Source organism: Solanum stenotomum, chromosome 8 (genome assembly GCF_019186545.1).
Source record: "Solanum stenotomum isolate F172 chromosome 8, ASM1918654v1, whole genome shotgun sequence".
Classification (NCBI taxonomy): Eukaryota; Viridiplantae; Streptophyta; class Magnoliopsida; order Solanales; family Solanaceae; genus Solanum; species Solanum stenotomum.
In genome coordinates this window covers 32012635-32084723 of record NC_064289.1, presented here as the reverse complement: position 1 = coordinate 32084723, position 72089 = coordinate 32012635, and the positions used below count along the sequence as shown (strand labels likewise).

At 36.4% G+C, this 72089-nt stretch overlaps 1 protein-coding gene across 2 annotated transcripts; it reads right to left on the bottom strand.

The window, feature by feature from the left end:
* Window positions 1-24266: 24266 nt before the first annotated feature.
* On the bottom strand, window positions 24267-56490 carry LOC125872206 (uncharacterized). 2 transcript variants are annotated; one of them, XM_049552911.1, is made up of 18 exons: window positions 56022-56490; window positions 54741-54820; window positions 52136-52186; window positions 45859-46377; window positions 45518-45775; window positions 45065-45130; window positions 43637-43816; window positions 42894-42945; window positions 42532-42816; window positions 37299-37409; window positions 36100-36291; window positions 30451-30726; window positions 27680-28303; window positions 26553-27046; window positions 26401-26461; window positions 26250-26318; window positions 24957-25506; window positions 24267-24717 (listed from the first exon to the last, which is right to left on the bottom strand). In XM_049552911.1, exons 1-17 carry the CDS (start codon window positions 56256-56258, stop codon window positions 25435-25437), a joined length of 3627 nt encoding a protein of 1208 aa, XP_049408868.1. In that variant the 5' UTR covers window positions 56259-56490; the 3' UTR covers window positions 24267-24717; window positions 24957-25434. The 2 variants fall into 2 exon arrangements, with proteins under 2 accessions (XP_049408868.1, XP_049408867.1); XM_049552910.1 differs by having other exon boundaries at window positions 24267-24714.
* Between the last annotated feature and the right edge of the window lie 15599 nt (window positions 56491-72089).

Here is a 72089-nt window from a genome sequence, read left to right as displayed (position 1 = left end):
GCTAAGTGGCTTACATGGTGCCTTTCGAGGTTCTATGTGCCTTGTTACATCTAGGGGGTACCCTGGGTCGTGAAAAAATTGGTTATGAGAGCACAAGGTTTAGAATAATTCAAGGATTATGTCTCATAAGCCACGTCTTGTAGAGTCTTGTTCATGAGTGTGAAGTGCGCCACACTTATGAATGAGAGGCTATAAGATGTTTAAGAAATGTCACTTCTTTCATTACTCTTAAGTCGTGCCTTAGAGTTTAACTCTATAAATTCCCTCTTCTAATCCTTCTCTTGTGTCTTCAGGATATGTACACAGGAAGGGCTAACGCAAAAACAATTTAGTGTGGCAATGTGAATAAGGAAGCTCTTCAAGCTTATTAAGCTCCTCAAGCTAACCAAACTCCGGTTAACCCCGTGGTTGAGAATGTGACCCATGTAGAGTTTAGGTGTACTATCTAAATATTAGCTTAAGTCGTGATAGCTCAAGCCAATAGAGAAGTTGTAGCCCCAGTCAATCCTAATATGAATTCGGCTTCTTTTAGGGTTAGGGATTTTTCTAGAATGAACCCTCCCGAATTTCGTGTATCTAAAGTGGAGTATGATCCCCACAAGTTTATCGATAAGGTTTATAAGGTCCTTGATATTATGGGGGGTATCTTTGGAAATGAAGGCGGAATGGGAAACATTCAAATTGGCATTTCTTGATAGATTTTTTCCCCGAGAGTTGAGGGAAACTAAGGTGTAGGAATTCATTAACCTTAGGTAATGTAGTATGAGTGTCAAGGAATATGCCTTGAAAATTACCCAAACTATCCAAGTATGCTCTATCTATGGTGGCAGATTCGATGGATGAGATGAGTAGGTTTTTGACGGGTGTGTCTGATTTGGTTCAAGAAGAATTTTGTAGGCAAATCTCCTTCATGACATGGATACCTTAAGTCTTATGGTGTATGCTCAACAAATTGAGGAGTCAAAACTCAAGAAAAGAAACAGAGAGCTGAAAAGAACTAGAACCGGTGATGGGAACTTCTCATATGCTAGGTCTGATGGACAAGGTCGACCAAGGTTTAGACAAATGTTCTCCAACCAAAGCTCCTCTTGTGCTCCAAGGGTCAACAAGGAAAGGGTTTCCAACCCAAACCTCAAGTAGGTAATAGTGGTGGTTCTTATGTTGCAAGGCCTAATTGTGCAAATTTTGGTAAAAAGCATGATGGCAAGTTTATTGTTGGTACCGATGGGTGTTTTTCTTACAGGAAGGTTGGCCACAAGTTGAGAGATTGTCCAATGCTCAAGGTTAAGGGAAGGGAAGATAAACAAGCTCTTCCAAGCGGTTCAAACTCCAATGCTCAAAAGTAAAACAACTTTTATGCTCTTATATCCCGAGGGGACCAAGAGAGCTCCCCGGATGTGGTGACCGGTATGTTAAAAGTATTTTCTACTGATTTATATGCCTTGTTAGATCCCGGTGCTACTTTTTCCTTTGTTACACCTTTTGTGGTTATGATATTTGAAATAATCCCCGAAATGTTAGTCGAACCTTTTTCAGTCTCTACTCTGATTGGTGACTCGGTGGTGGATAAAAGAGTCTATAGAAGTTGTCCCATTTCCTTGTCCCATAGAGTTACTTTGGTGGATTTAGTGGAGTTAGACATTGTACACTTTTATGTGATTTTGGGCTTGGATTGGTTGCATGAATGTTATGCCTCTATCGATTGTAGAACTCGGGTTGTTAGATTCCAATTTCCAAATGAGGCCATCTTAGAGTGGAAAGGGGGAAATTCTATCCCTACAGTTCAATTTGTTTCTTGCCTTACACTACAAGAAAAAGCTTTATTTATGACCAACATTTAGGGATGAGTTAATAATCCTGTCTCTAAATGTATAAGTATTGGGACGAGATTTTATTTCGGTCCTTAATTATGTATGTTTTTATGAAGGTACTAAATCTAGTATCTAAAGAAATTAATAATTGGTTCCAAATTATAATTTAAGGGTCAAATTAAAAAAAAGTTTTGTTTTCACCAAAACATAGAGCCAAAATATAAGTGTAATTAAAATTGCAAAAAAAAAAAGAGACAAATAACGCTTTGTTTCTAAAAATATTGTCGCGAATCAGAAAACCCTAGCAGCATCTGCCTTGAAGCGATCTCAGCATAGCTTGTAGCTCTTAGCGTCATATCTGTGTTTTCTCAAAATCGAGAAAGCACAGGTCTGCCTAGCAGCGATCTCAACTCAATCTCTTTTTTCTATCTTACTCGAATCTCAGGTATGCCCACCTTCGCGATTTGATTTTTTCTGTCTCTAAATTTGATTTGTTGTTTGTTTTGTGTTAGTATAACTCTTCTTGTTTGATTTACACTTTTTCTTCTAGACTAAAAGGTTGTTTTTTTTAGTATATTAAATTTTGTGGTGTGATAAGATCCAAAATATGAGGGTGATCAATCCTAAGAGAATAGAGAGCTTCTAACCATTCTTGAATAGTGGAACTCGCAGCTAAATGAACTAAAATAGTGTTTCAGAGACGATAGAGAGAGTTGTATTAAATTTGAGAAATCCATTATGAATTACAAGTGAAGTATTGTCAGATTTTTAGACTAGCAGTGAAAGAAAGTAGTTGCAGATGTTCAACTGATTCATGTGTGTAGTCAAGTGCCACTAGTTCCTAATAGATTTCTATCTAACTTAAGAAAATAAGGAATTGCAATTGCACTATCATAAAGTTATCTAATATAAATGAATCATATAGTGTATTTGTGTATGTCTAAAGAATCAATTATATTTTACAATCTAATTAACTCGAACTGATGAAAATTACCTCCTATGGTGCTGCACATAAAAAATAGAAACAATGATAGTTCCATTTGAGTTTGAAACTTGGAAAACTCGAGATCTTTCAAGAAGATAAGTTATAGTAGTAGCAACATATATTCTTCAATTCTTGTCAAACTGAATCTATGTTTTCTATCTTCTATAGTCTTAGGTATGCCTCTTCTTTAGCGAGTTGATTTTTATTTTCTTCTCTGATTTGGTGTGTTGTTTGTTTTCTTTGAGTTACTCTTCTTGTTCGAGTTACTCGTCTTGTTCAGGTTACTCTTCTTCTCTTAGATAAGTTGCTCGTGTATTTTAAAATAGATTTAAGTTTTTAGTGTGATATGATCCCAAAAATGAAGGGGATCAATCATAGGAGAAATTAGTATTCCTAAATAGTAAGAGAACAACAAACTCTTCTTGGACAGAGGCACTCGCAACTGAATGAGCCTAAAATAATGTTCTCATAGAAGATAGAGCGAGTTGTATGAAACTTGAGAAATCCATCTTGAATAACAAGTGAACTATTGTCCAACTTTTTAAGCTAACAGAGAAGGCGGGAAAAGTTGTTGAAGTTGTTAAATCTGATCCACGTGCGTAGTAACGTGCCACTAATTCCTACCAGATTTATATCTAACTAGAATAAATTAGCAATTTCAATCAAACCATTGAATAGTTATCTAATATAAATAGACCATATCAGTGTATTGTGTATGTCTAAAGAATCAATTATGTTTTACAATCTAATTAATTCAAACTGATGCAAATTACCTCATATGGAATTGCACATGAAAGGTAGAAACTATGATAGTTCTATTTTTGTTTGAAACTTGGGAAACTCGAGATCTTTCAAGAAGATAAGTTCTAATAGTAGCACCATATATTCTTCCATTCTTGTCAAAGCGAATCGATGTTTTCTGTCTACTATAATCATAGGTATGCCTCCTTTTTCGTGAGTTGATTTTTGTTTTCTTCTCTAATTCGGTGAGTTGTTTGTTGTCTTCGAGTTACTCTTCTTGTTTGAGTTATTCTTCTAGTTCAGCTTACTCCTCTTCTCTTAGATAAGCTGCTTGTGTATTTTAAAATAGATTTAAATTTGTAGTGTGATAAGATCCCAAAAATGAAGGGATCAATCGTAGGAGAACATAGTGTTCCTAAACAGTAAGAGAACATTGAACTTTTCTCGAACAAAGGCACTGGCAGATCTATGAGCTAAAATAATGTTCTAATAAAAGATAGAGCGAGTTGTATTAAATTTTGAGAAATCCATCTTGAATATCTAGTGAACTATTGTTCAACTTTTAAGGCTAACAGAGAAGGAGGGAAAGGTGGTTGAAGTTGTTAAAACTGATCCACGTGCGTAGTAACGTGCCACTAATTCCTAACAGATTTATATCTAACTAGAATAAATTAGGAATTTTAATCACACCATTGAATAGTTATCTAAGATCACACATTGTGTGTATGTAAAACTATAGTGAAGGATTTCAACCCTCACGTATTTCAATATGTTCTGTAACATGGCATCTTAATCTAAAAAGTCGATCATATTTTTACAATCAAATTAACTCGAACTAATGAAAGATGTAAAAAGCAATTAAATTGATACAAATTACCTCCCATGGTACTGCACATATAAAGTAGAAACAGTTATTGTTCCATCTGGGTTATTAACTTGGGAAACTCAAGATTTTTCAATAAGATACATTCTAATATATAGTTGCACCGTATATTCCTCCATTCTTGTCTAAGTGAATCTCAACAAATTAACCAGAACAACTTTAAATAATAGATTTTAAGTAGCTTTTAGAAAGAAAATGAACAACTATGTCAACTTATTTTCAAGATGAAATTATATATTAAATAATTCATATTTGATCAGGCAGAGCTCTCATATTTGCTTCTTGATTGTTGTGGCTGCAGAAGGACTGTTTGCTGAGTCTTTAGGCAATCAAATTTTGTTGGATCCTCAAACCTTCTGAGTATTCTTGTATAATACACTTATTCCCTTTAACATGTTATTTCCTATTCCCCTACATATCAACTTGAGAATTATACATTCATTAAGTGTGATCAATAATCTTTTGTGTCATTTGGCTGAAGGATATATTGTATGACTATCACTATTTGTTAAATCTTTAGTTTTCATACTTATTCCCTTGAGTTGTGTAGAAAATGTCGATATGTTTCATTTGAAATAAGATGATTGTAGTAGCATGTAAGAGTAATTTTTACGTCAAAATGTGAACTTTTCTATTTACTGGCGCTAAATCTTGAGAATACTATGACTAACACTTGAGGCAGATGATGTACTTGTGACACTTCTCTCTGAATAACGTGAATGGAATAATCTTGTTGTTTTTCATATATTATTATGTTGCTTATAATTGTACGTTAGTATTTATTCTGGGAAGACTTATCAAAACAAGAACTTGAATACTAAGGGGTTGTTTGGTATGAGGGATAAGGGATTACATGCATTTGGTTAGGGGTATTAGTTAGTCTCGAAATTATTCATCCCACCATTTATAGTGCTATGATGGGATAAGTTATCACATTATATGGTGGGATAACTAATTCCATGGGATAACTTTGTCTATCCCATCCCCTACCAAACAGCCCCTAAGAGATTTTAGATAAAGAAGCATATATAAGCCAAAAGTGTTGGATGCTCAAGAATTTATTTTTAAAAAAAAGATTCTGGAAGTACAAATCATTACGGTGGTGATTTGTAGGCTATTTCAACCATGTGCATCAAACCAATATCCTTCTTTCAAAGTTCAAAAACCTTAGACTCTCCATTCTCCTTGTAGTAGTTCGTCAAAGTAATATTATTTTCTTTTAATCAAAGACAATATTCAGCATTGTTTTTACCCTATAGTTGTTAATTAGCCTTGGAATGAGCATACTGCAAAGCATATTTGTCATGTGCTTGAACAATGGAAAAGTTCATCCTGCAGTTCTCTAAGAAATACTGCAGGGCTGCAGGTTCTGTTTAACATTTTCTTTTGCTTTGATTTATAAGTGACTAGCTTAGCATTTTTGTAAACCAACTAAATTTTTTTGAATTTCTCATAAATCATAATTAGATTATCTTGTTTGACTCTTTTAACCTGTAGTCATTTATCAATGCACTTGACTCTTTTAACCTGTAGTCACTTCTTTTTCCTTCTTCTCATCAATTTATTATCTTCTATTGATTTGTTGATGAGTTGTTGTCTAAGCACCTTCTGGCTTTCTCCAGGTGTTGTAAGGAAGGGACAAGAACAAGAACTTACAGACTTAATCATGTCTTCTTGTCAAGGAACGGGAGCAATACACTAGAACTCCATGGTTCTTAAGCTACACTATATGAAAGTTTAGACTCCATTTTCTCCATTTACCAATCAACTTAAGAAATACCTCCAAGAAGTTGGAATAAGTAATTTTTTTCAAAACTATTGAGATTTTAGTTGCATAGATAGCAAAGACTATTCAGCTTTTGTCTTTCAGATTCAATTTTGTAGCTTTGTGCCAAATAGAATGGATGGTTTTAGGGGGTCATGTATCAATTTTGTTTCCTTTTAATGAACAATATATGCAAGAAGCAATAGACATACAAAATAATGAGCTTTGTTGAAAATGTTTCATCATATTAGTTTAAAAACTCCCTACAATGTGATATCTCATTATTGATGATCATAATATTCCAGTGATAGTCCACGACTGTTTGACCAATCATGGTTCTTTCTAGAAGGATTAATTAAACCAAGAACTGACTTAATTCATTGTTATGCGTAATGGTTCTCTTTAACATTGATGTTTTAGGATATAAATGTCATTCTTAATGCAATCGATAGTTCTCTAGGATTTAATGCAATTATTGTGAATGCAATTTGTAGACCTTTTAGTCTTGTGATACACTATCGAATGCAATCTATTTTTGTCTCCCAACCTTCTACATCAAGACATATAAACATGAAAATTATAGACGATTTAGACTTCTGATACACTACTAAATGGACAGTTGAAGTTCTGATAGGAAACTCTACAACTATGAGGAAACCAAAAAAAAAATTCAATCATGAACAAATTTAGATCAGATTTGAAATTTTAGACTTGAATTTCTAATAGATCGTTTTAGACTTGAAGTTCTGATAGAAAATACTCGAAGTCTTTTTTTCAGTAGTTTTATAATCTAAGAGCATCCAGTGAGCTGAATACCTTCTCTTGATACAACGCATACTCTTCTCTACATATTAGGGTGGAATTTGAATCTTGGACCTCAACTAGCTATGTGCATTCTATATAAAGAGATGTTGCTGAGTCTCTATGGTATCCATAGCACATATTCTTGATGGGGAATTTCTCCATTTGTACTATCTCTTATCCTCGAATTTTTGTGTTTTGATATAGATTTGAATTCTTGCTTAATGCATATCAAAGCTTTCCTAATTAATTTTCTTATATTCATGCAGCTTGTTTATTATTCTAGATAACCCTCGCTGAATTTTGGAGTTTTTTTGGGATGAGCAGTTTAACTAAATTTAGTTTACAATTTACATATTACTCTGAATATTTACCAATAGTTACTTATGGTCTTCTCAAAATATTTGTACTTTAAGATTTTGAAGACTAAAGTTACAAGTCAAGATGCAAGTTTAGAAGATGGAAAAGATCATTATTATTTGGCTATGGAAGTTATAAAAAACATGATATCATAGTCTAGCTTGAGATGTTGATTAGCTAAGCTCTTTTGTTCATTGAAACTAACATCATGGGATGTTAACCAATTTTTCTATTTATATCAGCCTTTTGTTTGGAGATTTTTTGTAGTAAACTTATGTTTATTGGTAAAATATTTAATTTTTTTCATAAGAAGCTTAAGAAACATTGGTGATCAATTCGAGACCAAAAATATTGCTCGTCCCTAAAAGTTCATCTAGGACGAGAAAACTTTTTGTCCCTAAAGGTTAATCTAGGATGAGATAGATGCTAGTCGCAAATAAGTGATCTCCGAGGAGATAATTTCTCGTTGCTAAAGGGATTTAACAACTAGAAACTACCTATTTTTTAAAGAAGAAAATCAACTATTTGGGACGAGATACATGGTCTCTAAGGATGAGATCAAAGATAGTAAGTATGTATGATGGCCTAAGTTGGTACTTATTATGTGTGATTTTATGGGGTCTTATTCATGCATTGCACAAGTATGACTTGAAGCTATTTATGAAGTGTTCCTCTAATGATATGAAGGACTAAAGGTTGACTTATTCTTATAGTATGCCTATGTTGGGTATTATGCTTATGACTATGTTGTTGTATCTTATGCCTATAGTTTATGTTTTAATAAGTATCTCTTATGTTTATGGAATATCTCTTATGATTGACTAACTCTTATGTAATGCTCTTATGATGTTATTCAAGATATCATAATTAGTAAATTTTGTACTAACACATACTCTTGCCTACATTCTCATCAAATGTAGGGTCCGGCGATTTTGAGTTCCATCTTCGAGGATAGGTTCTTAGTAGAAGCAAGGAGTTAAAGACTTGGTGAGTCCTCATAGAATCGAGGATATAGCCACCATTTCCTTTTATGTTTTAAACTTTTGTATGGGCTGCGTCCCAAAGATATTCATGTTCTAGATGATTTGAGACAAGTGTAATAAGACTTTCCCTTTGCTTTTATAAAGACTTTGATTGTATGGAAAATGTTTTAATATTTCCGCACTTATCTATTATCTTATGTTATGATATGCTAAGCGGCTTAGATGGAGTCCTTCGGGGTTCTATGTGCCATGTTACATCTAGGGTGTACCCCTCGGTCGTGACAAACTTGGTAATTAGAGCACAACGTTTAGAATAGTTCTAGAATGTCTCAAACCACGTCTAGTAGAGTCTTGTTCATAAATGTGAAGCGCGCCACATTCATGAATATGAGATTATTATATGTTTGGGGAACTTCACTTATTCATTCTCTACGTCATGCCATAGATTTTATGTCTATTAGATCCTTCTCCTAATTCGTGCCCATTGGTTTTCAGGGTATGGCTAACACAAGGTCAAATGCTAGGAGAAATGAGGAAGAAAATCTGGATCATGAGTTTCCTCCCTAAGATCCTCCTCAAGCTCTGGTTGATCCTGTTGTTGAGAATTTTTCTCATGCGGAGTGTAGGTCGTCTATCCAAATGTTAGCTCAAGCCATGATGGCTAAAGTCAATACAGAGGTTGTTGCTCTAGTAAATCCTAATGTGAATTTTGTGGCCTTAAGAGCGAGGGATTTTATTAAGATGAACCCTACGGAGTTTTGTGGCTCCAAAGTGGAGGAAGATCCTCAAGGGTTTATAAGGTGCTTAATATCATAGGGGTGACTTCGGTAGAGAAAGAGGAGTTGGTCACTTACCAATTGAAAGGGGTAGCACAAATATGGTACGATCAATAAAAGGAGAGTAGATCGGTAGGAGCGAGTCCCATAGAGTGGGAGGTGTTTAAGTAGGAATTTCTTGATATATTATTTCCCCTAGAGTTGAGGGGGGCTAAAATGCAAGAGTTCATTAACCTTACGCAAGGTAGCATGAGTGTTAACGAATATGCCTTGAAATTTACTCAACTATTCAAGTATGCTCCAATGTTAGTGGTGGATTGAAGGGCTAAGACGAATACATTAATGATGGGAGTGTCCGACTTAGTAGCAAAATAATGTCGTACGACAATGCTCATTGGTGATATGGATATCTCACGTCTTATGGTGCATGCCCAAAAAATTGAGGAAGTAAAGCTCAAGATAAAGATATCTAGGTAGAAAAAAAGGTCTAGAATGGATGATGATAAGTCCTTCATGATGAGTCCGATGGACATGGTCGCCCTAGGTATAGACAAAAGTTCCCAGGGCAAGGTCCCTCAAACACTCATAAGTTCAACCAAAAAGGGCTGCCTAACCCTAAGCCATATGGTGATAGTAGTAGGGTTCTATTGCCAGGATGTAGTAAGTGTGATAGAAGGCATGAGGGAGAATGCCTAGCGAGTTCTAATATTTGTTTTGGGAGTGGTGAGTTGGGCCACAAGATAAGGCATTTCCCTAAAGTTGCTATAAATGAAGGGGATAGTCGTCATAAGTCCCAACCCTACTCTTTCTCCGGTCCAATTGGTTTGGGTGGGAGTTCTCAAAAGAAGAACATGCCTTAAGCTGTCCAAGCTAGCGGTGGACAAGAGTGGCCTACGAATGTTGCTATTGGTATGTGTCTTATGCTTTATTTAGATTCCGATGTTGCTTGTCTTTTATGATTTGATAAGATTGAATATGATCGACTTTGATGATGGCTTTAGTATGAATGGGCTGCATTGTTGTCTTATGTTATTGATGGTCGAACCCTACTTGACCATTTATGAGTTTTAGGTAAGTTGAAAGATTTGATGAAGATGGTGTTTAGAAGATACCTTAGGATGTTCAATGAGTAGACTTTTCTAAAGAGTGGTAATGCAATTCACCTTGGTTAGAATCCTCTTGTGTGAAGGGTATAAAAGTTTAGTGATGACTTGTTCCGACCTTAGAATTGAAGGTAATGGTGGTTAGAAAGTCCACCTAGGCTTACTCCCTAGGGGGAGATGGTGTGCTTAGAGAGCAAGGTCATTGTGTGTTTGTGAGTGGCCATGATTTCTTTATACGCATGTTCATGATAAAAGTTTAGGTCTTGATAGATATGACTTATGTGCATAGTTTTCCTCATGTTGTAGTGTATTGAATATAAGTTGCCTATAGATTACATGAGATCAATTGATGAGCATGCCTTAGTGAGGAGTTTTGAAATTCCTCTTTGAAAGAATGCTTTTTGAGAGTAAATTGCATATAGGCTCCATGAGTGTATGTTGAGCATATTTTAGCTAGGAGATGGTAGTTCCTCCTTGAACAGGACTAGTCATGAGAATTGCATGCATTTTGGGTTGTTAGATATAGTTCATACTTCCTTGAGTTGCATTGAATCTGTTTGAGTTTGAATTGACGTTTCCTCCTTAGTTGTGTGCATTTCGATGTGTTGCATGCATGATGGGCTTCTAGTCAAGAGTCATTTCCTTAATAGGAGTTTAGAATCGTTATTCGAGGATGAATATTTCCAAGGGGGAGATATTGTAACACCCCATAGCTTAGTAGGCCAACTAGGGCTAAGTGTAAGGGAATCAAGAGTCGATGCAAGGGGCAAGAGCCAAGGACAAAGGGCAAGTCCCAAGCTGTAACACCGCGGATTCTAGTAAGCTAGACTAGGGCTAAGTGTGAGGGGGGTAACTAGCCATGGAAGAGGGCAAGGGCCTAAAATACCTTTGGAAGGGTGATGGAAGAGGGCAAGGGCCTAAAATACCTTTGGATGGGTGAAGGAAAAAAAAAATTCGATTGATCCACTTGGCAATGGGCAGTGCCATCACCAAAGTGACTTGGCGATTGGCCAAGTGGATCAACCATAGCCTAGTGGGCAGTCCCCCTTGTCCTAGCTGCTGGGAAATTGGGCGAGCCAAGTTGAGGCTCGCCGGTTTGGTTGACACATCGCCAAAGGGGAACCCCCATCGCCAAGTTGGCCTGCTCCTTGGGATGAGATGCTGTAGATTTAGGCGGGCCAAGGGTCCATTTGGCGAGTCGTCGAGTCCCCTTGGCGAGCTTCAGCGTGCCGATCTACAGTTTTTAAGTTGGGAGTCGTAGGGGTCTTTGGTTATTTCTCTAATTCGGTAATACATCGTTTTACTCCTTCCCTATTAAAGTATATAAGCTTTTTGTGCTCAAAATTCCCCCAATTAAGTCACTCCCTAGAATCTAAAATAAAACCCAAAACTTCATCCTTTCCAAGGAAATTCTCTCTCTAGAACTTCAAGGAAGTAGAAGAAGCATGTTGGGAATAGGGCTCTAGTAGCAAATTTTTCTACTCAATTCCATTGGATTCCATTGCTAAGGTATGGTAGTCCTTCATTCATGGATAGCCTTCATCCCTGAAGTCCCTTCAAAACCTCAATTTCAAAGATAGAAATCCCCCAAAATTTAGGGTTTGTCTCCAAAGTCATGGGTTCCTTTCAAAAACGATTCTAATATTTGATTTAGCTTATATTATGATTGAGTTGATGATTTATTATGGTTTTTATGTTGAAATCCTCAAGAACCCATAAAACCCCCATATTACTCAAATATGATCTTGTGATGTGGGTTCGTTGCTTATAGAAGAATGGTATGAGATTATGTATGTAGAGATTGGGTTACTTGAATTATGATCACATCCATGTCTAATGTAGTAATTCTAGATATGTTTATTGAATATGATCTATGGTCCTTGAAGGGTAAAGTATGAGAATTATGCATGATTGTGAGTTATGTGTATATGCTTTAAGAACACTTTGAGTGTAAAGTGAATATGATTATGATCTAGTTGATGTATTGTTGGAAGGTTATCCTAATGTACACACTTATGTATGCATATGATATGATGTGAAAAGTTTTCTCAAAATATGATAATTCTAAGGTTGAAAGGCTATTCTCACCTATTGAATCTATAAGCTATAGTATGAATTATGTTGGAGAGTGTCAAGACATTCTTCCATGAATATGAAATTAATTCAAGACTTAATATGTAATATATGGGAATTAATGCTTAACACCGAGTGCATATGAATATGAGATGGAAGCTTTTACGATAGTTGAGACCGTCATTCAAAATGGGTTCCTTCTACCTTAGTTGAGTATGGGTTCCCAAAGTATGTATCTCATGAGATGGAAACCTAATACCTTAGTAGAATCCGGGTTTCTAGTAGCAATCTCCTTATCCCATAACTATGTGCCCACATAGGTCTTTAGATAGTTGATCCACCTAAGCTAAGAGTATGGTTCTACCTTAGGCAAGTAGGACAACCCCTTTTCGGCGTGGGGTAGACACTGGATTCCATGGTAAGCTCACATGGTCTATGTCGGTAAAGGCTAATCTCCCTTTATGAAACTATGAACAAGAATATGAAATATGAACAATAGGTAAGCAAGAAGCTTTACTTAGTATGGGTGGGATTATGGGATCTTAGTTATGCATTGCGTAAGAATGCTTTGAGGGTATTTATTGTATGTCCCTATTATGATATTATGATCTATGATTTGACTAAGTTTATGACTTATGCTTTTCCATTTTCTTCAAAATGATGCTTTAAACTAGTAAATGGCCTGCAATAAACTAAAATGTCCCTTTTAGCAGGTTTTCATGATTCTGTGCATGACTATCATATTTAGTGCATTTTTCTACTAACCCATATTTTCCTGCATTTTTTCCCAAATGCAGGGTCCGGTTCTCAAGGTGGTCTCCATTGTGGCTAGAGCTTGGATTTTTTCATTTCTCCTTACTTGTGGTGAGTCCTCATCATTCGAGGACAGATTCTATCGTTGTAGTTTCATTCTTGTATTTTCACTTTCGGATTATGTTGTTTTGGGCTGTGACCCTATTTTGACTCAAGCATTGTAATAGATGGCTAATTTTGAAAAGTCTAGACTTCTTCTTTCCTTTGTAAAGATTTTTGGACCTAAATGCATTTTTACTCTAATTTTTCTAATGTTTTATGTAATGATATTCTAACTAGCTTACAAGGTGCCTTATGGGGTTATATGTTCCTTATTACATCTAAGTGGTACCCTGGGTCGTGACAAAATTGGTTATGAGAGCACAAGGTTTAGAATATTTCGAGGATGATGTCTCATAAGCCACGTCTAGTAGAGTCTTTTTCATGAGTGTGAAGCGCGCCACACTTATGAATGAGAGGCTATAAGATGTTTAAGAAATGTCACTTCTTTCATTACTCTTAAGTCGTGCCTTAGAGTTTAACTCTATAAAGTCCCTCTTCTAATCCTTCTCTTGTGTCTTCAGGATATGTACACAAGAAGGGCTAACGCAAAAACAATTTAGGGTGGCAATGTGAATGAGGAAGCTCTTCAAGCTTATCAAGTTCCTCAAGTTAACCTAACTCCGGTCGACCCCGTGGTTGAGAAAGTGACCCATGCAGAGTTTAGGTCTACTAACCAAATATTGGCTCAAGTCGTGACAACTCAAGCCAATAGAGAAGTTGTAGCTCCAGTCAATCCTAATATGATTTCAGCTTCTTTTAGTGTTAGGGATTTTGCTAGAATGAACCCTCCCAAATTTCGTGTCTCTGAAGTGGAGGAGGATCCCCAAAGGCTTATCGATAAAGTTTATAACGTCCTTAATATCATGGGGGTATCTTTGGGAATGAAGGCGGAATGGGTAACGTTCAAATTGGCATTTCTTGATAGATTTTTTCCCTGAGAGTTGAGGAAAGCTAAGGTGTAGGAATTCATTAACCTTAGGCAAGGTAGCATGAGTGTCAAGGAATTTGCCTTGAAATTTACCTAATTATCCAAGTATACTCTATCTATGGTGGCGGATTCAAGGGATGAGATGAGTAGGTTTTTGACGGGTGTGTCTGATTTCGTTCACGAAGAATTTTGTAAGGCAATGCTCCATCATGACATGGATATCTTAAGTCTTATGGTGTATGCTCAACAAATTGAGGAGTAAAAACTCAAGAAAAGAAATAGAGAGCTGAAAAGAACTAGAACCGGTGATGGGAACTTCTCACATGCTAGATCTGATGGACAAGGTCGGCCAAGGTTTAGACAAATGTTCTCCAACCAAGGCTCCTCTTGTGCTCCAAGGGTCAACAAGGAAAGGGTTTCCAACCCAAACCTCAAGGAGGTAATAGTGGTGGTTCTTATGTTGCTAGGCCTAATTGTGCAAATTTTGGTAGAAAGCATGATGGCAAGTTTCTTGTTGGTACCGATGGGTGTTTCTCTTACAGGAAGGTTGGACACAAGTTCAGAGAGTGTCCAATGCTCAAGGTTAAGGGAAGGGAAGATAAACAAGCTCCTCCAAGCGGTTCAAACTCCAATGCTCAAAAGTAAAACAACTTTTATGCTCTTATATCCCGAGGGGACCAAGAGAGCTCCCCGGATGTGGTGACCGGTATGTTAAAAGTATTTTCTACTGATGTATATGCCTTGTTAGATCTCGGTGCTACTTTTTCCTTTGTTACACCTTTTGTGGTTATGATATTTAAAATAATCCCCGAAATGTTAGTCGATCCTTTTTCAGTCTCTACTCTGATTGGTGACTCGGTGGTGGATAAAAGAGTCTATAGAAGTTGCCCCATTTCCTTGTCCCATAGAGTTACTTTGGTGGATTTAGTGGAGTTAGACATTGTACACTTTTATGTGATTTTGGGCTTGGATTGGTTGCATGAATGTTATGCCTCTATCGATTGTAGAACTCGGGTTGTTAGATTCCAATTTCCAAATGAGCCCATCCTAGAGTGAAAGGGGGGAAATTCTATCCCTACAGTTCAATTTGTTTCTTGCCTTACACTACAAGAAAAAGCTTTATTTATGACCAACATTTAGGGATGAGTTAATAATCCTGTCTCTAAATGTATAAGTATTGGGACGAGATTTTATTTCGGTCCTTAATTATGTATGTTTTTATGAAGGTACTAAATCTAGTATCTAAAGAAATTAATAATTGGTCCAAAATTATAATTTAAGAGTCAAATTAAAAAAAAGTTTTGTTTTCACCAAAACATAGAGCCAAAATATAAGTGTAATTAAAATTGCAAAAAAAAAAGAGACAAATAACGCTTTGTTTCTAAAAATATTGTCGCATATCAGAAAACCCTAGCAGCATCTGCCTTGAAGCGATCTCAGCATAGCTTGCAGCTCTCAGCGTTTCATCTGTGTTTTCTCAAAATCAAGAAAGCACAGGTCTGCCTAGCAGCGATCTCAACTCAATCTCTTTTTTCTATCTTACTCGAATCTCAGGTATGCCCACCTTCGCAATTTGATTTTTTCTCTCTCTAAATTTGATTTGTTGTTTGTTTTGTGTTAGTATAACTCTTCTTGTTTGATTTACACTTTTTCTTCTAGACTAGAAGGTTGTTTTTTTTAGTATATTAAATTTTGTGGTGTGATAAGATAAAAAATATGAGGGGGATCAATCCTAAGAGAATAGAGAGCTTCTAACCATTCTTGAATAGTGGAACTCGTAGCTAAATGAACTAAAATAGTGTTTCAGAGACGATAGAGAGAGTTGTATTAAATTTGAGAAATCCATTATGAATTACAAGTGAAGTATTGTTCAGATTTTTAGACTAGCAGTGAAAGAAAGTAGTTGCAGATGTTCAACTGATTCATGTGTGTAGTCAAGTGCCACTAGTTCCTAATAGATTTCTATCTTACTTAAGAAAATAAGGAATTGCAATTGCACTATCATAAAGTTATCTAATATAAATGAACCATATAGTGTATTTGTGTATATCTAAAGAATCAATTATATTTTACAATCTAATTAACTCGAACTGATGAAAATTACCTCCTATGGTGCTGCACATAAAAAATAGAAACAATGATAGTTCCATTTGAGTTTGAAACTTGGAAAACTCGAGATCTTTCAAGAAGATCAGTTATAATAGTAGCAACATATATTCTTCAGTTCTTGTCAAACTGAATCTATGTTTTCTATCTGCTATAATCTTAGGTATGCCTCTTCTTTAGCGAGTTGATTTTTATTTTCTTCTCTGATTTGGTGTGTTGTTTGTTTTCTTTGAGTTACTCTTCTTGTTCGAGTTACTCGTCTTGTTCAGGTTACTCTTCTTCTCTTAGATAAGTTGCTCGTGTATTTTAAAATAGATTTAAGTTTTTAGTGTGATATGATCCCAAAAATGAAGGGGATCAATCATAGGAGAAATTAGTATTCCTAAATAGTAAGAGAACAACAAACTCTTCTTGGACAGAGGCACTCGCAACTGAATAAGCCTAAAATAATGTTCTCATAGAAGATAGAGCGAGTTGTATTAAACTTGAGAAATCCATCTTGAATAATAAGTGAACTATTGTCCAACTTTTTAAGCTAATAGAGAAGGCGGGAAAAGTTGTTGAAGTTGTTAAATCTAATCCACGTGCGTAGTAACGTGCCACTAATTCCTACCAGATTTATATCTAACTAGAATAAATTAGCAATTTCAATCAAACCATTGAATAGTTATCTAATATAAATAGACCATATCAGTGTATTGTGTATGTCTAAAGAATCAATTATATTTTACAATATAATTAATTCAAACTGATGCAAATTACCTCATATGGAATTGCACATGAAAGGTAGAAACTATGATAGTTCTATTTTTGTTTGAAACTTGGGAAACTCGTGATCTTTCAAGAAGATAAGTTCTAATAGTAGCACCATATATTCTTCCATTCTTGTCAAAACGAATCAATGTTTTCTATCTACTATAATCATAGGTATGCCTCCTTTTTCGTGAGTTGATTTTTGTTTTCTTCTCTAATTCGGTGAGTTGTTTGTTGTCTTCGAGTTACTCTTCTTGTTTGAGTTATTCTTCTAGTTCAGTTTACTCCTCTTCTCTTAGATAAGATGCTTGTGTATTTTAAAATAGATTTAAATTTGTAGTGTGATAAGATCCCAAAAATGAAGGGATCAATCGTAGGAGAACATAGTGTTCCTAAACAGTAAGAGAACATTGAACTTTTCTCGAACAAAGGCACTGGCAGCTCAATGAGCTAAAATAATGTTCTAATAAAAGATAGAGCGAGTTGTATTAAATTTGAGAAATCCATCTTAAATATCTAGTGAACTATTGTTCAACTTTTAAGGCTAACAGAGAAGGAGGGAAAAGTGGTTGAAGTTGTTAAAACTGATCCACGTGCATAGTAACTTGCCACTAATTCCTAACAGATTTATATCTAACTAGAATAAATTAGGAATTTTAATCACACCATTGAATAGTTATCTAAGATCACACATTGTGTGTATGTAAAACTATAGTGAAGGATTTCAACCCTCATGTTTTTCAATATGTTATGTAACATGGCATCTTAATCTAAAGAGTCGATCATATTTTTACAATCAAATTAACTCGAACTAATGAAAGATGTAAAAAGCAATTAAACTGATACAAATTACCTCCCATGGTACTGCACATATAAAGTTGAAACAGTGATTGTTCCATCTGGGTTATTAACTTGGGAAACTCAAGATTTTTCAATAAGATACATTCTAATATATAGTTGCACCATATATTCCTCCATTCTTGTCTAAGTGAATCTCAACAAATTAACCAGAACAACTTTAAATAACAGATTTTAAGTAGCTTTTAGAAAGAAAATGAACAACTATGTCAACTTATTTTCAAGAAGGAGTTATATATTAAATAAGTCATATTTGATCAGGCAGAGCTCTCATATTTGCTTCTTGATTGTTGTGGCTGCAGAAGGATTGTTTGCTGAGTCTTTAGGCAATCAGATTTTGTTGGATCCTCAAACCTTCTGAGTATTCTTGTATAATACACTTATTCCCTTTAACATGTTATTTCTTATTCCCTTACATAGCAACTTGAGAATTATACATTCATTAAGTGTGATCAATAATCTTTTGTGTCATTTGGCTGAAGGATATATTGTATGACTATCACTATATGTTAAATCTTTAGTTTTCATACTTATTCCCTTGAGTTGTGTAGAAAATGTCGATATGTTTCATTTGAAATACAGCAGGGTTGTAGGTTCTGTTTAACATTTTCTTTTCCTTTGATTTATAAGTGACTAGTTTAGCATTTTTGTAAACCAACTAAATTTTTTTGAATTTCTCATAAATCATAATTAGATTATCCTGTTTGACTCTTTTAACTTGTAGTCATTTATCAATGCACTTGACTCTTTTAACCTGTAGTCACTTCTTTTTCCTTCTTCTCGTCAATTTATTATCTTCTATTGATTTGTTGATGAGTTGTTGTCTAAGCACCTTCTGGCTTTCTCCAGGTGCTGTAAGGAAGGGACAAGAACAAAAACTTACAGACTTAATCATGTCTTCTTGTCAAGGAATGGGAGCGATACACAAGAACTCCATGGTTCTTAAGCTACACTATATGAAAGTTTAGACTCCATTTTCTCCATTTACCAATCAACTTAAGAAATACCTCCAAGAAGTTGGAATAAGTAAATTTTTTCAAAACTATTGAGATTTTAACTACATAGATTGCAAAGACTATTCAGCTTTTGTCTTTCAGATTCAATTTTGTAGCTTTGTGCCAAATAGAATGAATGGTTTTGGGGGGTCATGTATCAATTTTGTTTCCTTTTAATGAACAATATATGCAAGAAGCAATAGACATATAGAATAATGAGCTTAGTTGAAAATGTTTCATCATATTAGTTTAAAAACTCCCTACAATGTGATATCTCATTATTGATGATTGGAATATTCCAGTGATAGTCCACGACTCTTTGACCAATCATGGTTCTTTCTAGAAGGATTAATTAAACCAAGAACTGACTCAATTCATTGTTATGCGTAATGGTTCTCTTTAACATTGACGTTTTAGGATATAAATGTCATTCTTAATGCAATTGATAGTTCTCTAGGATTTAATGCAATTATTGTGAATGCAATTTGTAGACCTTTTAGTCTTGCGATACACTATCGAATGCAATCTATTTTTGTCTCCCAACCTACCACTTCAGCTTCCAGATGGCTCGTTATGAGGCTATTTATGGGAGAAGATGCAGATCTCTTATTGGATGGTTTGAAGTTGGTGAAGCTTGGTTGATAGGACCAGATATAGTTCATCAAGACATGGAGAAGGTGAAGGTGATTCAAGAGAGGTTGAAGATGGCGCAGAGTCGTTAGAAATCCTACACTTATGTTAGGAGAAGAGAGTTAGAGTTTGAAGTTGATGCTTGGGTGTATTTAAAGGTTTCACCCATGAAGGGCGTATGAGATTTGGTAAGAAGGGGAAGCTTAGTCCCCGGTATATTGGACCTTATCGAATAGCCAAGAGGATTGGGAAAGTAGCTTATGAGTTGGAGCTACCACAAGAGTTAGCAGCGGTTCATCTGGTATTTCACGTCTCCATGTTGAAGATGTGCATGGGCGATCCTTCATTGATCATACCAACTGAAGATATTGGGATCAAGGATAGTTTATCTTATGAGGAGATTCCTGTTCAGATTCTAGATCGCCAAGTTCGCAAGTTGAGGACTAAGGAAGTAGCAGCGGTCAAAGTCCTTTGGAGAAACCAATTTGTTGAGAAAGCTACTTGGGAAGCTGAGGGGGATATGAAGAAGAGATATCTGCATCTCTTCGAATTCAGAGAAGTTCCAAATAAAGGTACTAATCCTTTTCTTGGTATTTTATTTATAAATTGGCATGTTGTGTTTGCTTTGCTTGTTGGGTGTTTGAAACGTATGACTGATATTACACCCTTAGCCTAGTAAGAGTAATCTCATTCGAGGACGAATGTTCCCAAGGGGGAGATATTGTATAATCTCGCAGATTGAAATAACTAGGAAAGAGTTCAAAAGTTGGGGAAAGAATCATTTTTGGAAAGTACATGAAAGCCTGGAAAATTGTGAAGTACATTAGTTGAGTTTTTGGTCAAATTCAAGCAGCCATAACTCCTAGATCCCGATGATTTAGGTGCATTTCCAGATATGGTTGGAAAGCTCTTGGAATAACCTTTCCAACGTCGCTGATTTTGCGCGATTCTGAGTTCGTATGAATGAGTTATGCCCTTTGGAAGTTGGGTTGTTTGAATAAAGAAAGTCTAATCCGGATTTTGGAAGGGTAATTTAGTCTTTTCCTTACCTAATTATTCTAATTCGTTTTTAGGAGTTAATTGGGGTAAAATCAGATTTTAGTCAGTTTAGAAAAATTGAAGTTTCACACTACGGCTTGGAGAAAATAGAAAAGAGGAGAAGGGAGAAGAGAAATCAAGATTCGTCAAGATCGTCGAGTTTAGCTTGTGGATTTAGACAAGGGGTGATCCCTACGAGGTATGTGAGATCACATAGCATTGGGTTAGTTCACCCACGCGCCAATCATGATTCAATTCAGCGAATTTAAGTCTTTGAAAGTTTAGAAATTGAGTTCTTGATGAACATTGTTGAAAGTTTTGTTTGAATTTCTTGTGGGTTGTGTTGTTGGAGTTTCTTGCGATTTGATACATTTTTCCGGGGGTGATTTCGGTTTGAATCTATCATATATTGAGGGTATAAATGATTCTAAGTGTTTGGGGAAGGAACCATTGAAGTTTAGAGGGTTTAGAGTTGAAAAATGAGCAAGAAAAGTCGTAGAACACCTGGAGAAAGGGGTGGGGCGTCGCGCCAGCTAGCGCACCCCAAAAGTTCCTCTAAAATTTTACCCTTGGGGCGCCGCGCCAGCCAGCGCTCCCCATGTCTGGTTCTGAACTTCAAGGGCTGGCGCCCCGCGCCTCTTAGAGTGCCAGGGACGCCAGTTCTTCCCATTTCTTCTCCACCTTTTCGTACTTGTTCCTTAGCAATGTACCTATGTTTTCTAGTTGATTCCAACACTCTAAGATACATCTAAACATCATGAAATCATCCATAAACATGAGATCATGAACCTTGAATCCATAATCCAATTCAAGAAAAGTTAGAATCAAAGTCAAGAGAAGTTAAAAGTCAAGTCTAGAAGTTAAGAAACAAGTCAAGAGAAGTTTATAAAGTTTTTCTAAAGTCTTTCACAAACGTTTTAACTTTGTTTTAAGACTTAAGTTTCAAGTTAAGCAAAGAGTAAAGAGCTGAGTTCATTTCTCAAAAAGTTATAAGGGAACTAAGTATTCCCAAGAGTTAAAAAATGTTTTCACATTTGAGCAAGAAAGGGAACACCGATTCCAAGAGAACTTTTAAACTAAGTTTTGAGTAATTATCTCAAACCAAAGAAAGAAGTTTGTTTTAAAAACATATGAGCTAAGTATATTTTGGGAGTAGTATTGAGCACCGATATGGGGATGCGAGTTCATATTAACTCAAGTCTCCATAACCATGTAGTCATCATGGGTAGTAAAGGATCATACTACCTTTACAAGCTTAAGTTATGTTTAGCATTCCAACTCGTATACTCGTACATTCAATGTACTGATGTCAGTTGGCCTGCATCTTATTATGATGCAGACGCAAGTAACCAGGATCAGCATCCAGCGCCTCATTGACCCAGTTGAGCTCTCAGAGTCAGTTGGTGAGCCTCCTTGCATTCCGGAGGACCCCTTTTACTTTGCTTTCAGTAGTTCATTGTTAGGATGATCGGGGGTCTTGTCCCGACATCCCTCTTTGTTTTAGAGGCTTCATAGATAGTCAGACAGTTAGTAGTTCAGTTGTCTTTACATTTTCATTTCATATGTTAAGACTTGAGTTGCCAATTTGAATGTTTGACTTTTTAAGCATTCTCAATACTTTATTATTCAAGTGAGTATAGTGTTATTGATCATTATAAATATGCATAGAGTCTTTCGCTGAGTAAGTAAGTCAGGCCAAGGGTTCGCTTGGGGCCAGCAATGGTTCTCGAGTGCCAGCCACGTCCGGGGTATAGGCTCGGGGCGTGACAAACTTGGTATCAGAGCCTAGAGTTCAAGAGTCCTAGGGAGTCTATGAAGCCGTGTCAGTAGAGTCCTAGTTATCGGTGTGAAGCGCGCCACATCTATAATTAGGAGGCTGCGACACTTAGGAAATATTCTCACTTCTTTCATACTCATTTCGTGCGTTAGAGTTTAATCTCTAAAAAGTTTCCTTCTAATTCGTGCTTGCACGTGTTTTCAGATAATCATGCCTCCACGAAGAGTTGTCAGAGGTCGTCCTGCTAGACGTAATGTTGAGGAGCAAGGGGTATGACAGTATATTTTCATTAATGAAAATATATATATATATATATATATATATAATATTTGGGTAGGTATTTATATATGTCAAAAATGTGTTATCAAGTTAACAAGATCTTCTAACTTTACAATATATTATTTTAAAATTTTGCAAGTTCTTTTTTAAACTCACAACAAATGTGAAAATATGTGAATCATTTAAAATTTATCATTAACCAAATAAATTTTATTTTTAGTAATATAGAATAAACATTTTCGTTTTGTCTCTACACTAATTTAAAATCTAATACCTATAAAAAATAATAACATTAATTAAAAGTCCTATTTATTTATGTAAGTATAAAATTTATTAGAAATTCATCTATTGCACATTAATTATTTAGTTATTACATTATACATTCTCTTAGTTATTACAAATTATTGCAAATGTTATTCACACTCTTTTACACTCTTTAGTTATAATATTATGAATTCTCATAGTTAGTACATTAATTATTTCTATCTTTCATCTTTCCTTATATCAACTTTTGACTAATAATTTTTCATATTATTATACCGCCCCTATATATGTGATAACACGGTGTTGTTATTTTTTCTTGGACAAATCATGCTTGGTGGAATAAATTGAAAATTGTTTACAAGTATATGAACTATATATTTGTTGTGTGTAAGATAAACAAGTGATTGTATATATGATTTCACATATAGATTATATTCTTTAATTTTAATATTTAATTTTTTCGGTAAAAGTAAAAGGAAATCTTTCTCAGTTAACCATGGACAATCAGATAACTATCTTTGATTTATGTGCACAGTCAATCGAGAAGTCAAATATTAGAGCCAACAAAAAGAAAATCATCTATTATGTTATAACTTATAAAAGAAAAATCAATATACAAAAATAGTTCTAAAAAATAAAATGTAATTGTTCTCCACATATTCATATGACATCTAAACAGATTAAGTGGAATACACATGCAAAGTACATCTGGTTAGATGACACGAAAAATGCACAACAACTATCGTCTATAAGGTAATATTAGTGAGATACGACTAATTCCATGATTGAACCTCATCAAATTGAAATAAATATATACATTATTGCATTTAACTAATAAATTTTTTTATTAACCATCTTAAGAGGTTCGTGTGAATAAGAGGTATATATGATGATCCACATTGAACATTCACAAAAGAATCTACAATATTATTTTGTGCAAAGCTTATTATTCAAATTTTCGCTTAAATTTTCTAAATTGATAATCACGTGCAACGCACGTGTCGAAAAACTAGTTATACTATAACTATGAAGCATAATTAGACAAACTATAGCTACAGATCATTATTTACTTAAATTTGCTTGCCATATATGAAATTTTCCCTTATTTAAATTAAACAACAGAAGGCATGAAAAAAAAAATGGTTGCATGGACAATTTATGCTCATGCTTGAAGACTCGATTCGCAGTTGCGATCACAATTCAAAAGATAACTAGCATTTTATGTTTGATTAAAACTTGTGATTATATGTTGTCTATAATATTTGCAAGTATTAAAATCTGCGACTCTGCATTGTCTATATTAGATTTTTGATACTGTAAATTGCTTCGTTTATATCAATATTCCAACAGCATCGACGTAGTAAACCAGTTTGATGTTTTTTTTCACAACAAAAATTTGAATAAAATAACAACCCATTTATACAAAATTGAAGCATAAACTGGAGAATCATTGCAAGAAAATTGCACAAACTAAAAATTTCCCCTACTTATAGTTCGATGGAAAAATCAAATAAAAGGACTTACATTGTCTAATATTTTACATGTTAAATGGATATTCAGTCGGCATTTGTTTTACATCTATCAAAAAGATGGTTCCCCACCAAGGATCTATTATTTCCTTTTGAGGACCCAGAAAGGAAAAAGAAAATTGCACACATGTACAAATCTATTATAAATAAAATAAAAGAATAAGAATATTTACCCAGCCATGTTTGTTCTCATTAAACATTGTAAACCTGAAAACCGGACAAGCTTTGTGATTCTCCTACATGCATGCCGGATCCAGATTATAATCCACGAAAAATTGTCATCCATGATGCATGGAAGACCTAGATGAATTTATAAACTCCATAAAGCACCATTCCCAAATAAAGGCAAAAAGATGGATGCCAATTGGATATTCATCCTGTACAAAAGTTCTTCTGATATTGAAGTTGTTCGAACTAGCACCTGCTTTCAAATGAAAATGAAAAGCAAAAATAGCAATAGTCAGGTGCGGTGTGAATAAATAGAGCAAGCACAAGATAATCTTTTCTCACAAGCTAAGAATGCATTTATCCACAGGAAGCAAAACTCCTGAAAAAATTAACTCACAAAAGACTAAGAGAGCATGTGTTTTGAGTTCACTCAATATTTCTGTGGTGAGACATTTACACTTAAAAGTCGATGTCGTAAGAAGATAGATTTAATACCTGAAGATCGCTCAGTAACCCAATCTGACACACCAACAATAAGGTCAAACTGTATCCTCAGGTTTCCATGTGCTGGCTAATTCTGGACATATTTGGCTTGCCGTAATCATCTGATGAACACCGCAAGTTCAAAATACCATCGGAAGATCTCACATCCATGAAAAGAATGCCAATAAAACTAATGGAAACAAAGTTCCATCATTGCACTTCAGAGGAACTCCATGGGATGACATAAGAGAAGCTGATGAAGCATAAACAACCGAGCCAACCCCGTACAGCAACTTGGCATCCATGTTTCGGAGAGTACTATTCTTTGGTTAAATACCCACAGAACTGCACACTTACAACCATTTCATGATGATATCCTTCCTTGGGCTCGCAACATGGAATGCATTTCCCTGCAGTTGGGCTCCATGCTTGTCAGAAGCAGTGAACATCAAGATTCTTCAAATAGTGATTGCATAAAGTAGAGCTTATGTCATTCATTTGACAGATGAAGTAACCCCCGCATTTGAAGGTAAGGATTCTCCAGGAGTTTTTCATTGTTGCTCTGCAAAGAACAGCATAAACCCAAATGGGAATCAGTTATGACAATTCCAACCCTATATCTGTAAAATCATAAAGCCTATCGATTTTCCATGATCCAGCACTGCCCAGGGGTGATATAATAATGAAATGATAATATCATGAGGAAAACTTTTGCAAATGAATATAACATACCAATTTTGACAACTAAATCTCAATAAAAACAGATTAGCTGTCCATGCACCTACCATTTGCTTTTAGTTATTATACCAATATATGACAGCTTAACAGATTTAGCTGAAAATTGTTGCTTCTTATGAAATGGCCCTACGAATCATAACACATTAAGTCAGCAATCTTGCCGACACAGTCATGTTTCATAGAGCAGACACAAGTGTCTAACCCAGGCATCTCAGCATTTCAGGCATACTTCACTGTAAGAATGTCTAGTGGGGAAAGCAACCAAACAGCAAACACAGAGATACCAGCTACCAGAAATAACATGGTCCAAGTGACATCAAGAACCAGCAATTCAAGACAATGTGGGAGTTTTCCAGTGGATGCAACTACAGAATGTATTTCACCACCAATGATAGAACCAGAATATGCCATGATGAGGCTCTGGAAACAAACTCTTAGAAGAAACTGGTATTTATCATCATACAGACAAATTTTTGTAGAGAACAAACAACACATAGTAACTGTTTATCGTCACACCAGTCCCATAAATTTTCTAACAAAAAAGTTACAAAAAAGAGGGGACCACACCTGCTGAGCTCTAGAAACAAGGTTATGCAACATGCGTTGGTAATTTTCCGGTTCTTCTGTCATCATCCTCTGCAAAATGCCAATTTCAGATTAATTAATATTATAGTGGGAGCATCATTGCCAAAGATCAGGAAAGTAACATGAAACTTGCCTTCAGAAGAAACATTGAAGAGTAATATGCCACTCTTGAGTCTGTATCATCCAACAACTCTCTGCAAAATAACCATATGTGCAGAATTGATTATGAACTTCTAAATTAACTAAAATATACTTTATTGGAGAGAGAACATATCTAGTAATCACCTAAAGAATTCCTCCCCACCAACTTCTTTAAAAGCCGCAGGATCTGCTGTGCATTTACCAATTAAAAGCAGGAGAAGAGTGGCTCGTATATCAGAGGTGGAACCAGGAACATTTCCTCTTCCTTTGCTGCCAACAGAAACGCCTAATGCAATATTATCAGTTGCGGCACCAGCAAGTTGGATTAGAGGCCAATAAAATAAAGCAGCAGGAACACGTGCAACCAATTGCATGGGAACAATAGCCTGTCCATGGAGAAGCAGCGCTGCCATGGATGCAGTTTCTGGTTTTGGAGGATCCTTGTTTCTTTTGAGTTTGTGGTTAGTATCTTCAATGTGTTCCTCCCAGCCAAAGCTCTCCTGTCGAGGTAAGCTTTCTCCTGGACCAAGCTTCTTATTCCAGCTAACATCTTTGATACAGATTGTAGGATCATCCATAGATGTCACCGTTGAAGGGGGGACTTTTAGGCACAGTTGAGAAAAAAGAATTTCACACATCTGTTGAAAAGATTAACAGCAATATTGGAGTGAGACGCTGATACTGACTATTAATGACACAGGTAAAAAGCAGCAGGAAGATACATCGACTTGTGGTAAAATACTTTAACAGTAGTATCCACTAACCATCCCTTGTATCTTGATTGATAAGTAAGTTGGCATTATGTAAGATGATCACCCTAAGGGCAGTGCAACCCCTAAACAACAGACAAAATAGGTGGGACTTGCAATGGTAATATAATGACACTGAAGTCCATAGACCATAGTTATCCAAAGTACTGTTGTGAATAAGGTTTAAATTTCTATTTTCAAGTGATGGGAACAAAATATTTATCCTTCCTAAATAAGTATGGTTATTGCTCTCTCTGTTTCAAAAGAAGTATGCATATTGCTCTCTTCAACAGAGAACTGAAAAATCATTACAGGATGCCAATATAATTCAAACACATACACCTCTAAAGGTCAAATAACAAGGCATAAAGGTGCAATTGTCATCTTACCCAAGGTCTACAATTTATATCCTATTAGGACCACCATGTCTGAAGCATTTCAAGATTGAATTACTTTCCTCTTTCTTTCCTCCTCCCTTTATTTTCTTCTCTTTTTTAACCAGAAAGGGACAGAAGAAATCACCTTTAATATATTCATGCGGTCGGTTTCATTTATCTGGGCCATCAGGGACAAGGCACTGTTCATGATATCAATGACTGCATTTGCTTTCTCGAGACGACTTTTATTATGCAGATCTCCAACCATTTCACCACTAATTGCGTGTTGGACTTCACTTTCATCTAATAAAAACTTGCAGCGCATAAGAAGCCTCTCCAAAACATATAAAAAGCCCCATCTAATGAGGTTGTTTTTCGATTTTATTAGCCCACACATGAGCCATATGGATAATGGGACATCTAAATCAGGTGAATAGTCAATAACACTGGCTCGAGAAATTTTCTCCTGCAAGCTTCTGATGCTTGACCATATACTAGCATCCCCTTCCTCGACAATCTCTGTGATGATCAAATCCCCCAACCATAGATAACCATTGTGACGACACTGAGTTCTTTCAGAATGAAGAAGAGAATGTAAGGTGGCCCAAGAGAGCTTCGCTTTCATCCCAAAACTGTTACCATAAGCTCCATCAATACTTTCCAGGGATTTGCATGATTTAGTTATCTGCCTCATATGAGCGAATTCCTTATCAAGATGAGTAAATGACTTTATAAGCATCTCAAAATTCTCGACAATTTTCCCCAAGAGCTGCAAATGAAATAAAGGTCAGACTACCACAAGAAAGAAGAGATAATCATTTAAAAAGTTTATACAATTATCGTGAATGGAAGCAAGGAGCACTATGTAGGTATATACAAACTCATACAGAAGACAATAGTTATAACAGCCTTTCATTTCTTTGCAAAGTCGAAAGAAAAAAAATACACTCAAGTGCAAGGAAAATGACAGATTCTTTTTTTTTTGAAAAAGTTAACTGGTATTATAAACATAGAAGTACACCAATAGTGAACTCCTATAGTAATTACATCAAAAGTATAGAGGGTTTACCAAAAAGAAACTAAGCACCTATCTCCCTCATAAACTATCTAAGAATAGGGTGATGTCCCCCGGATCCTTGGGAATAGAATGGATACACCAAAAGTAAAAGGTCACTAAACAATTCATTTTAATGCTTTGGAAAGGGATGCTCTTGTTCTCAAAACATCTCTGATTTCTCTCACTCCATATTGTCCACCAGATGCAGGCAGGGACAATCTTCCATCTCTCCTTGTGTCCTGACTGACTTCCATCTCTATTCCAGCATGCTAGGACTTCTGCAGTATTTCTAGGCATGGTCCATGTGATACCTCTTCGGTTAATGAAATACTTCCATAGCTTCTCAGTCACTTTACAATGCAAAAAAAGATGGTTTATTGTCTCTGTCTCAGATTCACACAAAAAACATCTGGAGCATAAGTCCTTTCCTCTTTTCATTAAGTTATCCTGAGTCAGAACAGATTGTCTTGCAACAAGCCATGTGAAGTAAGCCACCTTATGTGGTATTTTCCCTTTCCAGATCATCTTCCAAGGCCACAACTCCTTTGTTTCAGTTGAAGTGTCTAGTAATTTGTAGGCTGATTTCACCTTGAACTTGCCGTCTTTCTCCAGCTTCCATGTCAATTTGTCTTCCTCACAAGTGAGGTTCTTGGCTTGTTCCAAAGTATTATAGAACTGAGTCATTCTCTCCACTTCCCAGTCATTGAGGAACCTTCTAAAAATCAGGTTCCATCCTTGTTCATTTCTGACTTCTACAATTGTAGCCATTTTCTGCTGATTGAGAATATAAATGTCTGGGAACTGCTGTCTCAAAGGTGTTTGTCCCATCCATGTATCATTCCAGAACAAAGTTTTCCTCCCATTTCCCACATTAATCACAGAGTTGTTCCAAATTCTTGGCCACTGATTTCTAATAGTTCTCCATAGACCCACACCATAAGGAGTATTGACCTCCTTAGTAGTCCATGATCCTTCCTTTCCATATCTAGCAAAGATAGTGTCCTTCCATAAGCTCTGATCATCTGTTGCTAGTCTCCAGAGCCATTTTAGCAGAAGGCTCTTATTGTGGGCTTTCAAATTCTTAATTCCCAGACCTCCCTCTTTTTTGTTGGAGATAACAGCATCCCACTTGACCAAGTGAAATTTCTTGACCCCTTCCCCATTACCTTGCCAGAGAAAATTTCTTCTGATTGTGTCCAGCCTCTGAATGATCTTCCCAGGCATAGGAAAAAGGGACATCATATAGGTTGGCATGGCATCAAGAACACTGTTGATAAGTGTGACTCTACCACCCGAGGATAAGTATTGACTTTTCCAGTTAACCAACTTCCTTTCACATTTTTCTACCACAGATTCTGATGCCTCACAATACAAAGAGCTTTTCATTTATGCCTTGAAATTATGTCTATTTTATTGGCTCCGTTTAGCATGAGCATTAAGAAGTTCAAACAAAAGATACGGAATGTTGTTATGGCTGTTTTGCTACAGAAAAGGGTCAAAAATGCACCTAAAGTGAGTGATATTCACCATATTTGTCCTCCCTTAATAGTTTGGCCCAATTATGCTCCCCCGTTTTTACTTTGTTGGGCCAAAAATGCGCTTATTTCACACAACTTAACCGAGGGCATATTGATTACATGCATGGTATAAGGGCATATACAGTCCAATTTAGTTCTTAACTGCAATTATGCAACAATTTGTGAAGTTTGCATTTATGAAGCAACATGGTTAAATTGTAGTGAATTTTCTAACCCATTTTTAAGAAGCACGATTGGATAAGCTTTCTCAGATGTTTTTACATGACACACTATCATGTCTGATGGCCAATGAAATTAAGCAAGAAATGAAGTTAGCATTACCATTGAAAGTCGGTCAGAATTTGGATATTTGGACAATGCACTAGATATTGGGCGTTGGAGAAGCTCCAAGATGCCTTCCAATCCAAGCTTTACTGATATATGCAAAGCTTCAGGTGCATCTGCGAGCATAAGCAGCATAGCGACAGGTTGGACTTCATCATCACTGTAGTCTGATGTTCCACTAGCTATGCATGACTCATTTATTTGATGCAAGGCATAATCAAAAAGCACCAGGTAGAGATTCCTTCTTTCCTCCCTTGAGTTTGAAAGCACTAACTGCATTGGTAGAAAGAACTTACTTTTAAGCAAAACCTTTCTCTTTGTGTACATACAAGTAATCACAAATGAGATTGCAAGTAGACCAGAATAGTGTTGGCTAACAGCTTATGAAACAATGGAATGTTTCAGACTCTGCATGGTGTAAAAATCATTTTCCTGCTTCAACTTTTAACTAGAAAAATAAAACACCCCCTCCCCAGCCCCTAAGACTATTCCAGCTAATCACATGAAATCTCTTCAGATATTCTGCACATTTTAGAATAACTAATAGCACATACACCGGAAGCATTGATAATCCTCCTGCTCAGATACAAAGAAAGCTTCTACAGATAGTTTGACCCAAAGTTTAGCTTGTACCAGAAACAATATACACTTAGGGGTCATTTGGTGTGATGGATAAGGGAAGATAATCTTGGGATAAGTTTTTAGTACTCCTTAATTCTTTGTTTGGTTACAAAGCCCAGGATAACTAATCTCTGGATTGATAATTAGTACATGGGATAAGTTATCCCTACTTGTGGGTGGAATAATAATACCGGGGTGACTTATCCTGTAAGATATGTAAATGACAAAAGTACACCCCTTAAACCCTCTTTTATACATTACTTTTACATCCATGTATATTCACATAATTTTATATCATTTATAATAACATTCACAATCTTCACTACTCGTTATTTTTATGATAATATATTTCTCTATTAAAATAATACAATATATAAATATAATTTTTATTTATGTATATATTACATGTTGAATTTATTTGACTAATTCTTATGTGTATTTATATTTTGATTTCTCTTAAAATGTTGACTCCATTGCTGAATTACATACTTTTAATTAAATAGTTTTTAGTCACTTGAAAATTTGTATTTTATATATCAACTAAAATGAACATAACTTTAATATTTTACAATATAGGAGCAATATGTACTTATATGAAATGACATAAACATTAAATATCTTTTACTTAAACAAACTTAAAATGGAAGTTTTATTTTTAAGCTAAATAAGATGGATTTTTATTTATTTTTTTGATGACAAGGGAAACCGGCAGTCACTACCCTTTGGGTGCGCATAGGGTAAAACCCCTGCCCCTATGCAATAGCTCGCAAACCACGTAGGTGAGGTAACCTGCACTAGGCAAGCCCGGTGCGACGAGCTCGACCTAGAAGGCAAACCCCTTGCTTTCACTGGCAAGGGGTTTCGAACTTGAGACCTCCAACATGGAAGTCCCAAGCCCAAACCACTGGGCCACCCCGAAGGGTAAGATGGAATTTTTCTTTTTAAGCTAAATAAGATGGAAGTTTTATTTTTAAGCTAAATAAGATGGAATTTTTATTTTAAGCAAAATAAGATGAAAGTTTTATTTTTAAAAAACACACCACACAATCATATGGGAATGCACACATAAAAATACTTAAGCTAAAATAAGATGGACGTTTATTTTTAAGAATGAATAACTAAAGCTTGCAAGGATAATATAAAAAAGTAAAATAAGGTGGAGGGTGTTTTTTTTAAAACAAACAACTTATTCTTAGAAATTATGCAATGCATATTATTTTGAATATGACAAACCAAACAATCAATATAAGAAATAATCTCATAATAACTAATTCAAAAATAACTTATCTTAGCATAACTTATCCCAACACGTGTGTTCAAACCAAAAGAAAGAAGTATTGAAAACACTCCTAAACTTGACGCAAATTATTAGTTTCGTCTCCAAAGTATTGACAGCCTTAAAAACACCCCTCTACTCGACTAACTAAACTTATATACACCCCAGATGGCTGAATTTTCTGATTGCATCAACGACTTAGAATTGGTAGACCCTCCTTTATCTGGAGGGTCTTACACTTGGAGAAGAGGGGAAAGCCTGAATAGTGCATCCAGAATTGATAGATTCCTTTACTCTCCTGAATGGGAAGATCGATTCTCTCAGTTTAAGCAAACATTGCTCCCAAGACTGGGTTCTGATCACAACCCAATTCTACCATCTTGTGGTGACTGGGAGTTCAAAAAATCCTATTTCAAATTCGAAAATTGGTGGCTAGAAGTTGAGGGATTCAGAGAAAGGGTGAAGGAATGGTGGAACTCTTTTCCAAATACAGGAAGACCATCTTACAATTTGGCAAACAAGCTCAAGCTCCTTAAAAAAGAGCTAACACAATGGAGAAAAAGCCACAGATTGAACTGGAAGAGAAAGAAAGAGGGGATCCTTTTACAGATCAGCTCCTGGGAAACTCTTCAAGACCAAAGGGCCTTATCTGATGATGAGCTTTTGCAAAAATCACATCTACCTATGGAGTTCGAGGAGGTTGCGAAGAGAGAGGAGATAGCTTGGACACAAAGATCAAGAGTTAAATGGCTAAGGTGATAAAAATACCAACTTTGTTCATAGAATGGCCAATGCCCACAAGAGATACAACTCCATAGAATCCTTACAAGTAGGGGGTCTCACTATCAGTGATTCAGAAGTCATCAAGGATGCTGCTCAAACTTTCTACCAGAACATGTACAAAGAGACTGAGCACTGGAGACCTGATTTCAATCTCCAAGATGCACCAATCATCTCCACAGAAGATCAGACATGGCTGCAAAGGAATTTTGAAGAAGAGGAAATCTTAGAGAGTATTAAGTCATGTGCTATTGATAAGGCCCCTTGGTTTCCCAATTAACTTCTACCTAACCTTCTGGGAGTTGATCAAGGGTGATATCATGGGATCCATGCAGTATTTTTATGACCACCAAGTTTTTGAAAGAAGTCTGAATGCCACTTGTGTAGCCCTCATTCCGAAGAAAGCAGGAGCAGCTTGGCCAAAGCCTTATCTGAGAGAATGAAAAAGGTGATGGGGAATTCGGTCAACAGACATCAAATGGCATTCATCAAGGGAAGACAAATAATGGATGCAGCATTGATAGCAAACGAATGTGTAGACACAAGAACCAGAGGAGATGTTAGGTTTTGGAAATAGATGGCTAAAGTGGATAAGTTTCTGCATTACCAAAATGGAGAACCTGTTGGATTTTTTCCCTCCGAAAGGGGTCTTAGACAAGGAGACCCCCTCTCCCCTTTCCTCTTTAACCTACCCATGGAAGGACTCAGCAGTATGGTTAGAACAGCTTTACAGAAGAATTGGATAAGGCGTTTCAAGCTTAATAGCCATGGTATGGGTGATTTGGAAGACAATGCAGATGACACAATAATTTTTTGTGAACCAATAGAAGAGCAGGTCTGTCTGGCATATCAGAGTGATGTTGACTGTTTTTAAGTTATACCTGGCTTGAAGGTAAACTGGAGTAAAAGCAATTTATTTCCCATCAAAGAGGAAAACCACATTCAGACTCTGGCTGGCATCTTAGGTTGTGGGGTGGACAAACTCCCAACTGTTTACCTTGGCATGCCCCTTGGTAACAAACACGGTGATCTAGATATTTGGGATAACATCATAGAGAAGACAGAAAAAATTATCTCAATGGAAAGCTCAGTACATATTACTTGGAGGAAGAGTCACTCTTATAAACTGTCTTAGACTCCCTTCCCACCTACGTGATGTCATTGTTTCCTATCCCTTCCGGTGTATCTAAGAAATTAAACAGGCTCAGAAGGAATTTTCTATGGAAAGGAAACAAGAAGGGTGGGGGATTCAGTTTAGTGAAGTGGGAAGAAACTCAATTGAGCAAAAACCAGTAAGGACTAGCCATCAGAAACCTAAAACTACATAATCAGTGCCTTCTCATGAAGTGGTTATGGAGGTTTAGTGAGGAAGAAGCTTCACTCTGGAAACAGGTCATCTCTCACAAGTATGGTCAAGAAAGTCAATGACCAATGAGGTCAACAGTACTTATGGTGTTAGTGTGTGGAGAGCTATCAGATCAACATGGACAAAAATGCAAGGAAATACCAGAATCAGAGTTGGAAATGGGCTCAGAACTCTCTTCTGGAAAGATCTCTGGATAGGCCAATCCACTCTGCAGGAATCCTTCCCTGATTTAATGCTATTAAGCTACAATCCTGAAGCTACAGTGGGGGAATGTTGGTCTCCCCAAGGTTGGAACCTAACATTTAGAAGACACCTTAACGACCGGGAAGTGGAGAGGGTGGCAAACATGCTGAATGTAATAGGGGTCTTCACTGGCACAACTTCTGATCCAGATTCTTTGAGATGGAAATACACAGAAGATGGCATCCTCTCGGTGAACAGACTTTACAAGAAGGAAAACAGCTGCTCAACACATGGGGAAGTCTCAAAGCTCTGGAAGTCCTTATGGAAGATTAAGGCCCCTACTAAAATCAAATGTTTCACTTAGTTGGTGGTCAGAAGGGCTTGTCTCACTCAAGAAGTTCTCCAAAAAAAAGGGAAGGATAATTGTACCTAGATGTTTTTTGTGCAATGAAATTGGGAAAACAAATAACCATTTGTTCCTGTATTGCAAACTTGCTGCTCAACTATGGCACCTATTCTTTAGTGGACAATGCCTGAGCACACAGCTGACCTGTTGAGTTGTTGGATCAGAAGAGGTGGCAACAAAAGCTAGAAAAAGTGGTGGCGGATGATACCTTCCTGCATTTGGTGGTCAGTGTGGGAAGAAAGAAATGGGAGATGTTTTGAAGACAAAGTTAAGTTCATTCATGGTGGCAGCAAAAGCCAGAAGAAGTGGTGGCGGATGATACCTTCCTGCATTTGGTGGTCAGTGTGGGAAGAAAGAAATGGGAGATGTTTTGAAGACAAAGTTACGTTCATTCATGTTTTAAAATGGAGTTGTCTAGTCACATTATTTTTTTGGTGCAAGGAGAACTATACAGAGGAAATGGATGAATTTGTCGATTTCTTAGGAGCTTTGTAAATCTAGACTCTATTTTATCTTCTTGTAAAAAGTTTTTGAAGGTGACCAGCATCCCTTAATGTTGAGGAATACAACAGTACTTTTGTCCAAACAAAAAAAAAAGTGGTCTCAAACTCTTGTAGGAGTATGGGGCTCTTAATAAAAAGCCGAGAGAAGTGTGAAAACACCCATAAATTTGATGAGAATCTAGGGGGTGTATTTCACTCATGTTTCAAGATCGTGGTGTATTTAAGTTCAGTTAGTCAAGTAAACAGGTGTTTTTAAGGATGTCAATAGTTCGAGGATGAATCTAATAATTCGCACAAAGTTTAGAGGTAAGTTTAATACTTCTCTCAACCAAACGACCCCTCAAAATATACACTAGGCACAAAATGCCATGCAAAAGTTATTCCCATTTGATGGACTCCCACTACAATTTTAATTCCTAACAATAGGTACAAAATGCCAAGCAAAAGGTACTCCCACATGATGGGCTCTCAGGCAACTTTACATGAATTATAACCAGGGATAGGGCAATACCTCTACAAATATGAATTCAATTCCTCCTGTCAGATCAACCTGCTGAATAAGAAATTCAGGGGTAGCTGAAAGAGCTTTATTAGATATTTCCGGAATCTCATAAAACATGTTTGTTAGCATGCCAATAAGCTTGCTGTGAACTATTTCAGCCCAAGAATTCATCCTGCTAACGCATATAAGTACCTGAACAACCTGCAAGAGTATTAAGAGAAAAGTTGGAACAAACATCAAGCACTTTTGAGATTAACATTAACATAGAAACAGAAGTGCTATACATGTGAGAAAGACTAATATTAGATGCACAACCATCACTTCATTGGTCATATGGACATTCATTTAGGGATAACAAATTATAACACTGGGTGTTGACACTCATATTTACAAATTTGAAGAAGATTAAGAGACAAATTGAAACAAGTAGGGCAGAACCTAAGGTCATTAAGGACAAAATACAATAAAATAAAATGCATCCAACTTTTCCTTCATTTTCATGTACTTATAAGCTCTTCAGTTTACCAGTACCACCGAATAATATCTTTATTTGTATAAATTCCATTCTCAATACTTTTATTTGTCTAATACTTCCTCCATTCATTTTATGTGGCACTATTTCCTTATTAGTCCGTTTCGAACAGAATGGCACCTCTTTGTATTTAGAACAATTTAATTTTAACTTTAATGGCAGGCGTGTAGAAATTTCATTGCCTAGTTAATACCACAAATTCAAAAGCCTTTATTTCTTAAAACTCCACTCCAAGTCAAACTATGCCAGTTAAATTGAAATGCAGGGAGTAATTACTTTCTTTTTCAAAAATATACTTCATTTACCAATATTCTTTTCCTTTATTTTTTTTTTTTGGATAACGAAAGAAATACATTTCTACCAGATAGGAAACTAGGTGGTTAATGTGTCTGTCCCTCATAATGTTCATTGCTAAATAATAAATGAAATTGATAAACTTCATTTATCAGTCATATCAGATATCTATTTCCTTTTTATATGTTTAGTTGGAACTGCCAAATCAAGAAGTTAAGTCCCCCACTACAAACACATTTCTCTACTTTCCGGAATTTTATGGAAGTCCAATTACATTGTTCCCTTTACTATACTTATATAAAACCAAGTAGTTGAAATATTCTCCATGAAAAATAAAGTGAATAAGATGTGTCAATAATAACAAGCCAAGGTATAGACTCACCCTTATGTCAAGACCTTTAAGTCTGCTCCTCCTTATTCTGCCTCTATCACAGACAAAATATAGTAAACAGCTGAGAGCAGAAGCCCAGATGGATTCTTCCTTTTCTTCTGTCTGTTCATCACATTGTGAATACACTTAGAATGAGAATAGCACCTTGAGTCATCATCATCGTACAATGCTATTTAAGTAAAATATATGTGAGTTAAAAGTATGAGAATAAGTGAGAAGCAGGAGACAATGCTCCATCAAGGGACCATTACTTTCAACCATCAAAGGGTCTGCAAAGATGACACTAATGAACTTTGTTATAAAATTTAAGCCACAAATTAGCCTAAGAACCAGCACCTGAAATCCGAGCACAGAAGACACAGTTCGTCTACCTAAGTGGTTCAGGCGTTTATGAGCCCATGATTCCACTTCTTAATATGAGTCAAATCTGTCCACTTCTGGACAAATTTTGGCAGCTAAAATGTGTAAAACTTGCACACCACGAAACCTTACATTGAGCCACGTTTTTAGCCCTTAAGATGGGATGACTTGCTTCCCAATAAGCATGAAGATGGGCGCCTAAATCAGCTAAGGAACGCCTCCTACTTGGCGCCCAAACTTAAAGAGAAAAGTCAAAAGTTTCCAATTCATTTCCTAGTTTGTTATGGAATATTTTCCTAAATAGTTACAACTATCTTTTAATGCTTTCCAAGGTAGCTAGGAATGTTATCCTAGTATTTCTTTAATTAGCTAGGTATTTCATATTTCATTATTGCTTAGTTGTTCTAACCAATTTCGGCTATAAATAGCAGTGCATTGTTTTGCATTAGACAGATTTTTCATGATGAATAATATTGGATAACTTTCTCTTTTACTCTTGTGAGTGTACGGCTACCTTGGATTTCTTCAACATTCAAGTCTACACTTTTAAGAGATAAGTTTAAATTCTTCAAAATCTTAGATTACTTTATTCATAGGTTTAGGCTTATGACTCTTCTTCGTTATTCTGTCAGAATCAGAATCCATAATGTATTATGTGTTAATTTTCTACTAAAAATGTGATTAGTTTAGGTTAATTGTTTTATTAGGAGTCAATTTTGAAAATTAGACTTGTCTTGAAGTTCTTGATTTGTTCTTGAATTGAAGAAATACTTTCTTGAATTCAATTAATTCTTAATTTCAAAAAAATAAAATTGTCTATTTTATTCTCTTTTAAGCTTTCGGACATTTCTTTCAAACCTTGATTTTCATTATTATGTTCTTGGGTCCCTGAGGCGGTTGAGTGTTGTGAAAGGTGATTGCCTCATTACCAATGGCGAGAGGTGAGGTAAGGCGACCCTTCATCGCTTATTAGCTTTGTGGCGAAGTGATCTTCAAAAGGAGATGGCATGGTGACAAAGGCAAGAGGCGAGAAAGGTGTCGCCTTTTGTATTTTCTTAAAAAAGGTAACCAATTTAGGGTTTAAAAATCTTTGTCAAAAAAAATTTAGGGTTTAAAAAGTTAAAAGGTAATTTTAGGATTCTTTCCAAATTTGCACAGTTGCACTCTTAGACTACGACTCTGACTCCAACCAGTCGACTCGACTAGACTTCTCCGGCGACTAGCGAGACTTTTCCAGCAACTCCAAGTCCAACCAATACATATTTCTTCTTTTCTTCTTCTAATTTCTTTTTCTTTTCTTCTTCAAATTTCTTCTTCCTCTGTTTCCTTCTAATACTGTTTTTTTCTCACTGTTTTGACTTTTGCTCTTCTTTTTTTCTCATTCAAGTTCTAGACTTTTAGTATGTACTATCTATTTTCAATTTTTGAATTAAAGTATTTGCTAATATATTATTGCTATGGAAATTTTGATTATTTATCTATGCAATTAAAAATTTTAATTTTTTGGTATAAATTGGCGCTGCACTTCAAAACTGCTCGCCTCGCCTTGTGGCGAGGCAAACCCTTATCGCCTTTTGTCGTCTTTCGCTGTACAAAACACTGGCTGATTCTTATCAAACTGCAGCAATTCAATGTCAAGTATAAATTTTTTATTTTTAAAACAAGGTACGTTTTCATACATAATTGTAGAAGTATACTGCACAAGTTGTGAAACCACCTGAAAATTTACAAGTGATCCAAAAAGGAAAGATGCAACAGACTCAGATTCTATATGTAATCTAAGACATCAAAAATAGACTCATAATCCACCAAAAGTTCCTATTTACACCAAAAATAGTACAAAACTAGACAGTTCATTTTCATCCTTGGTATAGAACTTCCTTTTCTTCAAAGTATCTCTGGTCTTTTCTTTCCACTTTGTCCATCCACCAAATGCAAGCTGGGACAATTTTCCATCTCTCTTTTTGACTAGACAGATTCCCTTCTATACTCCTAACGTCCATATTAGCGAAAGGAGAGTGAGGAGAAGAGGGGCAGCCCAAGTGACAAATAAATCAACCACCCTTCCATTGCCTAACTGATGCCCTTCAAATTGATGAAGATTTTCCACAATTGGCTAAACCACAGACAAGGGAGAAAAAGATGATTAATTGTTTCAGCATGCTCCCCACACAAGTAACATATTAAACAAAGCTGAAGGCCCCTCCTAGCTAGGTTGTGTTGAGTCAGAGCTGCCTCATTTGCTGGCAACCAGAAAAACATGCTACTTTGTATGGAATTCTAACTTTCCATATCATTTTCCAGGGCTAACAACCCACCTGATTGTTAATTGTATTAAGTTCACTATAAGTTGTCTTGAAGTAGAACTTTGTCATGCCTATCACCTTGCCCCCACGTGTTGTCCTCAGCTTCAGACGTCCCTTTGAATCGTGCTAAGGTATTGTAGAAGTCTGCCACCCTGCTCACCTCCTTATCATTAAGTTGTCTTTTGAAGCTCAAGTTCCACCCCTGTAATGACCAAGCTTCTCCCAATGATATCTCTTTTTCCTATCATAGAATAAAGAGATCTGGATATGTCTGCAGCAATGGTTCATGTTAGCCAAATGTCTTTCTAGAAAGAAGACACCTTCATGCCATTTCCCACCTTAAGACAGGATCTTCTCACAACTGATGGCCATAAGTTCCTGATAGCTCTCCACACACAGACCACATAAGGAGGTGTATTCACTCGATTGTTACTCCATCTATCCTCTAGCCCATCCTCAGTTTTATTTACTTCAATCCACAGTAATTTCTCATCAGCAGCTAGCCTCCACAACCACTTCATCATAAGGCTATGGTTTTGAAACTGGAGATTTCTGATTTCCATTCTACCCTGCTCCTTGATTGTTACATTCTTGCATTAAACCAGATGTACTTTTTTCTTCTTACTATTGTCTTGCCACAAAAACATTCTTCTCATTGCAGCTAACCTTGCACACTAGTAGGAGCTGGGAACAAAGACATCATATAAGTGCATATAGCGTCCAACACACTGTTAATCAGAACTAATATTCCACCTAGTGAAAGGTATTGGCTTTTCCAGCTTGTAAGACTTTTCTCAAACATTTCCAGGATTCCACTCCAAATGCCTAAAGATTTTCATCTAGCACCCAATGGCATGCCCAAGTAAACAGTGTCCAGCTCACCTATTCTTCCTCCCAGAATCTCTGCCAAGGATTGGATCTCAGGTGTATCATTAACTTCATTAACGGGCTAAATAAAAGTTCTGTTCCAATTAATGCATAAGCCAGAGACAACTTCAAAAAGAATGAAAATTACTTTTAACATTCTCAGTTGATTCTTGACAGCTTCACAAAAAACAAGTGTATCATCTACATACTGAAGATGAGAAATCTCTAAACAATTGCCAATCTTGTTATTGATCTTGAAACCACTGGTCCAATTATTCGCCTTTGCTTGTTTAACTATAAAATTCAGTCCCTATATGGCTAGAATAAAAAGGAATGGTAATAGGGGGTCCTCTTGCCTCAGTCCTCTCTGAGAGGAAACGAAACCACAAGGTTATTCATTAACCAATACTAAAAATCGACTGTAACGATACAAAATTTGATCCATCTGTCTCAAAATCCCATCCTTTGAAATATTCCACATAAGAAATCCCAGTTAACATGGTCATAGGCCTTCTCAATGTCTAATTTGCACAGGATCCATGTTTCGCACAATTCAGTCTGGTATACACACATTCATTAGCTATTAAAATAGCATCATTGTTTACCTGCCACTGATAAAGGCCATTTGTTGACTATTAAAATAGCATCCATGGTAACAATTTTGAACAACATCAATGACTTCTCTATTGACTACCTCCCAGCAGTGTGAAAAATGTCATTGAGAACCCATCAGGCCCAGGGGCCTTGTCCCTTGCACATGCTTTGATGCTTGCCAAATTTTCATGTGGCTCAAATGGACCTTGCAACATCAGGTGAGTGATACCATTGGACAGTCCCTAAAAATGTACTGAGGTCTCCAGGTCTCTGTGTCAGAATATAATTTCTGATATAATGCCACAATCAAGGACAAAATTGTACCTTCAGGAATAATCTGGCAACCAATTAAGCAACTGACAAAACGCAAACTAACTCTAAATATCAGGTCTAGGACTAAGCTAAGGAATTAGTGCACCAACTCAAAATCGAGAACTTTCCAACTGAAGTCAAATGACCTACTCGATAACTGACTAATTATTCCTCAACAATAAAGGTTGAATCATATTCCACCATAATCAAAGAACTTCTAGCCTTATACTTTAACCTGTGGAGTGGGAGGCAATAGAGAGTTGTGAGCACTCCAGCTATGTACCAATGCATGCAAATTTTAATTTTCCAAATTTCATGATGAATTATGATAAAACAGAAAAACCAAAAATTAAGTCTGGAAAATTGTATCCTCCAGAACTATCTTTCCACATTGAAGTGCTTGATATAAAGCAACAACATACCCAGTGTAGACCCACAAACTGGGTTTTGGGGAGGTAGAGCATATGCAGACCTTACCCCTACCTCAGAGATAGAGAGGCCATTTCCATCTTTCCGATAGATCCTTGGCTCAAGGAAAAGAAGTCCAAAGCAATCCCGAAAAGAAGTAATGGAAGTATAAGGGAAAAAAAGATAATAACAAAAATTAGCAGATAGTAACATAACGGAAACTACAACAAAACAATACAATTATGGAAGTGCTTGATATAAAGCCAACCAAAAAATTAACAGGACAAAATCAAAGCTCAGTAAAATACAAACATTACAATATGATTACCAAGAAATAATACACACAGAGAAAGAGCTTGACTGTTAGCCACAATTACCTGGACAAGATGAAGAAGGATCTCATAGAGGATGCCTAAAATCCAACACTCAAACTTATCAATGGCTGAGGAATTCCCAGCTTTCTTAAGATAATCTGATTTCTTATTTCCCTCCAAAGAAAGTTGAGTTTCATTGTCCAAAAAAGTTTCTTTACAATACTCTTCTTCAATTGTTGAAGTATCATCTGTTGTTGGAGGCTCCAATAAATGAGCATGAACTCCAAGATTTAAAATTAAATCAAAGGCCCGAGTCTTGGATTCCAGACAAGTAGAATTCATCATTTCCTACAATTAATTTTCACAAAAGTAAGTATCCTGAACATTCTAACATAAAAGAGTGATCATCTAGAACAAGGCAGCACCTCGAGCATGGACAGAGCGAGAGGAGCAGCAGTCTCGGAGTCCAAAACATACCTACAAACCACAAATAGCAAAGATTACCCTTGGGAACAATTACCAAAACGATACTAAAAACCCATAATTCATGGAATGTGATGTTAATGCACCAGTTAACGCTAAATGGTACCATCTTATACGTAACTCAGTTACAACCTGCATGTCCCATAAGGTCCACACTAGTCCAATTAAGAAACATATTAGTTATTCCTAAAAAAGAATACATATTAGGTCAAATAAACATTACTTGTAAGTGTAAAATAAGAAGAAAAGGACAGACATCTACAGCACTTGCATAATCAAAAAGTTAAAATTGAAATTAGAATACTGTTACAAGACAAGTACGAGTATAATTTGTCCTGTTCCACACAGCCCACGAACATGAAAGGTAAGGAATTGAATCATGGAGAGCTGTTGGATACTCATCCAAGAATGAGATTTCAAAATCAAGGAACTGGAAGAGTGCATCCCATAACAAATAAGCATTTATGATATTGAGCATGCAGAAGAATTTATGCATATGCCATTACTATGATGTTTGAGAAGTAACCTTTTTGGACAGACTTAATTCTACTTTGCTGCCGAATTGCACTACTAAAGGTCTATCAAGTTACCTATTATGGGATAATATATAAAAATAAACAAAATTCACGATATTCCTGTTACTTTTTAATGTAAAAGTTCTAGATGAAAGGAAAGGAGCACGTACATGTCAATTACAAGTTTGACAAGTACACTGACAGCCACGTCCATTGACGGCTTTCCACTGTTGTTACTTAGTTTAGATGAAAATGTCATCGGATAAGTATTTGGAGTAGAAGTCTCAGAGCAGGCTGCAGCAATAACCTCATAGACCTCCATCGGATTCAATCGCAGAGGCTGCTGTTCACTGATAACATCAACGTATTATGAATCAAGAAAGACAAAAGAGGGAGGAAATTAGGTAGTGGGAGATGATAAATGCATACCTAGAAGGAAAGCAACAAAAACATATTATTAAAGAGAGCAAACTCAATGAACACACATATCAAAGAAATCTACAACAAGCTGATAAAATGTGTCATTGAAGAGAGAACATTTAATCTAGTAGAAACAACTTTCAGTATCATATCTATCACCTCTGAAAATAATCTACGGTCTACCTTGAGTCAAATTTTATCTCCTGTACTTTAAGAATCTCAATGACTAAATCCCCTAGTTTAGAATTCTTCTACCTTGTGAGGATCTCAACATCAGCAATTTTCCAATTATATAAGCTTTTACGGGTGATAGTTTTTGCTAATTCATAATGTACTTTAAGAACTAGGACGACGTACTCGTGTCCGTGTTAGACTCGTATCACACCGGTCTCGAGATAAACAAAGGATCAATGTAACGCAGCTATAGTTGTGCATGTGTAAGACAAGGAAGAAGCAAGGTGAAATTCGGAAAAATAATGGATATGACGAGATAAGACAGCATAAGCCATCTTTCTTTATTAGTTGACCATCAACAACTCAAAAGGGATGCTCACACTTTGGTCTACAGTACAAATCATATCCGTAAAGGAGGTAAAGAGGCGAGGTACTAGCTAAAAATATTTTAAATTCATGGATAGGGGGACATGGACCAACATCCCGAGGGGAAGGGGAGAGGGAAATGTATAACATTCCAATAACCTAGCTGTATAACTGAAATAAGATAGATTGGCCACAAAATTTGAAAACTAAGGCTGGACATAAGAACTCAAGAACATCTATAATTTGAAAGTAAAGAATTTCTTCTTTTTTTGTTATGACCAAGAAATCTGTCGGGGCCAACCCAGGAACGGCCGCAGACTTCGAAACTCGGGGATAATGGGCCCACCCCTCCACCCTTGCCAACTCAGGACCAATCATAACTTCAAACTAGGGGATAATGGGTCCACCCCTTTATCATTCTCCACTTACATACCCGACTTAATTTGCATGGTACAGGGCTCAAATCTGTGACCTAAGTCACAAGTCCCTCAACCTTTACCACTTAAACTAAGCCCTAGTGTAGGAAAGCGTAGAATTTTTTTATCTCACATTGAAAAAAGTTGCGTTTCAAGTGATAACAAAACACTTAAATTATCTTAAAAGAAAATATATTTTTTAAGTAATGCCTCATGACATACCTGTAGTGTCGATACTGAAAAAGCGGCTTTGCACGGGGACGGAAAGTGCTCACGGGAGAATCCTCCCTGATTTACACATATATAAGGAAAGAAGAATTATTATCAAAAATTAAAGTTTCACTGGTTCAGATTCATTACTTTGCATGACTTGAAATTGTATTACAGCTCTTCATAGATGCACAACACTGAGATAAACAAGGGTTTTCAACACTTCTAATATAGACTACGGAATTCATGTTTCTATACTCAAGTAAAACCTCCACATTCAATGAGTGGAAGAAGTTGTTTGAAGATGAACAAGTGAAAATAAATTCACCAGACAAAGTGAAGCTCCTATAACTTCCATTAAGAATTTGAGATTGTTTTCTGTCATAGTAGAAACCAACCTCAAGAAGCATGTTAAGATGAGAAAATTGAAAAAAGATATAGAGAAACAGTGCCAATTGTATTTACCATATTTGATGAGGCCCTGGTTTAGAACGTTTTAGAGCTGTTATTGCTCTTAAGTGGGCACGAGCAGACGCGGAATTGGTCACGGTCGTGAGCAGTGAAGGCTGCAAAAGTTGATCTAGATAAGGCATCTCCGAACTCCCAAAGATTTTCCAAGGCTCACCCTTCATTTTAGCTTCCATGTCACCAACAAGAAGAGCTGCTGCACCTACTTCAAGGAAATTATGTGCACTCACATCTTTCGGATTCAAAAGATGGTCACTGAAAGTTGAGGTTTCCATAATCAGTAAATGCCCTACAGAACAAATAGATATTACAGGACCACTAGCGAATAATTTAACTACCTTTTGGATGGAGATGGTGATGATTGTTGATCTCTGCACCAACGCCACTTGAAAACATCAAAAGCAGTGAATTCATGATCTTCCATTCTATTAATTTCTTCAGCTATAGGTGAGCCTGAAGTCGAAATAGTAGAGACATCTTTATTCTCCAATAGTTCTTTACCATTTGCAGGGCCAAGTTGGGAATTGAAGGATTTGCTCAATAAAGATGACAGTGTGGGAAGTGCTTGTCTTGATGCAGTAGCTGCTCCAGCAAAAGCCGCTGGTTGAAATGATCGCTTTGGGATATATTGTGTGACTAGAGAACGAACGTAATTTAAGGACTTCACTAGTGCTCCTGATGCATAACTCGAAACAGGCAAAGGCGATACAGTACTTGATGCGGTAGATGCACTACTTTGTTGGCTTAAAGAACGTGACCATGGAGCCAATTTTCGGTTCGGACTCATATCACATTCAGCAATGATGCTTACACAAAATCGGTCAATCTGTACCAATGTCTCCTCGCTGGGTTTATATCTGCAACAAACATAAAGCACTGTTGTAATGAGAGATTTAAAGGTTCTTCGTGGTAAGATATGTAAACGACCATAGTATTCAACTAGAGTTGGGATATCATAAGCACTCAATAAACATTAAGTGCTTTGAAAGGTTACTTGAGTGTTGGCCCCACTAACATTTTGTGATAGGAGAAAAGTAGGAATGGATTCAGTTTCATAGGTTGTTCATTGATCATCTTAACAAGTTCAATGAGAGTGATCACAATATACAAAATTGGCTGAATGAGATCCAGGGAAGAATATTATAGCCCACTGATGATGAAATTACACTGTCTCTCGTATTTCCAATCCCAAACTTGTCAAGACAAAATTTGTTTCCCACACTGATGATAAATGTGCATAGGTTATAGTAAGTTTTCACTCCAAGGATTGAAACTAGAACATGACTTTCATAAAGAACTCATTTGTTCAGATAATTGATTCTTATAACCAACAGTCATATCTCTTCATGTCATCTTTCCAGTAGTCAAATTCCAAAATATTGATGAACAATCAAAAAAATGATCTTTTTATTATATTGTATTTATGTAAACCAAACAATTTCCACAGATTCACTCTTTAGTTATTACTCCCTCTAGGAGTGTTGACGGTTCAGTTTGGATCGGTTTTCACCTAAAAGAAATCAAACCAATTAAGTCAATTTTTCAAATACTTAACCAAATCAAACCATACTTTGTGGAAACTTAATCCATTCAGTTTTTGTTAGTTTGTTTGGTTTTTTGTCGTTTTTAAAAAAATGTGACATAATACTGTCAAGGAAATCATCTCAAAAATAAGAAAAGGCTGTCAAGGACATCATCTATATTGCACCCAAGGGAAAGGTGTGACCTAGTGACCAATGAAGTGGGCTGAGAACCATGGTTCAAATCCCACCAAAGGCAAAAACACTAGGTGATTTCTTCCTATATGTCCAAGTGTGGACAGAGTTGGTTGTACTTGTGTTGGTGGGAGGTAGCAGGTACCCATGGAATCAGTAGAAGCACACAAAAGCTATCTAGGACACCACGGTTGTCAAAAACAAGACATTGTCCAGGACATCGGTTATATGAGAAACACTGTGGCACAAAATACACTAATACAGGCAGATAGTAATAGCACTTCACTAAGTGCATATCGACACTTAACTAGTCCATATGTCAAAGTACTTCTATACACACGTTTGCATATATATAAACATGTAGATGACAATTTTTTCAGCACCAACAGAAAGAGCTAAATTTCAGATGAAACCAGTCAAGTCAAAGTCATTGCAAAAAGCAGTACACCAAAAAGTATATATAAGAATATACATATACACATGTTTATACAATTTTTGAATAGGTATTTATAGTCCTTTTGTATTGATTTTTTTGGTTATTTTTTGCTTAAAACCAAACCAAACAAATTTTGTCAGTTTTTCTTAAATAAAAATCTAACCAAATCAAATTAAAAAGTCAGTTTTTTACAGTTGGTTTGGTTTTCCATGAACACCCCTATTCCCTCCAATTCAATTAATATAATAATACTCTTTCCTTTCATATCCAAATTTTTTACACTCATCAAGTTTTATACTACTTTCACAACTTTCAGGAATTGAAATTCATCAAACTGTTGAGCTTTTAATAAACATTGATTTAATGTTTTCCCAATCAAACTAACTTTTGAACAATTACTTCAATATTTTTTCAGATTACATCTTATGCTCCCTATCAAACACTATCATATAGAATGAAACATAGGTAGTACTTGACAATAACATATGAATAGATGGATCAACTTGTTTGTTCCTAAATCTTTACTGACAATTTTTTCCCAACAAATTGATGCTTCATGCTGATGAGTAAATGCAGGATAGGTTAAAAGTACGTCCTTCACAACGAAAATTGAAACTGGAAGTTGTTATTTGTTTTTTAAGAGTTCGTCGGTTTATTAAATTCTTTCATAATCCTAAAACCATTTATTCGTTTTTGTATGTTCTCATTTGAGTACGTCAAATTTCTACATCAATATTGGAAGATCTACTTGAACAAAACTCAAATCCGTTTTTTTTATAACCATACTTGTTTTGATATGTTTCACTTGACCCGAGGGTCTATTAGAAACAATCTTTCTTCTTTCAAAAGGTAGGGGAAAGATTGTACATATCACCCTCCCCAAACCCCACTCGTGGGATTACACTGGGTATGTTGTTGTTGTTGCCCACTTAAAGTGATTGTTAAGCTTTGTTTCTTCTTCTGTGGAAACCCAGCCTCCACAAAGATTCTTGATCTCCGTAAAAATCTTCTGCGATCATAAATGAGGGAGGAACCCAAATCCCTAATCCAGAAAGTTGTAGTTTTCTGATATAAAAGTGTGCAGATTGTAGTGGGACTCTACTACTAGAGACAGATCTTTCCCTTTTTCCATCTCCATTCCTTCTTCAGTGTCTTTTACGCTGTGTTTCTGTTCGGAAACTCGAATACAAACAAGTTCCCAGCCATTTTTAAATGTTTAAGCCTGAAAATTGTCTTACAAGAGAGTGAGGTACATTGTCCTTCACCCCTGCTGCCCGTTGTCTCATTTGTAAGGGCCTAAGGGGTGACTGTGGACTCTCGAAGTGCATTTGATTGCCATTTACTCTCATATTGCATTGGCATGAGTAATCCTCATTAAAAGTTGTATTTAACAAAAGATTGGAGCATTTAATTAACCTATCTATCTTCATGTTAGAATAGGAATAGGAACAAGAATATAACATATACAATCCTACTTCGAATAGGAATAGAAATAGGAATAGTATATAAAATTCTTCTTGGAAAAGAATTCTATTGTAGTGTCCTAGTTGGAAAAGTAATAGTGTCTATAAATTGGGCCTCAATGTAATAACGTAGATACACAACTCAATAATATTTTTTCTCCTATATTTCTCACATGATATCAGAGTCTCTATGATCTTGGTAGAGATCAAAGAGCTTCCACTGTCAGCAGGAGGCTATTACCCATATATGTCACCCATCTGGCCAATGATTATGTTAGCAAAAATTGGGTCACCGTGTATCTTTATGATTATTTTTTCATATTTAATTTGTGTAGCGTTGTGCCATTTTTTTGGTGACTACTTTCTAATATTTGATTTGCGTAGCACCTTGCCATCCTTTGGGTGACTACTTTGTCATATCTAATTTGTGTAGCACTGTGCCATCTTTTCGGTGACTACTTTATCATTAGCACCGTGCCATCTTTTCAATGACTACTTTATCATTAGCATTGTGCCATCTTTTCAGTGACTACATTTTCATATTTGATTTACATAGCATCGTGCATCTTTCCGATGATTACTTTCTCGTATCCAATTTGTGTAGCCCCGTGCATCTTTTCAATGACTTACTTTTTCATATTTGATTTGCGTAGCACTGTGCATCTTTCCATCAACTACGTTCTCATATCTGATTTGCGTAGCATTGTGTATCTTTCCAAACTACTTTCTCATATTTGAGTAGCATATTACCGTGTCTTTTTGATGACTCCTCATATTTGATTTGCATAGTTCCATGTGTCTTTCCGGTGACTCCTCAAATTTGATTTGCGTAAGGTCGTGACGTCATTCCAACCCTATCCATATAATTCCTCTTTCTCAGTACGGTCGTGCATCAATCCAACTCTGACTATATAATTCGCTTTCCCAGTAGGGTCGTGCCATCATTCTAACACTACTCATATGATTCTCTTTCCCAGTAGGGTCGTGCCATTATTTAGATCCTATCCAAATAATTTTATTTCTCAAATTATGACCACTTTCCGCCATCAAATCTAATAATCCGGCGCATGAGCATGTTTTGACCAGTTTTACGGTGACTTTATTGTTTAAGATCTGCTCATCTCTTGATTTCGAAACTATCCCTATATTTTATACCAGATTTCAAGCACTTTTTCTGCGATCATTGCATTATTTCTAACAAATTTGAGTTGTCATGCACTTTTTTTTTAAGTTTCAAATTAACTTTTGCCAGAAAAAGAGGATATTCACATATTTGTGCTGGATTATAGTGATATTTTCTCTCCCATGGCTAAAACAACATATGTCCGCCTTTTTCTATCTATGGTTGTCGTTCTCCATTGGCCTTTTTATCAGTTGGACATTAAGAACGTTTTCTCCACAATGATCTCGAGGAATAAGTCTATATGGAGCAACCACCTAGTTTTGTTGCTCATGGGGAATCTAGTAGCCTTGTATGTTGGTTGTGCAAATCATTTTATGGTCTGAAATGGCCTTCTCAAGCTTGGTTTGGGAAGTCAGCACAATAATTCAGGAGTTTGGCATGACTCATAATGGAGCTGATCACTCTATGTTTTATCGATATTCTGCATTAGATCTAATATTTCATGAGAAGACTAAGCACATTGAGATTGACTATCAATTTTGTAAAGTTGAGTGTTCAACTTACAAATATCTTCATCAAGCCCCTCACCAGTCCTAGTATTAATTACATCTGTAACAAGCTAGGTACATTAGACTTGTATACCAGCTTGCGGGGAGTGTTAGAATAGGAATAGGAACAAAAATAATATATACAACCCTACTTAGAATAGGAATAGAAAAAGAAATAGTATATAGAATTCTACTTGAAAAAGAATTGTATTATAGTGTCTTAGTTGGAAAAGGAGTCTAATGTAGTGTTTATAAATAGGATCTCAACGTAATAATGTAAATACTAAATTCAATAATATTTTTCTCCTATATTTCTCACAATAGTTATGTCTATTCGGCAAGCATTCAATGTCAACTCAGGTATTTATTGAAATCGTCCTTTCTTTTGGTTGAAGTGAGAGGATGCATATACCAACCATAAGCATTAAATTTCCTGGTACAGAAGAAATCTGTGAGTTACTCCTTAGTTTTCCACCTCCTAATTGTGTTATTCTCGAGTTTAGATGCATCTTCTAGTATGTTACAAATCCACACCATAATCTTTGTGCTCAAAGTTGATCGTCTCATCATGTAGCGACTTCTTTTTACCCATTCGTACCAAGTTTCATTGCTGGTTGTCCACCTGGTGATATCAAAAAATTTGACACCCACGTTGAAATAGATTTTAATTTCCTCCATATTCTTGATGGAAGAAGCCTGGAGTGTGATGAGAGAGAAAAAAAAGGAGAAGAGTTTGACAGAAATCACAGTGGGTGAATCTGAGCTACCAGGCAATTTGAAGGCAAGTGAAGGCACCAAAGAAAGGATGTTCTCTCTCCTAGAAAGTAGGAGCGAGAAAAGCCTTGAGAATCATGCATAGGAGCATTTTTTACTTTATTTAGAGGGTTCAGGTTGCTCCTAATATCTCAACTCCATTTGAATTACTTTTTAACAATTTGTAAGTAAATGGTGGATTAACTTACTTGTTCTACAAAGATCACAATGAATTCTAATGAAAACTTGTCCTTTTCAACATTAACGAGGCCTCTAACAACAAAAGTCACAAATCTAAGATTTTTACAGTATATATTGAGAAGGAAATAACTTACAGTATTAAACATAAATAGATGGTAAAGGTGGAAAAGTTAGTTATATCAGGTTCATGTAAATTTGAGTGATGAATTCAAAGTTAGTAACAGAAATCTGTCATAAAATATTGATGAAAAAAAATCTGTCACAAAATGTATAATGATGACAATCTAAATAAGCTAAATGTCAGTGCTCGAGTGAGATATGAAACCTTAGATTTTCAATGGGAAAGAAGAAATCATAAGCAAAAGGAAGAAACTACCTTAGAAGATACCGTTTCAAAAGCGCCACACATTTTGCTACAACTGCTGGGCTGATTCAATATCAAAGATGGAAAAAAGGACATCAGTAGGACAGAGTACAATGTAATGGTTATAGGAAACATGAACATCCAAGAAGCAATAAAGCAGAAAACAAAATCTCAAGAAGGGAGAAAAGAAATTCAAGAAGCACGATGCCTCACAGAACAGTTCAAATTTGCAGAAAACTAAAATTCCAGCTACTACAAACAATTATAACCTTTTCCTTACTAGCTTCAGCTGTAACAATATTTTCCCACACTTAAAGAGCAACGGAGAGCATCAGCAAACTGTCATGTTATTTAAGTAGGGTAAACTAGGATCCAGCATATACTTTTGCACTAAGCTACAAATACCAATAATCGCTGTGCATATACAGACCCCAATAACATGAATAACACATTTCTTACTGATTACTTAAATTTTAAATTCCATTTAAGTACAAGTATATGTTCAATTTTTTATTTAGAGAATCCAAGTTCATATCCATGCTAATATATAATTAAGATAAATATATTGTTATCACCACATGATAAAGGGAAAAAATTGAACAATGTGGCTCAAGTTTACAACTGGGATTTGGGTGTCTAATCAGGTTATATATACATGATTTATTCTTCAAATGTTCCCCTCAAACAAATAAAAGGTTAAAAGATCAGTTATATTTTGTGAAGTTTGGTGACCTATGTCTACCCCCGCAAGCAGTGCAAATCAAGTCCAAGGGTAATGGAAATGGTGGAGGAGGAGAGACGCGGTGGCTATAGTGATGGTGGTGGCCAAGAAAATAAAAGAAAAGAAAAGAAATAATAAAAAATGAGGAAAATTAATATTTGATAAATGAAATATTTAGAAAGTTTTAACATTTTTTGTGCTTCTCACACACTCAAAGAGAGTGAAATGCACTCTCTTTGCCACCTCAGCATTTAGGGGTTGATAATATTGTTTCAAATAAGTCCAGGGGTAATAGGATTCCCGCAAAAAATAAGGTGTGTAACTGAAAATTTGACCATACTTCAGGGTTTCTTTATGCATTTTCCTTAATTTTTTTCAAAATGGACTTTTGAAATAGTTACCTTGATTTAAATATTTTCATATAACATCATATATATCACCCTTCAAAGATTCAACTTTCTTTGGTTCACTAGAAGTTAGGAAGATGGAGGTGACGAAATCATCTCATATTCCAAATCAGTTTGTCTATTTGGTTGCATGTTTCAAGTGTATGGTGTTCATCATTGTCACTCAAAATGTTAACTTGGATTAAGAACTAAACCTAGTGGAAGCAGTTCTCACTAAATTAGGTCAAATACCTCTAAATTGATGGTAATCAACTTTCACAACTTGTTTGTGACTTTCATCTGTTTATAAACTAAAGACTTCTACTGAAGGAAGAATTGGAAATTAGTATATGACACCCAAAGCATAAGCGATGTAGGTTGTGATTCAGGTACTAGCAAAAGAGAACTGTAATTTCGACAAAGATATACTGCAATGTCGCTTATCAGAAATAAACAAAAGAAAATACATGGTAAGGCATAAGATCACACTGCAAAATATCATCATTCCACAATCAGACATAAGAGGCTATCTAAATCAAGTCAACAAGGGGTAGATAATCCTATAAAATTTACTGGGATATCTTTTCTAGGCATTGGATCAAATTGCAAAAGTTAATAATCGGAGTTGCTTTTAAATTCTTAACATAATATGTTTTTTAGGCACGCCATGAGAGGAAATTATTTCTCTTCACCATCCTGCAAGAGAGGACATCAGGCACGCATTTAATGGTTTGTTAGTTTTCTGCAAACTTAACATAATAAAGAACAATGATACTATAATAGCATCAGCAATGAGATGCACCCATAAACTTATGTGCAATTTCATGTTTGCTTATGTGAAATTTGCCTAAAATATTGAGTTGACTTAGCCTGAAAGTCCTACTTTTCCCTTTCCAAGACTCAACATCATTGTTCCATAGTGCCTATAAAGTTACATGATAGACATCTTTCTCATGAGAATTATACTGATTTAACTTCATTTCAACTAGCGCTCACAAACATCCAACCAGACTAGAAGATAAGACGGAAAAGAACACTCATCAGAAACCTCTTGTAATCAGTTCCAGAACTATATGACGAGAATTATTTTGTTGTTGCTATTGTTCTCTTCTTCATTGTTTTCAGCATGGTTTCTTCGCTATTGTATTTGCTTAACATACTTGTTTTTTAAAAAGCTTTACTTGAACCGAGGGTCAATTGGAAACAACCTCTCTACCTTCACATGGTAGGGGCGAGGCTGTGTACCCACCACCCTCCCTGGACCCCACTTATGGGCTATGGCATTACACCGTATATATTGTTGTTGTAACTACATGACAAGGATTAGATAATCCTTTATAACTTTAAAATCAAAAGAATGACTTTTATCTATAACATGAAATTCAGCACAGAAGTACTAGAAAAACAATCAGTGTAGTTATGGCACATGTGACAGACACATAAGTATACTGCTTTGAACTATATAGGCATGTTAGTATACTATTGCCTCTATCAACAAAGTATGGCATACCTGCGCTCGCGCTCTGCTAGTGTATGATCCAAAATAACACCATAAGCCAAGTCAGTTGTTGGATATGCTGCCAGATATTCCTGTAAGAGTATAAGTTAATAGCATGAACGCAACTTCCCATCTCATTTTGTAATTTTAGAAATATTATGCAATGGTTCAAAGGATTTCAATGATTATACACTACATGATTATCATATTATAGGACATAAGCCAAACAAGTGTAATCTTTACTAATGTCATTATGCTAAAAGTGTAAGGACACCAAAAGCCAATAATCATTTAAGTTTCAATTATAAATGAATCATGTTAAAGAAGTGGAGCTTGGCCTAACTCAACCTCAAAAGCTAGCTCATGAGGGGAGGATTGTTCAAGCCCATAAAAGAAGTCCATGTACCCATCCCACAGACGATGTGAGACTCCAACTCCTATCAAGAAAAGAAAATTCCCCTACTAGGACGAGTTATTTTCTTTTCTTGTTTAAGGTTTCTGGCAAGAGTAACAGCATATGTGATCATACAACTACTGTTTAAAGTTCTCTTGTAAAATTGTAGCACCTCCTTTTAACTAGTTTGATCCCTTTATTCAGCTACTAAATAAAAGCACAACTAAAGAGAAACATAAATAGCATGTGAGAGCTTGGATTGGACACACATATAATTAGGGATTCTCCTCAAAATTTAGAAAGAAAAAACCTTTCACCGTATAGGCTCATAAGAATGTCCAAACACGACAGCATCTAAGTTTTAGAGTAACTGCAAAGTTTTCAATTGAGGATGAAATAAAATAGATGCATTTCAATTTTCAAGAAGCCAGTATTTTTGGAACCATTTAGATACTTGCCCTTTTAGGTAAGAGTTTCTATATCAGTCTGAACACACAGATTGTATGTCATGATCTAATTATATTCATGTATTTGTTAATCCAATAAGTTTGGTATTGTTTCTTTGCTTACAAGATTATCAGACAAATTGGCCAAGGTATTTAAAGCTTTTCAAAGTCAAGCAAGCATCGAAACCCCACACTTTCTCCTGGGATCTTTGCACAAAGACTACAGCTGAATCCCAAATATTAAAAAAAATGCTAAATAAATTGCTATATTACACTTGACAATTCCTTGCGAAATTTCCTAGATTAAAACTCAACTGAAGGCAATGTACATCATGAAATGTAAAAAGAAGACTCGAGTTTAAATAAAAATGTAGGTAAGAAGGAAAATCTTAGAGAAAGTACTGTAGTAAACCCTAGATTAAAAAAAGAGATAGAAGAGGATCCAAGTCTGACCCTTAGAGTTCGAGAAGCTTCGGAGGCAGTGGCAGAAGGTGTTCCATGGTGAGCAGGAGAAGAAGAAGAAGATAGACAATCAGCGACAGCTCTGCGAAGTGGCTCAGGTGGCTTTTTAAGCGAAGAAGATCTCAATCTAGATGCGCCACTTACACCACCACCACCACCAGCGACGGCGCCTCCTAAAGGCAACCTGGAGGTAGCTGGGGTCCGAGATGGACTGTAGATCGTCGACATAGATGTGTATGTGATGGGAGATGTTTGGAAGTGAATGCTATATCAATGGATACATACAACAAAAAGACAGATGAATTTGTAAATCGTTGTCCTTATACTACATTTCAAAAGGACTGAAAAAAGCGTTTGTAATCAAAATCTCCTATGTCCGTATGGGTGAGTGAGAGAGAAAGAGAAAGAGAAATGGTGAGATGTGGAATTGACGAAGTGCGAAGAGTACAATTAGCTTAGCTGTATGCCTTTGTGGTATGAAATGTGTACAAGAGAGAGTAGTTTTATGAGCCATTATTAGCTGGCAAGCGCTTAGTTAATTGCGGCCACTTTAAACTGTTGCCAAGGTTTTCCGCCAAATTCCTCATCTTCTTTTTTCCCTTTTGTTTTCTTTCTTGTCATGCTTCAATTTTTACAACTTACATGTCAAATGAGTATTTTTGTCTATATGATTAAAAAAAAAACAGATATCATGTGCATTTGCTAGGTAGTTTGAACAGCCACAAAATAAGCAGGCTCAGTCAATCGATCAGCAATGATCCAAATAGCATCAAATTTCCTAGAAGTTTGTGACAAATCTATCATAAAATTCATAGCAATAAGTTTCCACTTTCACTCAAGTGTAGGCATCATTTGAGTCATTCAACTTTATCTTTGATATTCATACTTCACATGCTGACAATTCAAGAACTGAGACATACTGAGTAATGTCCCTCTTCATCCTACATTTCGAGCAGGTGCAGCATCTCATGATTTGCCTCTGCCTTGGCCCCATGGGGTGATCTAGCAACGGGTATTGGTGTCTCATCTCTAATTGCAGTTGACCTCGTCCACACCATATGTGAGAGAATAACACACAAAGTTTAGAAACTCAAGAAATGACCAAGTATGCATGATAAGGAATCAAATAATAGATATTTTCTAAAATTTCCAATAACCCCTCCAAGATAGATACAAACGTCATTGTACCGATCTGAAGGACTCTACTAGACACTTCCTCTTGTACTTGTGAGACTAGTGAATATAGACGCTCTTATACCAAATAGTCACGATCCAAAAATCAAGAATATGATCACAACTACCCTAAACCTCGGTAGATAAGTTAACTTTTCACCCAACACAGCAATACATAATAAATGTGAAAGAAGTAAATTAATAGAGTGGATAACTTTCATAAATAAAACATAAAGTGAGGAAGTTAGCCAAATATTCAAAACCTAGTGTCATCCATAGAAGAGGTTCTAAAACAAAGTACAATTGTTTACTGCTACAAACTACTTAGAATATCAAAATGACGTGAAGATAACTTGGATGAAGCTAGACTATTGCTCCCAACGCAAGTGACTCACCACAACTTTAAAATAGTCACAGTCTCAAATGATAAAAATCAGTGGAGTCCACTGGTGCTAGGATCGACGTCAAAAAAGATGCAACAAGAGTAGCATAAGTACATGATGTGCTTGAATTAATAACATATTTTTTGTCTTTTATTTGAGGTTTTAATTGTACTTGTGCTTGATTTTATGTATTTTAATGTTAAATATTATTTTATATTAGATGTCCAAATGGCTGAAAGATGAAAAATATAATAAAGTACCAGAATTTAAGGGATTTATGATCGCATTTATAATTGAAGATTAATTGACAGACCATAAATGGTGAAAAATATTAGATAACATGTAAAATAAGAGCATGTAGAACTGAGATGTGAATTGAGTATCCTTATTTGATATGATAGTGATGAGTGGTAGATTTCCACTCATTTGAGTCCTTTTTAGTTCAATAAATAGCGTCATCAATGCTTATTTATGTCTTATTATAATGATATTTTGATGTTTGCAGCTATAAAGGCTAAAGGACAAGGAAAGGATGAATACATGAAAAAGAGGTCAAAAACATTGAAAGGAGTACAAACTCCCAATGGGGGGTTGATGAGTCCACAAATTGGACTCATTTAGGGCTATATTTTGATAGAATTAGTGTTCTCAAATGCATATTTTATCTCAATATCTGATGAAAACTCTTAAGTTTCAGGTATTTGAAATTTGAGGGAAAGCATGGACACTACCTAGCAAAAAAAAGAACAAAGGCAGCTAAAAGAATGAAGAAATAAAGATCTAAGAATCGCCAAACCCATTCGGCGAATCGCCAAAAAGGTCTTATCCTCACCTTTTGCTCTAGTGTGCTGAGCCCTGAAAGAAAGGATCAAATCGGCGATGAAAAGGAGCAGTCAACGTGTCGCCGAGAAGTTCCGCGAAGCAGTACTATGTCGCCCAATGATCCAAAACACGACGATGCTGAAGGATAAAGCAAGACGACGATGAAACCTACCAAAGGGTGGATCGCCGAGTTGATTGGCAATCTTGACTAACGACGCTGAATGATCCACTGCAGCACATATTTTTGAAAACTATAAATACTCGTTGAGAGTTATAGCTTATTATCAAAGATTTTAATATAGAATTTTTAACATAGACTTATGAGTTCTAAGTTTGGAGAGGGTTTTGAAGAACTTGAAGATTCAAAGGGTTTCAACTCCAAGAATTTGGACTTGGGTCTTATGGATTCTTCATTCTTTTCTTGTTTTGAGACTTAAATCTTCATACCCATTTAAATGCAAACTCATTTTGATATAAATTTCTATCTCTTTTGCATGTCTAGCTAAAACCCCAATTCTTGGGGTGTGATTTTGTGAATATGGGTTAGATTATAGGTTGGGTCTTGCTTGTTGATGGTTTATTTGTTGTGTAAATGTGTTTTCGTTTAGTAGTTGTGGTGGAACTTAATGAAATTGTAGTTGCAAATACGATTTCACCTTTGTGTTTTTGGCTTGCTCTAGAGAGAGGTCGTAAAACTAAGACTACTAAATTAATGGCCGGTAGGAGTGGGTCGACATGAGGTTCAGCTCTAGAGAGTGAACCCTAGTCCTTCTCCCACACACTCACCTCGAGAGAGTGATTGGGCTAAGGCGGATGATGTTATTCGTGTGGCAAGTGGGTGTCCGAAAGGAACCCATTTGATTTAGGGTAAGTTGCTCGAAAGAGAATTTACCCCACTATAGTCTAGCCTAATCACAAATATTCAACGGATTTATTATCAAAAGCAAGTACCAAATAGTTTAGTTTATCCCGTATTCCTATCACATCCCAAGAATCTCATCTCCTTGATTAGTACTCTTTGCATTTTTGCTTATTTGTCACAAACCCCCATTGATAATTGATGCTTGTGTCACCCCTTAGATTTAACATTTTACATTCGATAATGTTTTTTAGTTATGACTAATTAGAACTAAATTTTATTTTTCTATTAATTCTCAAGCCCACTCCCTTGGAACTCGACCCCAACCTTTGGTTGGGTTACTTTACTGTTATACGATCATAGACACTTGCATTGGAAATTGTGTCTTGATTATGCAAACATCAGGGGTTGCCTAACCAAAAGGGCGGATCGTCCAATTGGTTTGACCTCACCGAAGTTGACGGTGTTCACAATTAAAAATATTCAAGGCAGGTCGATGAACTAGAGTTGAAACAGTGATTCGCCGAAGTAGATTGGACGAGCTAAAGTTTCATCGTCAAAGGTGATAGAATTTTAAGTAAAAATGAATGTTGAAAGTGCAAACATGGTGGTAGTTGGTGATCCACCGAATGTGAAAGGCTTACTCAAACGAGTTCAACAACTGAGATTCAAACACCTGAAGCCTGAAGCAAAAGAAGGGTGAGCTAAAGAGCAAACGAAGATCTACCAAACGAGTTAGGCGAGCCCCACTAACATCACCGAGTAAGTCGCGTATGGAATCCTGGGCTAATTTTGGGGCAACTATAAATAGCCCAAAAGTGAGAGAAAATGTATAGTGGGATCTGGAACAGAAAATGTTTCCCTAATTTCATAGTTAGTTTTTGGATATTGAGAAATACTTTTTTCTTAGTTTTGAGGTTTTTCAAATACTCTTGTAATTGACAATTGTGGGTAAAATCCAATGTGAGTATTGAAGATTGTTGCTCATTTCTAAATATTTCATGCCTGGTAACGTCGTTAGTATACTTTCTTCTCTTTTTTAATGATTGGCTAAAACCCTAATTCTATGGGTGTGAGTATGGGGTTGGGTGTTGATTAATGTAGTGGGTCTTGTGCCATGCTCTGTTTTATTGTTGTTCATCGATAGGTTTAGGTTACTTAGCATGGGGTTATTTCATGGGTTAAGATTGCAAACTTACTCTTAGTCTAGATCTTCGATTGATGCTCAAAAGAGATCAATTGAAGTGGGTAAATAACTTGATGCATGCAACTTAGGTTTTATTTCCATGGTTTATTCGAAAGAGAAGTTATGGTTCATTTCTAGTTACCTAATTTGCTCAAAAGAAAGATTTCACTAAGGTAACAGGCTAATATGTAATTCAAATAGATAAGACCGAAAGAAGATTCTATGATATGATGCTATGAGATCGAAAGAAGATTAGTGTTATTGAAGATGACCTATCCTATCTGTGTTTGTCTAGTACTATTGAGCAAGCACTTGTACCCCTATGTGACATCAATGCTAATACCACACACCTAGATCATTTCTTAATTATGAAATCCCTGCATTTTTAATATCATTGGGATAATTGATTACAAAACTATTTTATGAATTTGTTGGAATCATCCACCCAATTGCTCTAAAGTGCTATAATGAATCAGTTTGCATTCTTAATTTCCTAGTTGAATTCTTATCCTTAAACCACTCCTTAGGTATTTTTATTACTGATGATTGCTTACTCTTCTAATTATTTTTAGGATAATTTGAGTGTTATAAGAAATGGCGTTGTTGCCGGGGAGTGGTAGCTAAGACTTCAATTTGTGAAGTTAGTTTATAAACTTGTTTAGTTGTAGTAGATTGTTTGGTGTTGTTGTTTTGCCCATTTACAGGTAGAACTATGAGCGAAAATGGTAATGAAGATGCTAGTCGCTACAGGCAAAATGATCAGATGGGTGACATGAACGACATATATGTGAATGTTCGTTAAGAGCAATGGAGCCATCCGGTTACCTCCTACTACTGGGAGAGCAATGTTCTATGTAATAGGAATCATGTTACAATTGCCCTAAATGAGGGGAATGTTTGGGGGACTTGCTCATGAAGAATCCATGAACATCTTTGAAACTTCGTGAATATATGTGGGTTGTTTGTCTTTAAGAACATCTCACAAGAATCTATTCGATTGAGATTATTTCCATTCTCCTTAACGAGGGAAGCTACTACATGGTAGGACGAATTTTCGAATGGTTCTATTACTTCACAAAATGAGTTGATCAAATCATTTCTTGAAAGATTCTTTCCTCCCTTGAAAATGGTAAAGCTTAGGGACAACATCCAGAACTTCAAAAGATTTGCTGGTGAACCTCTTCATGAGACATGGTTACGGTTCCAAACGTTGTTAGTACAGCGTCCAATACATTGTGTTTCAGATAATTTGTTGCTGCAATACTTCTATTGTAGCCTTGATTTGGTCAACAAAGGTTTGGCTGATCAACTTATTCAAGGTGGGTTGATAGGACAATCATTCGATGTAGCAACAAAGTTTCTCGATGATATGATAAAGATAAATTGAGCATGACATACTCGAAAGGATCAAGTATCTTCTATACATTTGGTTAGAAGCAAGGAACAAATTGAAAAGGATCATGAGTGTGATGATAACATGGCTAAAATGATTACCCAACTTGACTTGATATCCAAACATGTCATGGGAGGTGGATTCAATATGGTGAATGCGATTGGAACAAGCAGCGAGCAGTGCTCGGAGGATGCAAAGTTTGAGGCATTATATAATGAAAAAGTGAATTACATGGGGAACCAATTGGGGGGTTCTTATCCAAACTATCCAAGATCGGGTGCCAACCAAGGTTGGAACAAGGATATGGATAATGGTTAGAGATACTGGAGAGATCGAGATGGCAATTGGAGAGATCGTAAACCTGAAAAAGATAGATATATCCCACCTCATGATCTTTCCCCAATCCAAAAGAAGCTCTACCAGAAAAAAATATTGATAATATGCTGACAAGGATAGTCAACGAGGTTGAAGGTTCGACAAAGTGCTGAAAGATTTGAAAATTGACTTCTCTACTTTGACTCAAACAAGTATTTCTCACCCCGTGTCAATTAAGTAACCGGAAACTCAAAGGTGCTAGATCTCTGCCTATTTAAATCCAAGGCAAAAAATAACATTGTCTAGTGACACCATCCCTAATCCCAAAAATTATTGTTGATGAGTAAGAATTGTGTCGTGCCACGACATTAAATAAGGTGCTTCCGAGGAGGCAACCCAAGTTTATTTTATTGTTTTCAATAATGTGTATTGTAAGTGCAAGTTGAAACAAAGTTAAAAAGTTGAAAATGATGCATTAGGCGATGCACGTACCAATCGACGATGTGTTCAAATGATTGGGTGGACATCTTCTGAGCCAAGAATTTTGAAAAATGATATCGTCAACTTCGGTGAACAGGGATCTATTCGGCAATCCACCAAATTACACTAGGCGAACTGAATCGAGTCCGCCAAGTTGAACTTCATGTTTGGTATTTGTTCAGGCATCATTGGTGAGCTTAAGCTCCTTTGGTGATTCACTAAAGACATTTGGTGACTTTAGTCGCAACCCGCAGAATGTGCCTGAAATAAAAAGGTCAAGAGTCTTTTCAAGTTTTAAAATAAAACTTTTGATCTTTTTGAGTTCTTTCATTCACAATACCCTTGTTTACATATTATTGTGTCCTCGTGTGCATAATTTTCTTGGTTGGAGTACGTATTGGTGCTTGAGTCTCGATCCCAAACCCTTCATCCCTCACTTTAGTTGTGATACTTCTCTAAGGTTGGTTTTTCGAAGCTTTCATTGTTATTTTTGTCTAAATTTGGTGCCAATGAAGTGGGCTTTGTGATGTATCTAGTGGTGTGTTGTTTAATTTGTTTGGATGGTACTAAATGTTATTGATTAAACTATGCCCATGAAATAGGATAGTTAACTTGGTGCTTGAAATTGTTAAAAATGACTGTGAAGGTTAAATGTTGGAATTTATAAACAAGATTTGTTTGAATTTAGTATAGATGAAGTCTGTTTAATCAGTGTTGTCCTGATGACTTGTATTTGCCCAATGATGGATAGGGTGACGTGTTTCTTAAGGGTAAATCATTAATTTGAGCAATGCTTTGTGAATTTTAGGGGAAGTCTAAGTACCTAGGGATAGATTAGCATGTGGGTAGCTCGTAAAATTGATTAGGTAATGGGTATTGTTGCATGTCAGTGTTAAATTTGTGAAAAATAGGCATTGGGTTGAAATTACCTGTTCGATGAGCTTGTCTTAGCTCGCCAAGGTGATTAGGTGAATCAACGAGTAAGCCCCAATCACCTTCCGAGTTTTAATATGTGACCTGGATATTTTCACATTCGGCGGGCTTGTCTTTGCTCGTCGAAACCAACTCGAAGAATTATTGAAGTTGGAGTGGACATTACCCTTTTACATGTTCTTAAAAAGTTTTGCATTGTCACTTTCAACGGACTTGTCTTAGTCTATCAAAACCAACTCGGCGGATTATCGAGTTGGAGTAAATATTGTCTTTCATGCCTGAGTAAAATTAATTTTGTTTAGTCAACTTTAGGAGCTCACCTGAGCTCGCTGAACCTGTTAGGCGAATCATCTTTTCGACTGGCAAGCCTTAGAACATGTTTTTAATTGTTTTTGTTTTGTAACTTTTGTCAACTAACCTTCACTCAATTTGTGTTTCGACTTGTTGTGCCTTGCAAGAAATGGCTAAATCTAAAGGGAAGAGAGTGGTATCCTCGTATTCAAAGCACGAGTCTCCCTATTCACCCCCTTTATAGAGGAATATAAGGATCACTATTAATGAGCCCTCCGAGGTTCCTCAACAACAGTCAACTTCACACTATTTTATGCGTGTAGGTGAAGCTCTAAAGAAGGTAGTGGCTAAAAGGAGGACGAACATCCGGTCCAAAGTGCCACAAACTTTCACGACCCAAAGTATATCCAAGGTGTAACATGGCGTATAGAACCTCGAGAGGCCCTACACAAGCCACTTAGCATACATTATACACGATAACAGAAATAAAGAGTTCAAAATGATAGAATTTTATATTTCAAAAGAGTTTGACAAGAAGAAGTCTAACATAAGTCTCAATGAGCCATCTAATACATCATAAGGAGAGTGATTGAGACATTACCCATACATCACATACAAAGTCAAAGAAACTGGAAGTAAGGAAAATAATAATAGTATCATAGTCCTCGGAACATGAGGATTCACCAACCCTTGATCTTCGAATCGTTAATGAGATCAACTAGCCACGGGTATGGGTGTAGGAGCGTCGGACCCTACATTAGTGAAACAATGTAGGCACACGTATGTATTAGTACATAAGTATGGGGCAATATGCCTAAAATAAGCATGATAGAATGAATGACCTAAAACATGTAAGCATGATCACTCTTTAAACATTTCAAGACTTAAAGAAGAAATGACATGTAAATCATGCAATATGGTCAAATACACTAACATAAGGGACATAAGAAAAGCTTTGAAGAAAACAATCATTTTGTGGGATATTAGCTTTAACCGACAATAAGACCATGAGAGTTATATCATGGAATCAGTATATCCCTTATATCGAAAAAAGAGAATCTACTTCCCAAGGTAGAATCTGCACATATCATCTTTTGCTAAATTGGATCCACTAGCTAGGTCATTTAAGACAATCCTACAGGGCACATAATTTGAAACCAGAGATTGCTACTAGAGACTACCCTTTGAGCCTCCACATCAAAGCCCTCTCGGTGCTAAGTCTAAATCCTAACAAAATAGATAAAAGTAAAATATTAATATAACATAGGAAATACAATGATCAATACCAATCCACATCTTTTAAGATCAAAATATAGAATAGTTCCTTAAACATAATTCAACGTAGATGAGAAAATCTTTCATCACTATGAATCCATATGTTAGAAATACCTTTTGCAATCATGATCATAATAGCATGTGAGAAAAACATTTCACAATAATATCTATACTTTCCTTTCAAAGCATCCCAAAATAATTTATAATAATTTCATAAAAACATGCACATCTTCATAAATTCGTAGTTCATAGGTTCATGAGTTCATAGTTGAAAAATCATAACTTAGGAATGGGTCAACATGATTTCAACTAGATATCATGTATTAGCATCAAAACATACATTAGAATACTTAATTAACAATAATCAATCACAATTAAATGAAACCCATAAGGTTTGTATTGAAACCCTAACTTAAACAATTGAATTTGAGATTGAGAAATTGGAACCTTTGGTGACCCCATGGAGGAATGGACTCCGTGGCTGAATACTCACATACCTTAATACTTGAAGCCCAATAGGATTAGAGGATATATGAACTTGAGTTAACCCTAGATTCTTCTCCTTCCTTAGTCTTGAGAGAGTTTGGGAAGGATGAATTTGGTTAGGTTTTGGGATATTAGGAGAATGGGGTTGAAGTGCGTAGTTTTAAGACCTAAAAGTTTTATATATGGCTAAGGGTAGAAGGCAAAATGACATAGTTTTGATTTAAAACAATTAGGGAAAAGACTCAAAATCTCCTTAAAATAACTGTTGAAGCCCATATATTGTTGGACATAGGGTCCGTAGAACTTTCTATGGACCGTGTTGGGCAATCGTAGAAAAGTTCAGAAACCATAATTTGGAACCAACTTTTGATAGACCCTGTCTATGGCTCGTAGGTCTTCTTACGGTCTATAGACACCAACTGTAGAAACCAACTTTACCCCTTAAAATATCACTAAGTCTGGACCTACCAACTAGACTTATCTACGACTCGAACATAGGCTGACGGGCTATCCTAGTGAACCTTAAAAACGGGTACTGCATTTGATTTTAGAAAATTATTTCCCTCTTTCTATGGTTGCCATCTACGACCAGTAGAAGCTTCTACGATTCATTGTTGGGACCCGTAGACATAGCCTGTAACACAAAAACTTATTTTCTTTCTTGTCTAAATTTCGAGGTGTTACACAAAACTCTCAATCCTATGTCTCCCGAGTTCTCTCAATCATAGCTCTAAGAGCTCTCAATGGGCTTAAAGTAGTTGGAGAACAAACTATTTTAGAAGAGAGGCGAATATCCACCGACGGGGTAAAGAGTGAGTACCCGGATATATGGGACATTATTAAGTTCCACTGGTTTGAGAGGTTCACAAGACTCGACCCCCAATGTCCCAACTTGGGTACGAAAGTTTTACTCAATCTATGTAAAAACCTTGCAAAAAAAGAGTGGGTGTTATATGTAGACCCTTAGATGAGGTTGGGGTTTGAGGAAAGATGGTATAGTGCCATCAAGAAGCGATAAATGACATATTGGGTACTAAGGGCAACAAAGCTGAGTTGTACAAGTTATGTATAAAGCATGAGTTGGATGTGTTGAACGGATGGCTGACAGAGTTCAGAAAGAGAAGAAATACATCAATTTTGGAGCTTGGTACTGGGTCATGTTCATCAATATTAAATTAATGTCATCCCAAAATAAGTCTATCCTCTAGCTTCCAATGGTTGTATCAGTGAGAAATATCATCGATTGGAAGGAGATCAATATGGGGGTTATTGTTGAAGAAGAAATAATTATGTGAGCCCTCTAGGAGCAGACCTTGTTCTCATTCTCAGTCTTGATCACACAACTATGTGACGCTGCCAGAGTGTCTTATAAAGAGAGGACAGATGTTCAAGTTACCCCTATCTCTTCCAATGACATTCAGAGGATAAAAGTAGACTATTTGAGAGATGATGTGGCTAGGAGGAAGACACCACCACTAGACACCACTCTAGTAGTAGATCCCACTACGTTAAAGATTAACGTTGTTCATCCTGCTCCTTCTGTGGAGCCTTCAGGCACCATTCCACCCTCAGTTGTTCCTTCAACTTCTTCGGCACTAACTAGGTCATCTACACCTACCCCTAGATCTTGGCCTCCCTTGACCAAGGCCTTGATATACCACATGGGCAATCTTGCCCGTTTTATGAATACTAGGGTGTCTAGGCTAGAGAGAGAGTTACCTAAGATTATTGAGAGAGCGGTTGAGGTAGCGATGTGCCCGGTTAGGGCTGATATTATGTTGCATAGGACCACTCTAGCATCGTATGGGGAGATGTTGGATATTCTCACTGCTAGAGTGGAGAACATAGAGTATTGTGAGGGAAGCTCTACTGTGCTAACTAAGTTGAGGGGAGGCATAGATACCTTTAGGGCTGATGTGGACCAGCTGAGGTCCACTAATATCTCCATGTTGTGGGGTGAGGTTCTTTTGACCGAGATGCTCGAGGTTGTTCCCCTTTGTGAGATGAGAGTAGATGCACCTGATGGAGTAACTGAGAAGCCAAATAATGTTGATGATAAGGTTGGTGATGATGACGATGATAAAGAGAAGTATGGGGATGAGTTCTTGCGAGCCAATGAGCAGGTGATAGTTGAGACCTTGACAAAGCTACAGGAGATCGAGGAGTCGATAGTGCATGCGATGATGGATAGATCTTGTCTAGAGACTTTCGTAGTTGGTACTAGTGGGGTTTCTTCATAGTTTATTATTCCTCTCACAGATGTGCAGGGCACTGATGCCCCGATTGATGCTACTATGCAACCTGTTGTTTCAGTTTTGTCGGTTACTTATGCTAGAGATGATGACATCCCCTCTAAGCCTCAAGATCAAAGTACTTCACAAGCATAGCTTGTCAGGGGTTCTTTTTCTCATTCTCCTCCGTACTTACTTTTGATAGCATTGATGACATTGCTACTTATTTTTGGTGGGGTAAGGGAACATGTGCCTATATTCCCCTTTTTGGATTGTATTTTGTTATTTCAGTTTTATTTTGATATATTGTAGTATTTTGGTTTTCTTTATAACATTTCATTTTATAGATAGTTGGTGGTTTTGATTTCATTTTGTCTCCCTATCTATTGCCCCATGATTTTGGAGTTTTAATATGATAGAGAATGCTTTCAAATATTTTGAAGCCATATGTCAACCTATAACCACAACAATAATCAACCATCACAAAATTAATGGCTTAAAAAGACATCTTGATAAAAAAAAATATAATTATACATAAGAAATTTACATAAAATCCCAACATTTAACAATACCAATTTTTTTTATTGGAATTAGAACCTAAAATATAGCCATACATAAAAACCCAACAATAAAAATTCAAAAAGATATATTGAAATTAGAACCCTAAAATACTGCTTTTTGGACACATGCATACAATTAAATATATATATATAAGAGGATCCTTGAACCGCCTAAATGGCGTCACCCCATATATACTTTCATCCCGCTTCTTTCCTTCACAACGACGCACCCCTCCCCAATAGACACCTCCTTCCCTTTAACCAGTTCCCCAAATTACAACACCGCTCCATAAACGCCGCACCATCCACAACAAACACCTCCTCCTCTTCAACCTCTACACCTACATATATACATTCTCGCTATGTATCCCATCCTCCCCTCCATAACCTCCTTCAATATAAACATATCATCTACATCTACTTGATTTTTCTCTCACCTCTACAATTGAGACACTCCCCCTTAAACCAGGTTTCCAATTTTAATTAAATCTTCTCATTGCACTATTAAATGTACATCTTCCTACATTCTCAATAACCACGCTAATTCTCTACTAAGCTTGCACTCCCCCTTCAAATCGTGCTTTCTTATGAGTCGGTGATATACTGTGAGTTTACGGTATTTCTAATACATTTCACTTACAAGTTGTGTGTGTCTAGGGCCTTTTTATATTGGTTTTTATGTGTTTTTATCATGTTTTGCAGGAAAGATGTTGAGGCGCGGAAGTATAGAGTTAGCTGAAAGAAATGTAGAAACATGGTATTCACGGAGGTGATCTACGGACCGTAGGTGATGATCGTAGATCAGCAGGCATGGTATTGAGGATAAATCAGGGAAATCTGACCAAGTGTGGAACCACGGTGTCCATTGACGGTCCGTAGATTAATCTACGGACTGTACTGTTTATCTGTAGAGTGATACTGCGAGGGTTCCAGTACCTGATTTTTGAAGATTCTAAGTATGGAGCTACGGAGGGGATTGACGGACCGTAGATCGATCTACGGTCCGTACTGCTAGTCCGTCGTTTGCTTTAGAGAAGCTGATTTTTGGAAGCGGAAATATTTTCTAAGTCCTGGCTGACGGAAAGGACTTATGGACCGTAGATCCATTGACGGTCCATAAGTCAGTCTCGTGGATTGAAGACGCGTACCTGAATAAACTTTCCTTAATTTGTTTCCCTTTTAATTTATGATTTGTTTTCTATAAATAGGGCATGTAAACCTCATTTTTGGGGGTTAGACATTATTATTCTATTTTTACCTTGTGACTTTGGAGATTAAGTTGCAACCCTAGCAATTATTGATTTCCTGCATTCGTTTTGAAGATTTTGGCTTTGAAATTCAAGTTGAAATTCTGGGTTTATTATTCTTGTTACGTAAGTTCATGATTTATTCATCTAATATTATGAATTGTGTTCTTGCTAATATGGGTAACTAAATCCACAACTAGGGTTGTGGGAACCATGAACGATTAACAAAGTATGAATAGTAAATAAGTAATTCTTGAATAGTGTTTTGCATGCATTGATAATTCTTTCATTTAAAAGTCTTTTTAATGAGTGCACGCGTTAGAACTCGCCTTGTTGCTACTTGCCGGATCAAGGAGGTAATCGACAAGAAAAGAATTATCAACATAGATTTAGTGTGATACTATCTAGTAGGCTAGTGTCGATTGGTGCGAAGTAATAACTAAGCCAAACATCGATTATGATGTCTAATATGAGGTAAAGGTAAGGGTTAGTAATTTATACACATGCAGCCGGATCAAGGTGCGGGGTGAAATTTTCTAGCCGGATCAAGGATTTAGAGATACCTAACTTATCACTTTGCATGTAACACACTAGGAAAGGATTGCAATAACTAAGATTACTGCATTATGAGCTTGTGGGGAACACGTCTACCCTAGTTAATTTTCTCATCTTGATAACAACTGAAATTGACTTTTGTTTATTGATTACTTACTGAATTCTTACAGTTTGTTTCACAAATCCCCCCTTTTTTATTTCGTGTTTCTGGAAGTACTTTGGCTAATTGAATATAATTGTTGGTTAAAGTAAAGTCTAAACCATTTTCCTTGTGGGATCGACCCCAACCTACAAGTTGGGTTCTTTACTTGATAACGATCGCTGATACTTCTTTAGGGAGGTGTAATTTGAGCGTATCAAATTTTGGCGCCGTTGCCGCGGAATTTGGCTTTTAGATTTATTTTTAACTACATTATTGAACGTTAGTCAAATATTTCCTAATTTTACTTTTTCCCTTTGTTTTTGTCTCTCTCAGGTTCCTACTCTAGTGTATGCCAAGTTCACGGAGCCAAGGCGAACCACTTACTCCGTACGATCCAGAGTTGAACAGAACTTTGCGAAGAATGAACAATCAAGGACTTCCAGTTAATCCTATTGGAGGAAATCTAGATGAAGCAGTTGAGTTACAACAGCCAAGAGTAGTTGGTGGGGAAAACCGAGGTCTAGCTGAAAATCAATTGGGAGATGCAGTGAGGGTACATGGTCCACCAGGCCCACAACAACATGACAACTATCGGGGCAACATCGATATAGCAGACTCTGATGGACCTATTGTCCTACCTCCTCTACCTCTAGGGCACACATTTGTGGTGACTAGTAGTTTGATGCAGATGCTTACAGCAAGAGGCTTATTTTCAGGATCGCCATCGGAGGATCCACATGCTCACTTGGCCAAGCTAAGGGTGGTTTGCAAAAGTTGTGTAGGTAGACCAGACTTGGATATGGATGTCATTGGATTACGAGTGTTCCCTCTGTCACTGATAGGTGATGCTGCAGTATGGTTCACTGAGCTTCTGCATAACTCAATATTCACATGGGACCAACTGGCAGAGGTGTTCCTAGCAAAGTACTATCCAGTGTCTAAGAAGCTCAATTACAAAGATAGGGTCAACAATTTTGTGGCATTACCTGAAGAGTCTGTGAGTAGCTCGTGGGACAGATTCACTGCCTTCTTAAGAAGTGTCCCAAACCACCGTATTGATGATGAGTCACTGAAGAAATATTTCTATCGAGGACAGGATGATAACAATAAAGCAGTACCTGACACTATTGCTGGAGGTTCATATGTGATTGTACATATGCACACATTGCTGAAAAACTGGAGAGGATCTCTCGCAACAATAAAACATGGAACACTCGGAGGTCAGATACTGGGAGAAACACATTTGCCGTTCATAGTACAAATAACAACTCTGCAGATGATATTCGTGAAGAGATAACCCAGATGAGGACCGAGTTGGGGTTGGTATTGAAGCATGTGAGCGGAGGACTAGAAAAGGTATATGCTGTGAATTATTTAACTAGAACTCCACCACCAGTGGAAGAGTGTTACTATGAAGAAGATGCTTATGCTGTGAATGATCAGACGGGGGGTTTCCAACCAAATGCCCAAGGATCCAACACGGAAAATTGGCGCCAAGGTCGGAACTATGGAAATTACAACCGAGAGGGTCACTATGTCCGGGATGGGAACTTATCGCGACAACAACTACAACAGGAACAATTATGGCAACAGAAACGATCGGGTTGGATCTTCTGTTCTCCCTCAAAATCGGGAATCTGGTGCTAAGGAAACTGGAGGCAATATGGCGCGTATTGAAGATATGATGCAGAAGATAATGAGAAGGTTTGATGCAACTGATGAGAATGT

Bases quoted from the DNA above. Each gene is read 5' to 3' on its own strand.
- LOC125872206 (XM_049552911.1), bottom strand. From the start codon at position 56,258: ATGTCGACGATCTACAGTCCATCTCGGACCCCAGCTACCTCCAGGTTG. The intron at 42,817-42,893 runs GTGCTGCCTTGT...AATTAATTGTAG, and splicing joins TCGCTCTGTCCATGCTCGAG to GAAATGATGAATTCTACTTG. The intron at 28,304-30,450 runs GTAATGCTAACT...TTTCATTTGCAG, and splicing joins ATTCTGACCGACTTTCAATG to CTCTTGGGGAAAATTGTCGA.